Source organism: Dicentrarchus labrax, unplaced genomic scaffold, assembly GCF_905237075.1.
Source record: "Dicentrarchus labrax unplaced genomic scaffold, dlabrax2021, whole genome shotgun sequence".
Taxonomy (NCBI): domain Eukaryota; kingdom Metazoa; phylum Chordata; class Actinopteri; family Moronidae; genus Dicentrarchus; species Dicentrarchus labrax.
Genome location: NW_026136703.1, coordinates 10,574,340 through 10,646,428, shown reverse-complemented (window position 1 = coordinate 10,646,428; position 72,089 = coordinate 10,574,340). Strand labels below are relative to the sequence as shown.

Here is a 72,089-nt window from a genome sequence, read left to right as displayed (position 1 = left end):
CCATTTTGCTCCATCCTCTGTTTGTTTTCCCCACCATTGTAATTACCCCTCCCCCCTGAAAAAGCCCAAACTACCCAGCGGTAAAAGAAACCCAACAAACCCCAGGACCCTGACTCAGACCCATAAAAACACGACACAAGAGAATAGAGGGAAGGGGGGTTGAGGATTGTAGCTTATAGGGGCAAACATGGCATGACAGCAGGAGGGGAAAGCTTTGGGCATTCAGTGCATGTATGTGTGTATATGTGTGTGTGCGTGTGTGCAAGGGAACAGTGCCTTTACCCCCTTCCTCTGGCTCTGACCCTGGCCCCCTGCCAGCAACAGTCACAGTCTAATTACTGAAATCTGTGTGCCAGCTAAAGGCATTGTAGGAGTCAGCATTGTCTGGGGGCCCATGAGAGCAGTCACTATTCATCCCTGGGTGCCCTCTATTTACTGAGGTGGAACGGCCTTTACAAGAAATCTGTTTTGGAGGGAGCAATGTGTTTGAATGAGTCGTCTGAGACCGGCCCGCTAAATGATACAGTGTGACAGTGTGTCACTGTATTGAATTAGGCAACCAGCCTAAACGAGACCGACTGTGGCTCCACATTGTCATAGTCGGCCACAGCTAGATACTTATCAAATTAGTTGCTAAAAGTAAGATATTTTGCATTGATACTGTTCTATTGAGTCATTGCTTGTTTTTTTCGCCGGACCAGTTCCTTGTAGACCTCTGAATTTCCATTGCGCCCTCTTTGCATTTCAATACAAAGTCTTTGATACTTTATATAAATATTCACCATAATTGCATTCATTTTTCGCCTTTTACCAGTAAGAGATGCCATGATGTAATTTTTCCCTGCGTGAAATCCCTCCGCTGGTATCCAGATTAGAGCGCTGCTCCCATGTTAGAGCCCAGCAGGGAGGGACTGGCTAAAGCTTAGAATCCCCAGCCCCATCTTTATCACGCTCATGACTGGATTTATTAAACCTAATGCGGTTAATCTGCTTGATTTTCAGTGTAAACCCATTAGGGGACATGCTGGAGGTAAGATAACGACGAGGGGAGATGATAGAGAACTCTCTCTGTTTTCAAGTACGAGCCAACTTCTGTGCGTTTATCAGACAGGCTGTGATCTTGTCAAATGCAGACAACTGTCATAGGTCAGGGTGTGCCAAAACAATGGTGTTAGGCCTCTTGTTATCGCTGAAGCTGGAGTTATTTACATCAGTGTTATCTCCTTTGAGCCAGCTCACGCTTGCTCGATGTTTTCCTGAGGAAACAGTGAAAACAGTATCATGAGGCATTTTCATCTGCAAAACAACCTGGGTTTATATAAACATTTTCCAGCGAGATAGGAGGGGAGTCGTGGTTTGCAGACATCTCTACACTGCAATTGTGACAAGCTGGCAGCTCCATGCATGTCAAACCCAAATGATCAGCCATGTTATAATGCTCAATAAGATGTAATAACATAGTATGCTGGTGGCTTTCGGAGTGGTCAGACTGCCGTTGAGGGCCCCTGCATGCTCTTGCCCGTTGTGGTGAATTTCAGCGGCTGCACTCCGTCTGCTGCGACCACAAGGCTCACCGCCGTCTCTCTCCGGCGTCACAGCCGTTCCGTAGGCAGGGCCCATCCTCACCACACCTCACCACACCACAACACAGCACACAGTCACATGAAACCCTCACACCCCTCACAAGTCTGCAGAGCTGCTTGTTCTGGTGTGCGTGCCACAAAAAAACACCATGGTGACACTTTCACATGCTTGTCGTAAGAAGTTTCACATCAACTTCTGTGGATGATACTGCACTTGTTAAAAAGTTTTAGTTCATGTGTGGTGTCTGGTTCAGGGAGTGGATTATTTAGATTAAATTAAATAACTGTTTTTTTTAACAAGAAGGTCACTGCTAGAAAGCACAGTCATCTATAATCAGAATAGACATAAACGTCACAGGTTCAACTCAAACACATCGCATATAGTTAGCAAACAGCGGTTCACAGCTCTACATGGAGCACAAAGTGAAATACCAAGGAATTAAGGTCAACCCCTGAGGCCATAATAGCATTTGTAGGTGAACTATTGTACAACAAACAGCATTAGAATACAAGTGGTGAGCTATTTTTATCACCACTGCTGGAGTTTTAATCAGTTTAACTATTGGGCTGGACTTGTCAAAGACAAATGTTGCACACGACTGCACATTATGCCTTTACTTTGTTTTTCAGCCCACCCTCATCTCTGTCTGCATTTGAAATTCATTCATCTGTCTTGGAAGAGAATTATTTATGAGAAAATCTGTTCACTGGAATGGCTTGTCTTGTTTTTGCTTTGCTGGCTCCCCTGATGCAGTTCTGCTGGGACTGCCTGTCAGAATCACTGGTTTTTAATTGTGCCAAAACACCAGATACAAAAAGTTAGCTGCTTTTGAAAACAGGAATATAATTACAGCTACATTACAGATATTATAATAATCCCTGCACAAAATATCCACTGTCCCATTTCCCCAAAGTTATTAGTGAGATTCTGTGTGTCTGTTGTTTTGTTTGTCTTAAACATGGTTTTCATGTCCTCCCATGGTAGGGTGGAGGTGACCACAGGTTAATGATGAGCAGCCAGAAACGAGACGACTGGAGTGTGTTTCCTTCTCTGAGCTTCAGTCCCAGGTGGTTCTCTCTTTGAGAAGTGCAGGTTCAAGAGTTTACTCACAGTCCTCTGGGCAACCGCATTAGCCAATCGGCATGCAGGGATACGGAGAGTTGACTGGAGGTGGCCGCTGCTGGGACGGCAGTGTGTGAAGAGATGAGGGGAACTAGTTGGTCAACGTCTGGACTGTCCTCTCTGAGGGACAATTAAGGAGAAAGAGAGAAAGAAATATAGATTGAGATGGTAATATAATAGCAACATTAAAGAAAGTCTATGTTATGCTTATGCCTCGTCTGACTAACAGGAAGTCGGCTGTTGGTATAGGCTACTGTTAGCTTTCAGTTGGTATTCTCCTCTCCTTTCGTTACCTGTGTTACTGTTTTGTGAAGGCACTGTCACTATGTGAAACCACAACCTCCGAGGTGGCAACCTACACGCTGAAACAAGTTGCCCTTACTCTAACCTGGTTGCTAATGGTACAAATGCAGCCGAGCTAGCAACTGTTAGCTTTTCTATTGCTGGGATATAGCCATTTTAATGCCGAGGCTTGCCTCCTGACATGCAAATGTTCCACCAAAACAAGTTCCTCTGACACTATGTTGCAAAGGCACCATCGCTGCATCCTGGGCTTAACATCGCTGAACTCCATTGTGATTGGTTTAAAGAAATACAGACAAGACAGAGCATTTTTCCTCTGTACCAGAATGATAATAGGTTCAGCCAGACCTTTCTCCAGCGCTGGCACGGCCCTAAAACGAGGTGTGGAGATAGGTCTGGTTATGCCAGACTAGCTCACAGCTATTGGCTATTGGGATGAATAATGTGCAGCTATATTTAATCACTGTAAGGGCTCTCCCAGGGACTCAAACCATTTGGTAACCATAAAGTCTAAAGAATAATGCTCTTAAAGTTTTGTAGTGATCGCAAAGATTGGGGTTGGACTGGGAGGAGAGGAGAGGAGCCAATCTACGACTTTGTTTATTGCCATCCAAACTTGGCTCCACCAGCCAGCCCTGTAGCTCATGCAATTGTTTGAGATGAGCTGGCAGCCTGCCCAAAACTGGAGTAAATCAGCACTGTCAGTCAGCAACAACAGCCAGCAAGAGAGGGAGGGGGAGGAGGGCAAGGAGCGCATGTATGTAAGGATGGAGGTGGGGGCGGGGGGAGGGGAGGGGTTGAGAAGTTTAGTGTGTTTGTGTATGTGATAGACATACAGATAGTCAAGGAGTGTGGAAAAACAGGGCCAATAAGGGAGAAAAAAAAGAAGTGAAGGAGAACCAGGGAAGTGGGGGATGGGAAACCAGAGAAAAAAGTCAGAGAGAGAAAGAAAAGGAGAAAGAGAGGGAGGGAGCGCCCTGGTGCTCTGTTGTGAAACATGAGCTCGGAAAAACTGCCCTGAGTTTAACACTCTACCCAATGTTTTTGCAGTTGTTACTGTTTGGAGGAGGTCCATTGCGTGAGCCGACACATGCACTGAAACCTTCGCACAAACACACACACACACACACACACACACACACACACACACACACACACACACACACACACACAGTTGTCCCAGAGCCCCACCCCTGGTGTGCTGGTTGTTTTTCTTCCTCGGCCTCATCCCTCTCCCTACACTACTGTTATCAAGGTGAGGTGTGCTAACAAGACAGGCTGCCTGCCTGACATCTCTGGCGCCCTGCCAACCTGCTAGGTAAAAAAAAAAAAACGCACCCACTGAACTGGCCCGGTTCTGTAGCTCGGAGGCTTTATCCAGCCCTTTATGCGTGCTGCCTGCTTGCAAAGACAGTGCGTCTGGAAACTGGGCATCGGGCGAGCTCTTCTCTCATTACTGAACACCACAGGCAGTACCAGTGCAGAGGGCTCCTCGTGTGTCCTCAGGAAACCACAGTGACTGCTTATTTTTATCTAGCTACAGGAACCTTTTTCCTGCCAATTAGTTCCCAACAATGACCCCACTTGTTTATGTACTGTCTATTGAGTGACACCCCCCATCATAATTAGGCTGGGCTTGTGTCTTTCTCAGCTACATGCCAAGTGCATGGATTTTCACACGTGGGGAGAGACAGCTGCCTGCTGCGTGCAGGCTTACAGGGTGTATCTTTTAATTGGGTCCAAATGGTAGTGGACAAACTATGAAGATTTTGAAAAAGTGATAAAGTTGGAAAATGTAGAGGGGAGAACAATAGCCAGCAGGAGACAGAGAGGACAAGTTCAGCAGGTTCATGTGCTGTGCTTGGAGGATTTAAATCCCTCCCCTTGACCACAGGATACTGCTAGTGTTTGTGAGTCAGAGATTTCAGTTCTGTGCACGCATGTGTGTGTGTGTGTGTGTGTGTGTGTGTGTGTGTGTGTGTGTGTGTGTGCTGTGTGTGTGTGTGTGTGTGTGTGTGTGTGTGTGTGCGCGTGTGACACAGCTGTGAGGCCGCAAGTGACTGCTGCTCAACAAAGCACTGCGCTCTGCTGGGTTGCTCTTGGTAAACAAAGGGAACTCACAGTGCTGTGTAGTGATTGCCCAACCTCTCCTTCAACAGAGAAAGTAAAGAAAAGAGCCGGTCGAGCACAGCAGATTAAAGGAGAAGTTAGAAACGGAGCGTAAGCAGGGAGTTTTAAAAGTGAGAGAGTGACCCAGTTGCAATAGCAAAAAAGAGTACTTTTTATTTAATTATCAGCTACCAAGTAACAGATCAATTTCTGCACGCTCTCCTCTCAGCTGTGATAGGGTGGCCGAGCAGAGCAGAGCAGACTGGAGGAGGGGGGTTAGGGATCAGGTCTTTGCCAGGGGAGGTCAGCTGTGTTCAGTCACAGCAGAGAGAAGGCAGGTGGGGGTTGGTTGCTGAGTTGCTGCGCCCACGGCATGCCCAGCTGAACCCCGATCAGCCCTTCTCCCCCTGCACAGCGACATGCAACACTGTTGGCTTAGCTGCTTATTCCCATGACAACTGCCTGCCTGAGCACCAGATGTGTGCAAAGAGGGGAGTAAGAAGAATGGAAAGTTCAAACATTTCTATGGCTGAGGCTGTGACGTTCCTCAGCCTTGACTGAGACAAGTAGGAGATAAGTTTGGTGTCAGATGTTTTCTCCTCATGTATTTGCAGATTTATAACATTTCCCAAATGCACAGTTAAGTCAGTGAGGCCATCAGAAATGCATTTTTTCATTTGACATGAAGCGTTTATGTAGACAATGGTATCTGCAAAGTAACTTTCAACAAAGAAAAAAAAAACCTATAGCCTAAAACTATTTCCATTTAATTGAAAGTAAAGTTTTACTACTTGCAGTGTTTTGGTGCTGTCAGCATTGAAAGAGAAGGGTTAGGTAGTGTGTTTGGGTTGAGGACTGTTAGAAGTATGGGTGACGGGAGTGGCTGTGGTGATGGTGGCTCAGACATGTCAGATATTATCTTCATAGCTTAACTATGTGATAGACATCAGACACAGCTCAAACACGTGAAAAGAACGAAAACAAAAAGAAAGGAAACAAAACCCCCATCAAACCCAACAAGACTGAAGTATCAGCCATGCTCATGCTCTGTGAGGCTGTACTTGGAGACAGCTAAATGCTAATCAGTCAGTGTGCTAACATGAAATGTGACAATGCTAACATACTGATAATTAGCAGGGTTAATGTTTACTATGTTCTTCTATCTTAATTCAAGATCTTAGCATGCTAACATTTGGTAATTAGCACAGAACAAATAGCATACAGCTGAGATTGATGGGTATGTTATTACCTTTGCAATATTATGGTTGTTATGGTCGTAAGTATTAAAACTTGACCTTGTGAAGCCATTAGATCAGAGGATCACGAAAGTTATTACAATTCATCCTGAGAGGGGCATGTATGTCTCTACTTAATTTCAATGCAATCCATCCAGTAGCTGTGGAGTTTTCACTATAAACCAAAAATGGAGGAAAGGTCAGTAGGATTTATCACTGAATGTACAAAATGTAATGGCAATCCATGAATTCTGTCAAACCTCTTGTCTCTCTTATTTTGGACAGGAACCCCTGATATGTACATCACTTCCAGTTGGAGCTGCACCTTTAGATGTGATAAACAAGCTTGCTCACTGATCTAATGGAAGCTAAACCCAATTCATTTAGCACTACTTTAGCAAATTAAAAGAGTCATAAACTCATTAATGTAATTTCAGACTCATTAAAATTAACTCCACATTAAATTATAGCTCAATGAAAAGGGCGAGCTCACAGGTGATCATTTAGTAATTGCTTGTGTGTGCTGGAGTGAGGATCCACTTGAAGAGGTCTCAAGGCTTGGGGGGAGAATCTGCGGCTGGTGGTGCGGAGCAGGTGCTGAGGTGCCTGTCAACGCTAACTTGCTGTTATTCTCTCTCACGCAGCTACTTTATTCACTTAGTGACATGACGCACCACTTTAGCACTTTAGTAGGAGGGACAAATTGAAGCTGTGGTTGAATTCGTTGCACTCTGTGACTTTAGCTCAAGCAGAAACTCCTCTTCAGTCTGCCACAGAGCCTGGCAAGTAGGAGTTAACAGCGTAGGCTGCAGTGTTTTGATTGGCTTTGCAGACATAAACAAGAGCCGTACTTGTTGCGTGACCCTTGGGCCTGACCCCAGAGATAGACGCTTCTCTAATGGGTGTCTCTTTCAGCTGGCGGCCAGGCCAGGGGAACAGAGGAGCCATTGTTTGGGCCAGGGAAAGCCAATGCTCTCCCCATTAAAGTGCTGAGCCTAGAGGAGAGGCTTGTAGGAGCCATGAAGCCGAGGTAAACGGCAAAGGAGGCAGGGGACATCCTTGGCACGCTACTGCCATAAGGTTAAAATTTAGGATAATATCTTAAAAAAGCAAGCAACCCCCTCTGCAGAGATAACACTAGGTCCTCAAGTCACATGATCTTAATATGTTATGACAGTGGTATAACTAGCACTGTTAATTAGCTCCTATTAAGGCTTGAAATTCCAACACTTAAAACACCTAAGAAAGGATAAGGAGGGGGGCACTGAACAGTTGTGCAAGCTAAACCAACCGTGACTCGGGTTGAAGCTGTTGTTCTGTTTCAACCACATCCTCTGGCACACATCATTGTATGCATGCGTTTGTGACGGAGGGGCCACAGACAAGGGACTTTTTCTTTTGCTTGAAGTGGCCAAACAGGTGAGTCAGGTGTTGTGGAGCAAATGAAACCGTACCTGGCATGCACAACAATGGAAGTGCCACGCGTCAGCCCTGAGGGATGTGACTGTAAGTTGTCTGGTCTGTTGAATGACAACAAGGGCGTGATTGTGAGGATGGATAGGAAAGTCCTAAACATTTGTATTGGATAGATATTAAAAAAAACATCTTCCATAGAAATGAATACACTGTCTTAAACACTGAGTAGACTGCACTTTTGCACTTAACACAGACCAGCAACACACACTAAACTTTTATGTTTATATGTGTCATGAGTGATCAATCACTCCCGTGTCTCGAGGGCATCCATGCTGCAGTGTAACTAATCTGCAGGCTCAGCAGCATTGGCCTTAAGCTTTTAGAAAGTAACAGTAATGCAGTGTGAGGTAACTCTTCTTTACTTATCCAGTTGTCTTGCACCACTTGCTTGTATGCGTATGTGTAGAGTGCAGACAACAGTTATTAGAGAGGGTTGGAAGCCCCGTTGCGCCCAATAAATTAATGACCTAACAGCGGGAGGGATGTGATGGTCACAGTCTCTGCCAAACGCCTGGCCGGCTTTGAATGCCTGGCTAGCCTCAGACACTTGGCTAATCCATCAGTGGCTTACTTTCACAATAGAACTCCTTAAAATAAAAGCTCAGGCTCAAATGAGTGTTAACAGAGCAAAGGAGGGAAACTCATTCTTCTTTTGTAGCTTTTTTTTGGTCAGTTCCAGGTGTGAAACATTGGACTCGTTATAAACCTATAACTAGAATTTTATCTCTGTAAGTTTAATTCCTAACCTATTGTTCCATAGCCATCACTGCAGTGGTATTTCACTCACATGTTTTCTCCGGTTTTTCTCACACATTGCCAACTGAGATGCTGTAATGTAATATTGTCATCCAAACATAAACTTGACTCAGCTTGACACCTTCAATAAAATTTTATTGAAAAAAAGTACCAATAAACAACAAGAAATCCAGAAAAAAGATTTGTAGAGCAAAGCTCCATATGTACAGCATATTGCACTACATAACAAATTGTCTTTACTTCCATATTATATCAACAACCAAAAAATATATATAAACACAAAAATGAGTGCACAGTAGAGTCTCGAAAACACACAGTCAATGTTTACAAAAATGCTACATTTTCGCTGGGTCTCATTTCTTGGTATAACAGAGAGTGTGTGATAATCAAGACTTCGTTGAAACTGAGCAGTTAAAGGCATATTCCAGGGTTTTACAAATACATGTACATTTTATCTGTTCTGTAAAGAAGGGCAAATATTTCATTGCTATCAGCTCATTAGCCAAATTAACCACAACAATGAATTATTTTGGTTTGCTTGGTTTTGTTTATACACCACGATGAGATGTGCAAGGAATGTTGCAAGTTCATTTTTATATAAAAAAACATGCCCTTGATCTCATGGACTTCAAAAGGATCCTACTCGCATTAAAAATTATTTTACAAGCATGAACTGTCCTTATAAAAACAGAACCCTTCTCTTAAGAAAATACATTTTAAAAAGTTAAGAAAGACCATGAAGAAGAAATGTTATCGTTAAAAAAAAAAATCAAAATCAAAACCTTCCTTGTAAAACTTCAAATTTATATAAAGTGGACTACAAAATTCAAGACACTGACGGTTTCCATAAAATACATGTCCCACTCTCGGGATTCTCCACACTCACATATAATGTGATGAGTGCAGCTTGGGAACCTCATTCTAACAAAAATTATACAGGGCACCACGGTGGCTTGTTTCCCTTTCCAATAAATCAAACAGGCCATTGATCCAAGCCTACTTGGTCGATGCACAGATATATACGTCTGACACATGGCAAGATTAGCCCAAGAGAACAATCCAGAGTATATACTATACATTAACACACAACAGATAAGGGACCCATGGGATCTACAGAAACAAAGTACTTTCCAGTGCATATTGATTACAACACAATGATCAAGATTAAAGAATTGAATGCATAAACTAACGCCCTGTGACTCGAGAAGAGTATTTTCTGTGTGTTTTGAAGCATTTCTAATACCATATGTATCGTTAGAAATGGGTGGGATGGGTGATGACTCATTAATTATAAAGCAAAGGTCATATCCTGTTGAAAGGTTAAACTGCATCGAAGCTGCTGCTTTTCTAAACCACATATTGTAAATCTACCCATTATGACTGGTGAGAGATAATGAAAAAGGTCTGAATTGGTTGGGCCCATCCCTGGAAAATCACAAGCTTTTAAGTGAAATACTCTACCCAGAATATATTTTTTGAGTATCAAACACATGTAGGCTTCAAAGGTGAGGTTTGTAGTTTTTCTTTTTCATGAAGAGCTGCAGCTGTGGTCATTGTGAATTTTCTGTCAGTTATAATGTTGTCTAATAGTAACATTTTGGATATATGGATGAATACACTACTTCCTCTGCACAATATTGTCCCCATCAAATCTGTGAAGTTCTGACAGATGACCCTGTGGAACCAACACTGAAGTCCAACTTAGCATGTATGCATGTATGCAAACTGACCATAGCTGTTGTTCTTCATAAAGGGTCTAATTTCTTACAGCCTGCAGGAGACAGACAAAAAGTAGAATCTGGGTTGAGAATCACATGAAACAAACCAACCTGCTCTGCACAGAGTCAAACAACTGAAGTCCAAGACTAAAACAAAAACAGGAAAATAAGAAGTAATTGCACACACAAGTGTATACAGTAGAAATGGGCAAATGTACAAAAATAAATAAGACGGTAAAAAATAAATTACAAAGAAAAATGAACCGATGAACAATACCCATGTAATAAAGGAGCAGCACAAAGAGGACGCCAAGAGCCAATGGTGAGACGGGGCGCTACAGGGACTGGCTCAGCGTTCAGGATCCGCAGGAAACTATAACCACAACAACACTCAGTGCACCTCACACGCCTACTACTACATGCTCAGTAGCCCCCGTCACCACCACAGTCAGCAAGTCAGCCTCAGTCTCCTCAGTCAAACTGTACCTTTATGTGTGTGCTAAGAAATTGGCCAAGATGATTTTTTTTTAAAACTGAAATGAAAATAAGAGACTTGACAAATACCTCGGGAGGTTTCATCATAAATAAATGGGTGAAAACACTGCTTTTCTTCTAACCATGTAACAGATTCTCAAGGTTACCAGTAGCCCACACAGTCCGTCCCTGAGACATCTTTAAGAAAATGAGAGGAAACCCTAATTATGCAGTGATAAACTTGACACATTGTAAGGAGCAAGTAATTACAGACCCCTGATATGTACTGCTCCTTGGGTCCAAAAGTTGGCCTGGGTTCAGCGATGGAAAACATAACAAACAGCATCGTCAACAGTGTCTTTAAACATATTCATATTTCAACAATAATTACAGTCATTTTCACTTTTGTCTTTTTGTAATTTGTCTGCTGAGTCAGTGGTGCTTATATGTACTACTAATGTCCCCAATCTGGATCTGAGCACCAGAGACAACACAAGATCAGAATATAAAATTATGTAAAACCCCATAAAAGAAGCCTGAGAAGATCTGTTTCACAGATTGATTATGCAGTATCGTTTGGTGTTCAAAACACATGGACTGTGAAAAACAAACCAGGACAGAAACCTTTCAATGGAGGCACGTGGCTCTAACTGTCTACTGTAGCCTGAAACACTGGTACGAGAAATTTCCAGAACCCAAATCCAATCCAGATTCCAGGCTGCGTTCAGTCGGGTCTCAACATTGATTATTTGTCTTGGACATAAGAGTGAATACATCCGAAATGTTGTGGCAAGAAAACAAGTTAGAACTGAAAACCTTCATACAAGCCAGAGGTTAGCTTGGTAACTCTCTGAGCTCTTGAAGGGTGTACGTCTAGTGCAAAAACAGTGGATCCACAGTTCCACTTCAAGGGCATGGAGGTCTGAAAACAATCACATGAAACGAACACATCTAAAACACAGGGAGAACTTAAACTGAAGAAAGAGTATCTGGTGTTCTCACTAAAATTTAAATTTGAATCATTACGGTAGACTTGGCCAAATAGTTTTCCTAAGTGTTTATGTGCTTTACTCTAATGTTAAAATTTAGTGCACAGGTACTAGACCTCCAAAATGCATACAAAACTCACCATAACAGAACTTAAATCTACACATCTTTTCATGCATCTTTTCACAGGTTTGCTAGCAGTCACCAGGCTTGTTAACCAGTCACCGATGTTCAGTACTGCTAACTCCACCCCATTACTTTACAAACTAAATCAAAATGTTCTAATTGTTTGACATGTAGCACATGACTGGAGAAAGGCTTGCCTTAAAACACGGGTGCATGAAAAGATATTCAGATTACAAGTCAAGGTGTGCAGACTTGATCAAATGATACTGAGGGATCATGTTCAAACTTAATACCATACCGAAGAAAATGGAGAAGTGAGAAAACAAATAAACGCAAAATTAAGAAAAATAAGAAAGATAAATGTTCCATTGAGGTGAGGTGCAAATTGCTTTGTTCTGAGAAGTTGCCTCTTTGGAAATTAGTAAATCAACTTGTCTGGTCACCTGGGAAACTTCAGAAAAGAAAACCTAAAATCATATTTCCTCTCATTTCCTAACCATCTCATCTTGCCTGTCAAAATTGCTCAATACTCATTCTGGCAGAATACATTGAATAAGGCATTCCCAGGATCTGTGGAGGTCATTAAAGATGGATACATGTTGAAGTGCAAAAAATGTAACAAGAACAATGTACTGTACAAAACTACTACACCACACGTATACCAAAATATGAACATTGTCCTGTGGATGAATCTCGGAGAATCATGGCATCTTCTTGGAAAGAAAAAAACACAAGACCTTGTATAAAAGTTGGTTGTCTCCGTCCCGCGGTGACTTTTTGTCTCCTTTCTTTTTCCGCCCCAAAAACAGACCCGTGTTAGATTTGACAGTGCCATTAGCAGTCCAGTTCCTCAGATAGATGAAGAAAAGGGGTATAAAGGGAGGACCCCCTCACCTCCGTCCCGCTCCACCTCTTCCAGCAATGAACCCCCTGTCAAACAGAAGGCTGAGCAGAGCTGCGCCCAGGCGCCACCACAGCGGCCCCTGGTTCCTTTGGTTTCGATGATACTGAAACAACAAATAAAGACGATACAAACGCAGGTTAGTGCACTCTTCTGAAACTAGTGAAACAGTCACTAGTGAAGTTTGTGTTGGCTGTGATGTGGGCTGGTTGACAGTGAGCGCAGTGAAAAGGGTCAACTGAGAAGAGGGTACGACAAAACCAGACACCGGAACAATCCTGATATTTTCACAACAGTCTGCTTCTGTCCCCAGCAATACTTATTAAAGAGAGGCCTCCCTTTGTGTGCGGGATCCCTGCACAATCCGGGTTTCCCAACAGACACTCTACAAGCTACAAACACATTCATCATACAACCACATTTTTTCTAATCTTTCTGGCAGAGACCAGCAGCAAGTGGCTCAGGAGGAGACTCTCTCAGGTTTGTGAGCCAATTGGATTGTGTGCGATTAGGGGGATAATGCTATCTCTGCCATTGAGAAGCTGAGATAAGATAATTGCACCAAATGGGATTAGGGAGCTCTTGATGAGAGGCAGGGAGCCTCTGGAAAACACGTATCTGCACACAAGAGAGGTACAGTAGTCCAACAGCTCATCTGCAGACGAAAGGCAGACTCCGCCACGCCTGATAATGCCGTGGCTATTTTCAGGCCGTAAGGGTTGTAAACTGAGAGAGACTTTTTCATGACAATGCACTGTGTACTACATTCTGTTACTGTTTACAAAAACCAAAATATCTAAAGGCCGAGATTAGATATGCCATATTTACATGACTGTTAAGGTGGTGTCCAAACATTGACCTAGCTACCAGCCACAGAAGTGCCATTGTGATAAGCCTCTGGGTTTCTATACTCTTATCAATTTGTGGTGAACATTGCAGGGTGTTGCATAAGCTTTGCCAGGTTCAAACTAGCATGTGTGTAACTTACTACTCGCTTTTTGTTCAAAAGAAAAATCAAGAAGTAAAAAAAAAACTAATCAAAGACTGCTGGGAATCTTTATAAAACCAGTTCTGTTTTCTATAAGAATCTTAACTGGGGTTATTCTGATAAGAACATAATAAAAGCATAATGTTTGCTTCATATAAACATAGGCAATATTTATATGCAGCACAGGAGCTGGCAGCCAAGGTGGCTTGACTTGATAAACACTGGCATGTCTTAAGTCTTTTAAATCTAAATTATATGAGAGACTACAGTCGCTTACAACTAGAGTTTTAATGTTAGATAGTAAAAGCTGCGAGAGTGATTTGAGTGAACTGAGGGATTTATTACGCAACAAAGCTTGTGTATTAACTTCAAGCTACATGAGAAGCAATTAATCTTTATAAACAGAAACAGAATGTCCCTTTGACAGTGACCTTTTGCCCTCCACTCTACCAAGCTCGGAGACAAACAGGGAGAAAGAGAGAATGAGAAAAAGAGGTGTGCACAGGCGTGTCGCAACTTAGTCATGAGTCACGCCACCAACTGTCAAAATGAGGCACGGGCTCTAAATTTAGCCAGCGATAGAGCAGCAGAGTCTAGCCAGATGCTCAGTGTCGTCACTCTGACACCAGCCTGATGTGCTTTATCAGTGTCCCATGCGGGCTGTCTGTCCAGCCAGCTGCTCAGAAGCGCTTGCCTTATCTCTTAAGCAAACAGGCCGGCCTCAATAGCAAGGACCACTGGATTAGTTACATCAGGGAGGAGACAAGGAGCCAAGGAAAAATACAAACAAAGAGCAGTGGTTTTAGATAATAGACAGCAGCACAAACGGACATCACCATGAACAACAATCATCACAGAACAATAAAAGTAAAAGTAAATATCCAAAACCACCTTTGTGTGTTTTTATTTCAACTCCACCCCCCATCCCCACAAGTGCTGAAAGGAGAGAGTGCCACAAACACTGGGTGTGTGCAGACCCACACACCCACACACACACACACACACACACACACACACGTAGGCGATATTCAACCCTGCTTTCAACACCTCCTATCGAAAGCACCAGGAGTCGTCTCTCTTAAAAAAACATGGGGATGAAACCTAACTCTGCTCCTTGCCCTGTGCAGGCCGGAGCAGTCTTCCTGCCATTGTGGCTGTCATTATTGCCGTGTCTCAAATGGCGGGCCGGCTAATGTCAGCCATCCTCTGGGGACCTCGGCGTCCCCTCCAGCCCTCTCTGACTGAGGAGCAATTTATCTGTCAGCATCCACCAGCACTCCTCTGCTACCTAATCCCTCTTTTTGCCGGGGGCGGCGGGCTCCCATGGAGAACACTCACAGCCACATTACTCCCAAATCCATCAAGGAGGTGACAGTCAAAGGCACTTGGATGGCTCAGGGACAAGTGTCTGCACTGAATGACTACAATCACCTACTGACAGGAGCGGAGAGGAATGAAAACTGACTAGCAGTACCACTATTATGGAGTGAGAGTTTTCGCACTGACTGTCAGAACATGTGATAGTGAGAGGTGAGAGACAGCCAAAAGCAGAAAAACAAGTATGGGTGTATTCATGCATGAGCCTGTACACACGCATACACAATACAATTAATTACACAACCAGAGCTAGAAATAGCAATTACAGAGACTTTAGTGGCATCGAGCATCCAAAGCCACACATCAGTGTTTGGGCAAAAAAAAAAATATCCCTCAAGCCACACACACTCAAACACAATAACAGAAACTTGAATGACAAGTGTCAACAGCAGCAGCCATACTGCTCTCTTTTGCAAGTTAATATTAGATGCAAGCAAAAGCGTTCTTCTCTATATTGTTTGCTCACTATCATTCACAGTCAAGTGTGTCTGTGTCACTTGTAGCTTCAGGATATGACTTCACAGGGACGTTCTCACTCTGACTGTCCTCTCTGTTGTTTACTCAACCAGCAAAAGAGGAGCACAAGCCACTTCCTCGTCCCCTGACCCAGGCCTGCCTTCGTGTGCGTCAGTAGATCCCACACATCACAGCAACCCTCCTGCCTTACTGTCTGACTGTCTGGTTGTCTGCCTCGCATTTACCAGTGTCACAATACATGAGTCATGCTGAGCCGCAGGGGTATAAATAACTTGATAAGCGCATGAGAAAATCAGAAACTGTCTCGCACTTCACACAGAATGAATAAAAAAAAAAAAATTATATCATTTCCTCCCATTTCCCAAAAGGGAGGTTTTAAGACAACTGAAGATGGTTGTTACTTGATCATTTGAGACTCATTTCCAAACCTCCTTCACTTGCTTATACCATCATTATGGATCCCACCCCCCTCTCTCTATGGCTGCGTAGACCTCTTATTTTGGTGTCTCCTGTGGCCGAGGGAAGGGGCTGACTGGAGCCTCCCTGGAAGCACAGCTGTCCCCCTCGGGGCTCATGTGCTGAGCTTCGCGTTACAACATGTTTACCTACTCCCGCCACTTCTGCTTTTTCCTGGACCTATCAGTATGTGTGTGTTTAAATGTGCCTTTGCTAGTTTGCTAGACTGTTAGCCACTTGTAACAAGAGACTTACTCTCAGCAGAAAATCTCTTGGGGGTTTATGTATATTTTTGATGTTGCAGCCAATGAAATAACGCGGTTGTACAACACAAGCAACAGTATGCAGCGCAGGGGATCAGTGGACAGTGTCACCCTGACCACAGTGTGTTGTTTGAGGCCAGGCATCCTACATGCCACTTGCCTCCACAGAACACTGAGGAAACATGAGAAAAGAGAGAGAGAGAGAGAGAGAGAGAGAGAGAGAGAGAGAGAGAGAGAGAAAATAAACAGGAAGAGGAGGTAGGGGGAGGGCCTGGGGTTGGCGAGGTTGGGGGAAGGGCAGTCCTGGTTCAGCAATGTCTTTGGCTTGGGGGTAGAAGGGGCGGGGGGGGTGGTGGTGAAATGCTGGGCTCCGTAAGTTCTGCATGTGCACAGGCTCTCCAAAACAAATATGGAGCAAACACAATAAAAGAGAGCAAACCTTTCTCACCACCATAAATCAACATGGGAGCTAAATATGAATAAAGACTGTGTAGATGAATGGTGTTGTTAATGTGTGGAGTGCACTTTTTTCTGCCTTGACTTTAACTCACGCATAAATTAAGACACACACAAACACAACAACGTCTACTTTGATGGCAGTAGAGGTATGCTTAATCTGCAGCATACTGCAAAGGCCAGTGGATATGGACATAAAAAGTAGGGCTACTAAAAATTAAAGGTTTGTGCGTTGTCCATGTACAACCCATATGAGATTCTGACATAATGAGCCACAATGAGATGATAGGACAAAAGTTAACAGTAAGTTTTAATTGATAATTGAGACCCACACTAAACAATTCCCATTGACATTAGCATACAGCTTCAAATAATCCCAGGGGGCACCAACCCTCTCACCTCTCAAGAAATAATAAGGTTTGAAAGGTTTCACTACTTTTTCATTATAGAACCAAGATGTTTTTATGGTGTTTTTATCATATGAGTTATGAATAAAATATTAAAGTAACTGATTTGTATAATAGGGCATCCTCCTGGCTTTACTGAATTTACATTTGCCAGCTCAGCTTGAGTGTCCCATCTATTCTAAAGGCTATCTGGCTAGTTACATGAAAGAGTTCTGTTTGTCCAGGGGCTGTCAAAGGTATCAATCTACATAGTTATACAATGTATAACACTTCTACATCAGTACTGCCGGCACACAACACTTCATGAAGGGCACTGAGTGGAGATTCGATTACTGCTCGGGGTATTATTGGCCAGTTGCACTTGTTTACAGCCATCAAACTAGAGGCCAAAGTGTCTGAGTTTGTACAGTCAGCAGGATGCATATTTCCTCCTCACCAGTTGTAGGTGTTCCCGGTGAAACTGGTCTCCTATCAGCTGGAGTTTCTGGCCAATGCAGGCCTCCACACTGCGGGCCACAGGTTGCTGCCGGGGAAGCTGCTCCATCCCGTTGTGCTCCCCTTCGCTTTCTTGTCGCCTCGCTTCCTGATCCCCAACAAGCTCAAAGTGTGCCGGGAAGTGTAATCGAAAACCTGCGTTGCCTGTTGAGTGTCAAGGCCGAGACTTATTATTTTGTCAACACCACAAAAATGTAAGTACAGCAGTGACACCTGACAGGGTGTTTTTTTAACTGTCTATGCTGATAATGCAAGTAGAAAGAGCAGCCAAGCACTGCTGAACGTGTCTTTGACCAATCGGAACGCTTGGCTTTAACCACAACTTTCACAGTTGTTGTGTTTCTATTCAATCGAACACTGTGAGTCATTAGAGAGTGTCAAGTCACTCACCCACAACAAACCCACATAACAGATTAGAGGTCAGTCGGTTGTCATGGAGATACTTTGGAATGATTACTTGTATAAGGCGCCAATGTAACTTTGCTGTCACTGATGATAATCAGTTCTCTTTACAGTTACTGCTTACGCAGGTAAGCACTTCTGTCACGTCGTTTCAGTTACAATGCCAGTCTGGCGCCTTTTGAATAGCAAAGCAGCTGGGTACACTCCATACAGACCATAAAAGCCACTGTGATGGTGACTATCAGGCGCCAGGGATGAGATCAGTGCAGCAACATTGTTACCCATTTCTCACAGTAAGTCTCACATTATAGTTTCGTGCTGGAGTTTTATAACACTGGTTATCACACACAAGGCAATGTTTCCTTTTTCTCTTTTGAAATCGGTATGTCATCAGCCTCACCGTAGAAGAGTGGTCTGGGCTCCTCTGCGACTCCACACGGCAGCATGCCGTTGTACGGTGCCAGGGCAGGGCCAGGTGTCTGCGTGCCCCGGTCTTCACACTTTATCTCCCGGAATGCGGTGCGCCAGCAGTGGGGGTCTGGCTCAAACACATCGTCCTCCTCATCGTCCATACGGGGGCACTATAAGATGAGCCGCCTTAAAAGTAACAGGACAGAGAAATAAAGGTCACTGCTGCAGCTGATTATAGGACATTTGTCTTCCAGTGAGTGTATGAATCAAAGGCATCCCAAGTTTTTACTTCACTAATGAAGGTGACCTTGGACAGGTCTGCATTAGGCCTGATGAGATGATCTCAGACACTTTCATTATATGTTCATTCCTCCAAAGCATTCATTATAGTTATAGACAACCTGTCTGGTTCATAAAGAGTGCCCTCAAATCAATAAAACCACAGTGGACAACTTGGGAAGAGAAAATGAGCAACCGGTCTGCCTTCATTTGTGGCAAAGAGCTCAGTGCTTATTTAGACAAATGGCTCTGTTCATCTCAGTGATCAAACCACACAATTCACTGTGGTCAGGAGACTCGGCTGAGCCACGGTTACATAAATGGGAGTTTGGCTTGGTTAAATGAGAGGTAGAATCTCTGTTGTCTGTGCTAAGCAGCTCTGTGGAAAGGAGCCAGACTTCATAAATAACTGTTCCATGATTACTAATTTATAAGGTAATATACTTTTACAGCAAACAATTGCAGGTATTAGTGCACATCTAAAAAGTTGACATTTACACAGTATGTAAACTTGATGACAGGAACAATAAAAAAAAAAGCATGATCATAAATCAATATACACTGTGGCAAGAATCTTAAGGAACACTTGGGAATATCTCCAGTGTCAATGATGCACTCCTCTCAGCCTCGAATCATACAGTGTGTCAAAGAGTTATCAAAATATGGGTGAAATTCAAGTTGCCTCACCAGCTCACCCCCAAGTCACCATCGAGTTGTAATACAGGGTTAGACTACTACCACACTTCCAAATTAGGGTCCACAGCAAAAGGGTAATGACAGTCTTTGAGGAAAATCCTAAACCGCTCTCTCTACCCTGGTCTGTCAGCGTGCCAGCTCCCTGAGAAGGAGTTTTCATTTCTTCACCCAACATAAGCAGATTGGCCTGCCTCTGGCATGCCCAGACCTCACAATATATCGTGTGCCTTCACAATAAACCCCGTGTGTAAAACCACTTAATGCTTTGTTTTGACAAACAAAGAGTAAGAACATGGAAGGGCTCAGAAAAAAAAAAAAAAAAAAAAAAAACATAGGCTAAACTTCCAGATACCAAGGGTTGCTTTCTGTACTGCTCTACTGGCCTGGTAGTGAGCTGAGTGTTTGTGTCAGACAGTGGCTCCCCCTGCTGCAAATAAAATAACCCCAACAGGGAGGGGGGATGTTGAGGGTGAGGATGAGGGTGAGGAAGTTCTCTCTTACTGACACAGTTTCAATCCAATGGCATCAAGAGCCTCACATCGCACCATTTCCATTATGCATATCAAGACTAAAATGACACATGGAGGTCGATTTTATCCAAAAATCGAGTTAATAATCCGCAGCCTAATAATGTCTGTTGTCCTAAGAAATAATTATATCACAGAGGATTATACAGTGATAAAAAATAAAGTTTAAAAAAAAAACACATTTAGAAGAGCCTACAACACACACGTCTAATATGTGTAATTACACGTTTACATGCGCAAACTCATTGTAATCTGTGGAGACACCGGCTGTCACTACATTTCAGTACAGACAGGCACACTCGCCGCAAAAAATAACAGCCATGAAGTCCATTCACCGACTGAGGACTACAAACCGGGAAAGCCGGTATAATTCAAACCTCTGCTGTATGAATGACCGGGCTGAGTTACACTAAATACTGCTTTTATTCGGACTGCTTTGACGCTTCAGTGCGGTGATAAACACGACACATGTCGAAACAAATATGTTGCAGCTGTTTCAACGACAACCGCGGCACGTTGTTTGTTGCTCCCTTTCTAAGGACACCGATGTCACTTATAAACCAGCTGGGGTAAAGTATTCAACGACATTTAAATGTGTTATTAGGGAACTTACCACGCAGGTGGGCTTCGTTGTAATGGCTGTCTTATACTCAGAAAAAAAAAAAAAACAGGGACGACTTCAATATCCTGGCAAATCAGGCGAGTTTAGTCCGTATCGCCTCCACGACTACTTCCATTCTGCGAGGAAAACTGCAAGAAGCCGATTTAATTTCGCTACGTCAGCTCCATACAGACTCCGCCCGCCCGGGCGTGGCGCTGAAAGTTAGTAAATAAACCTTCCTTAAAGGCGCGGGTGAGTCTGCCGAACAACTGTGTGCTTGTCGGCCATTAGCGGCGTCTGTCCCTTTAAGGCTGATTTATATTCGCGCGATGTAACCAATCGCCGACTTTGTTTTTATCCCGCCTTCTCCATCGCGTATTCAGACACGTGGACGGGAAATTCCCCGTAGCACGAGACCGCTTTCGCGCTACCGCTGTGCTCATCTGGTCAGAAACCTGTGAACTGCTGTCACCAGGAAGCTTTAGGCTACAAACACACATGACATTAAAGAGAAACTACTGGAACACCTAAAGGCTACAATGAGCTGAACGTTAAATACCCTCCATATATAAATAATACTAACTCATGAAAACTTCTATGGCTGGCTACATCCTATAATGTTTTTGCATATATACATCATTTGACTGTTTCACATTTCATTTTATAATTCACACCTAAATGCCAGATTTTAATTGAACAGTATGTTCTGGTTAATTACAAGTCAACTGCTCACTGAGCAAGGGTTCTGACTTTTTCTACATTATTATAAGTGGAAATGACCTAGATCCTGCTGGAAGTGGCCTTGATCTTGATCAGTCTAATTTGGCAGCTGTGGGAGGAAACACATGTATAAGTTGTTTGTGTTACAAAAAATAAGAGAGGTTTTTGACATAAATTAACTGCCACACCACCAACTGTGCCTTTAAACAGTCATCATGGGAGACTTTATGTCAAAAAGAAGTAAAAAAAATTCATGCCACCCCACTTAAATCTTTTTCTGTTATTAACAATATTGGGGAAGCAGCTAATAAAAAAGAAACCAAGCTGAATTTTATTAATTTGTTAAAGGAAATGATTCAGCTTAACTCTTATTTTTTCATTATAAACTATTTTAATTCAACTTAGTTTTACTTTATGGCAGTACTGAATGTTGTAAACACGGGCTACAGACAGTACAAACATCACAAGCACACAATGTTGTTTACTACAGGTGCATAAAAAGATCAAGATCTAGACAGTTTTGAGTGATTCCCAATATAACCACAAACATTTTTCAGTTCAGATATACAACCATTCCTTTTATTTCTAGGTCATTTACAGTCAGCTCATAGCTTGACGGTTAACAATGTCCACTGTGAGTTAATTCTAGTAGTCCTCTTGTTATGTTGTTATGGAGGACAGGGCAGTGCTGGTGATCTGCCCCCTCCCCCCTCAGGGCTATCACCGATCAATAAACCCCCGGACAGCTGGAGCTGAGACCGACCCTCTGCATTCTCTCACAGAGCATCACCCTGCCCCCAACTGCTTCTTTCTCTCTCCCTGTCCTTCAGCTGTGATCGTGTCCCACCACTGAGCTGTGTGAGAAGTCACGGGTCCCTGCCTCCTCTGTCCTGCCAGAATTGGATAGACCTCTAGGTTTGGACTTTGGCGCACCTGCGGCCTCTCCGAAAGAGATGGAGATGGACTGTGGAAGAGGGGATTGGTTTCCTCGTTCACTGTGATATTGGAAATTTGATCACTTCTTGCATGAGTGACCTCTGTAAACAACAAAAGGCGCAAAGATGTGGGAGCATTAGTTGCAGCTTCCTTTTGTGCTCCAGCCAAACAAAGGAACCCCCCCCCCCCCCACTTAAGAGACCATCAGGAAAACACCTGTAATTACTAAAGAGAAAGAGTCCTTTTAAGGACTGGTTGTTGTCATAGAAACTGTATGCAAGTTAAAGCATCCTGTTGAGTCACATAACCTTTTATGGTAATTAATTACTAAGTGTTTGACTGGTTTATTATTCGAAAAGTCCTGAAATGAAATATTAATGAAAAATATAGTATTGATAACACTTCATATATCTTAAGAAAACAAACCAAAGTTATTCATTAACATGCATTAGCCCGTGATGTATTAGCATTAGAGAGTAGCTGCAGAAATCATTGGGGCCATAAATTAGCTCTCAGTGGGACACATAGGCAGGCCTCTGTAACATAAATAATGAATATGGATGAATTTACAGCAGGTCTTACCACTAGCCACGAACATAAATTATAAATTTCACACATTGTTGATTTAACTAATTGAGCCATGTCTATAAGAACGTGGAATATGGCTTTGTGTTGATGAAAGACGTGTCTCAAAGTCTGTGAAGTGCACACACACAAATTCCAATTGTGCGTCTTATCCAGCCAAACTCTCACTGAAAATGAGAATACATTCACAGAATACGGTGCCTATCAAATATCTGTTAATGTATCTCTTTCTCTCTTAAGTGCACAAACAGTATTATCATTGACTTGTTGCTGCATTGTAGGAAGTGTTGACAAACAAGTTCCCATAGACGCCTGAGAACCCTGAGAGAGAGATGGCAGGCATCAGTTTGTGTTACATCAGAAAGCTGTTTCTGAAGAGCGATGCATGCACACCCACACACACTTGCAGAAGACACATGCATGCACATACCCGTGCACGCACAAACACACATGGCTGCACAATCACATGCCCTACTTCCTCTGTAACCTCAAAAGCTCATTCTCCCTCTTGATATCTAATTCTCTGTGTACATGTGCACACGCATCAATCACAAACACACCACACACACACACACACACACACACACACACACACAACACACGCACAGCCTGTCTCCCACCAAAACATTCACAGCATGTGAATCCTGCCTGGAAACTAGAAAGGAGGGATTTCATTTGCTCCAACTGGACATGTTCCATGGCAACCGCATCCTGACAGCGAGCCAGTTAGATGAGACATGTGTGGCACACTGACCCAATGGCAGAGATCATACTGGAGCAGTGACCTGATAACAAAAGGGGGGCTTGCTTTCCTGCCCTCTCTGGCACTCCTCATGTCAACTTCAGCTAAAGGAAGCCCTAAAGACACTGTGTAATCTTGTATTCCTGTCCTTCATGTAATTCAGCTTGTATTTTGGGGATTTTCCCTTGAAATTTTAACTGGATGTGATCAGGATCAGGCTCAAAGAATCTGACAGCATCTGAATCCGTAAGGTTAGCTATGTACATACATACGCATCCATGCAGGCATCTGTGTAAACCTCCTGTGGAAATAGCCTTAGGTTTGTTATCATCATCAATGTCTGTTGTTTTTTTCAAGTGACCTGGAGATATTTATGCAGTATATTACTTGCCTTACCACCCAGATGAGTTGCTTTACATGAATATTAAAATGTGCAATATCCATCTGCCAGTTGCTTTACTAGAACTGTTTTTATCTGCTATAGTAGGTAACACAACAGTCAGAAAACAAATGGTGAAAGTGTTCATTTTTCTGTCTGTCTACAGCCCCAAATAGGTCTTCTCGAGTGAAGACTGATTGAATAATGTAGCAGGTGTGGAGAGGTGGAGTGGGGTAATTTTGTGCTCGAACCCAGCCTCTTTTAGAAATTGCGAAGGTAAGGCTGGTTATAAAGCAATGACACCCGATCTGACCGCCGTAACTGAGAGCACAGACACAAACGGCCACCTTTGTAAGGGCTGTCTGGTAATCATACATCCCCGTCTGGCTGCAGACTAGTGGCCAAACCTCACACTCTTAGTGTGGCTGAGTTACAAAGCTCTTTGTTATTCTGGAGGATCAGCCCGAGTATAACAAAACTCATTCTCAAGAGAAATACAGAAGTAGCCAACTGTGTTTGGTGTGAATACTTCCAAATGCTGTGTGTTTTTGGATCACTCAGTCAATGAGGTCATCATGTCAGAGTTACTGTAAGGAACATCCCACTTCTTTGTGTCTTTGTGTTTACAGTATGATGACTGAAGACACCATTTTTCTTTTTGTCAACTAATCCCATGACAAGACCAAAACCCACAATGAATTATCTGTGTAACCATAGCTTGATATAGTTTATTCGTCTGTGCCATAGACTTCCATTGTTGTCCAACACCTTTTTTTTAAAATAATAGGTAAATTCTGTTAACACTGTTAACACTGGGGGACATGTTTCTTCACTATCATAAATGTGGGTACTGTAGTTTCAGTCAATTTTAAGAAATGCCCAGCTGAAAATACTCCCCAACAAATATGCTATTTTTTCCTAGCTGTTTTAACCTTTTTTGAAAATGAAACTTTAAATTTGTGACCTGTTGGACTTGACAGATAAGATAGGGAAGCTGTAAAGTATTGAGAGGCAGAGTAACACATTGTTGGTTCTTGTTTGATTGACTGTTTAACCTTTGAAATCATGTCCGCTGACCCTTGTGATGACTGTATGACTCTAACCACCGAACCACAGTCAGTGCACTGTCTGCATCATGAACTGTTTATTTCATTCCCCCATTAATGGCAGCACATGGAGGTTCTCTTCTGTGGGAAAAGAGGAAGACTGAGGGCCTGTCCTCACAAATACGTTTTTCTCGAATCCGGATAAATGCTTTATCGTATCGGCCTCGTGTCCGGACGGATACAGCGTTTTTTTGGGGTGTGAAAACGATTTGGAAACGGGTCCCAGAGTGGGAAAATCCGAAAACGCCGGATCGCCCGGAGTTGTCTGGACGGCGAAAACGGATTAGCCCCGCCTCTCTAGCCTTTAACCTCAGCCGCTGCCGCTAGATGTGTCATAACAACAACAACAACTGCGGACTACTACTACTTGTTTGTAAACAGCACATGCTCCATGGTTTCTCTTCCAGTTTTAGTGTATTGGTGTGGCGGCGTCACAGCGCCACATACAGGCCTGGCATATGTACTACAGAGTTTTGGGTCGTTTCAGTGAATCCGTGTGGACGCAGATATTTCTGGAAACGACGGCGTGTTTACGGAGATTTTTTTCGAAACGACATCGTATTGGGTGAGGCCGCGTATTCGTGAAGACAGGCCCTGAGACTCGAAACTATTGTGGCATGTGTAACTGCTCTGTAGACGCTGACCCTTTGCTGAACCAACTACCATTTGATCTTCACTGCAGGCAATATAGCATATCCCTGCATGATACACTGTAGTTCATATTAGAGCTGAGATGCACTGAAGTCCAGCAATTCACAGACTGCAGGTGATGCTTTCATGTCAAGCGAGAAGAATCAATTGAAAGGCAGAAGCCTGTCTTCGAGTTTTTCCAATATTTTGCCCGTCGGCTACTCGTAGGCAGGAGTCTTCTGGAAAACTCTGGGCTTCACTTAATTAGACTGACTGGTGTGTCAAGCTGTTCTGCCCCTTCTTTGGAGAATATGAGGGTGCATGTGTGGCTGTGGCAACAGCAGCAACAGCCGTGCACAAACATACACACAATGGATAAGATTGGATAACTGTGTGGGAGAGCTGACCAGTTATCCAGCCCTCACAAAGGCACGCTGTTTAATCTGCTCCACACATTAAAGCCACGGCACCTCAAAGCAGGCATGTCCTAACAGCTGTGGACATGACTCCGTCTCTCTCTCTGAAGTGATGCAGCACAGCGGTGTCCATAGCCATGCAGCAGAGAGGCAGAAGATGAAGACTTGGAGGCTGCTCACCATGAATGAGTCAATCTCACACTGGGGTTATGACAATCCAAAGAGCCCTCAAAACCCAACACAGCCCTTCAAGTGTGCACAAAGGGCTTTTCTCCACCATTAAAGGCGTCATACTGGCCCTTCAACGCTTTGAAATGCTGATATTGTTTTCTACAAGATTTTCGTCATGCTTTCAACATGAAATCCCCAGAGGTAATAATAAAAAGAGATCAAATAAATGTAACAAATGGCTTAATATTTAATCAGTGTTGATCATTAAACAATTTAAATATATCTGATTACAGCAGAGAACCACAGCAGATATATCAGGATTTATTTATTTGCAACTTAATTAACTGCGGATGGCTCGAAGGCGGCCTGCTGCTGTGTTGAGGTCCAGCTTAGAGCCCTGCAAGCAGCGTGTGGAAAAGCACCATTAATGGCATCTATCATCAGCTACTAATTATGCTGCCTGTGGGCCCGACTGGATCCGGTTTCAGCTTTTGGGCTCCAGCCACCAAACACTTAGCATTCATATTTAATCACACCTCATTATCCACCAACAATGTAGGAAGGAGACAGAGACCTTACCTGATATGCCAGACAGAGACGGTCAACATACAGACAGCAAAGAAAATCTCACACACACAAACCGTCACCTGCAACACAAACAGCAGCAACACATAAGGTCTCTGCTCTTGAAGTGACTCAACCTCTTTGATGAGAGGTAGCACCCCCAATTCTTTGCTTTCTCAGCAACTTGGTCCTTTCATGTGAGATCCTTTTCTGTTCTGTGTTTTCTGGTTCAAAGAGCAGCAAAAGCAAACGGAGGCTAATCCTTTATCCTCACAACAACTGCTGGCTTGTTGCCGGGTTATCAGCTTAGAGTCATCATGATGTCATTCTCTTCAGGTGTAAGTAGTCTGATGTTGGACATCAAATATGACTTTGGTCTGCTCAGGCCACCTGCCCTTGTTATTGTCATGCAGGTGAAACCGAATACACTGAGTCATGCTCTTCACTTATCGTGCAGTGGACACAGTTTCACGATAAGCAATCAGTGTCAAGTGTTTCTTTTGATTTGGCTGCATGTGTGTTTGTGTGTTTGTATTTGCACAAGTAAAAGGTTGTCAGTGCGAGTTAGCAGCCAACTGGAGAGCTACTGTATCTGATGTGCTTCAGCAAGTCCTTTCAAGAGCCGGTCTGTGCAATTTGTACTTAACACTGGTGTGGATAATTATCTGGCACTTGTTCGTCCAGTTCTAGGACTCTAGCCAGCTGAAACTGGAGATGCTCCTGAAAGATGCAGGAGCTATTAAACAAAAAACACTGCAATATCCTATTTCTTCAAGCTGTGAATCAACACATAAATCCAGTCCCACTTGACTGGTTTCTCCCTTATAAATCTGAGAAAGAAAATTAAGCTAGTGCACACAAATGATTAAAAACCTACACAGACAGTGGCTATAATAGACTCAGAATTGAAACCACAGAGTGTATATACAATATATAACTATTAAATAACATATATAACTAAATAACAGCATAATTCATGGATTCCATAATTAGTACGTGAGATTTCTTTAGTCAATATTTTGGTAACAAATGTCATGTTTTTTCTATAATGTGTCTTTTGTCCACAGTTACATTTCTACGGAGTCACATCAAGTTTTCTGTCTTTGTGACATTGTAAGACACCATGAGAGCAAAGAAAACATGGACACTTGTTTTTGCAATCTTTAGGCTTCAGTATACTTGGTTCAGAGCCTAGACGTGGTTGTAGAAGTGTAAACAAAACATTTAAGAGTCATTTGACCCCATGTGGGGACAAGTAATCAGTATGTGACCTCAGACACTGCCGTCTCTCATTTCTCATCACAGACAGGAGGCCAAGAGAGAAAGTCATGAACAGGTATGCACACATACCCCTCAAACTCCCCAAAGCATGCTCAAAGAAACATATGTACCATATGTATGCATAGATCCACAACACACACAAGTACAGTACTATGAAAAAAATACATTTGGTGTATATAGAGATAGAATACTCTTGCACCTGATCCAAGCTTTGTTTCCATTTATTTCTACCATTTTATAATAATATTTTCAAAAATCAAACTGAACCTTGTAACGGAATATGCTGAAGGTGTCACAAGCTATAATCCTTAATTATTAATTCAAGAAAAGCAGCCTGATAGAAAATCAATCATTCAATCCTGATCTGATACAGTCTGCTGAAATATTAGCTGTGGGGAAACATCATGTATCAGCTTGTGAATGCTCCTTAATGTATATGCCATAAAAAATTTACACTCTGGTCTGAGAGTGGGTCAACTATGTGCATATGTGTGTGTGCGTGTGTGTGTACCTGTGTGTGTTTGAGCAGGGTGGGGTCACCACGTCCACTGTCTGGTCTCGGTCTGGAGGGTGGACAGCCTTGTCATCGGGGTAGCCAGTAGACAGGAGGGGGTCACGTGGGTGCAGTGACCTCCAGGCAGCGTTACGTGAACCCCCTGATGGACTGTGATGAAGTCAGATTGCCTAATCCGCGGAAAACAAAAGTGTCTGTCAGTCAGGCTGGACAAGTCATCAACAACAGCAGCACCGGCAGCCTGGGAGATTTTTCACCAGGCCGGGCCCTCAGTGCACATGCAGTGGCCCACTTATGGGATATTGATGATGGAAAGACGCCTGGCTTTTACACTAGTACTGCTAATGGTCTCTAAGTGTTCACCAGTGAAAATGTATTTTCTGTTCGGTTAAATAGGATATGCTCATTATGACAGTGCTCTGTGTTTTATTGTAAGTGCTTTTGAAGGTTGGTCTCCGAGTGTCGAATAACAATCAATGCCCGGCCTGTAAAGCAGCAACTGCGTATGGGACTTCACTGTATGAAATGCAGGCTATTTAGATGGGAGAGTGTCTGATGGAATAAACAAATGAGTTCTGTGTTTGCCAATATGGACGGATTATATAAATCTCCTGAAATTATAATCCATCTCACGTGCAGCGGGATGGCGCTTATCATTCTCACAACACTCTTGAGCACTTTTCCCAATGCTCACGTGTGACTAATAGGCTTTATTTTCTGGTTATTGTTTGGGTAGGTTGTTGTGGTATGATAAAAAGCCAATCCCAGTACATCCCAATCAAATATAATTTTTACATTGTTTTCAGTTAACAGGAGAAATACCATGTTTGTCTAAAGCACCACAGCCTACTGTAATTTACAGTGTTTACATAGTGTCTGCAGCTGTTTGTTACTCAGCTGACGATAAGCATCTCCAGTGAACCATAATGAGCTTTATGAATGAGATCATCATCCTCTGTAATGTTCAGCCAGAACATGAGACCTAACAGGTTCTTTTTGTGGAACCCCCCTTTGGCAATTTGCCCTCCTACCGAACACATTCCCCTCCTTCCACTTGAGATGATGTCATTTCGACAGCTTTGTTATTCTTTGTGAATATTTAACCCAGATAAGCGGAGATCAGACAGGACGAGCCGAATAAGAAGTAGAGGGATGTGACAGTGAGAGTGAGCTGGACCGGTGCTTGACCACATTCCAGGAGTATGAGGTGACCGGGTGTTGACTGCCCCACGAGGAATCCCTTTGATAGTGCTCCTATCTGCCCGGCGATCAATACGTAGCACAGTGCTGATAAAAGAACACAGCCCACATCAAAGCCTGCCACGATGAGGGGGATAAGTAATAAGATGTCAATTATTAATGGAGGGGAAGGGTCCCCTTTCAAGTGGGAGGGAATTTAGATAATGAAAATCAAACAAAATCCATCTTTCACAAATAACATCCTTAAGGTATTCAAATCCTTTTCAAACTGTGTACTTTTTCAAAGCCACTTCTTGTGTAAAACAAAAGCTTTTGTTGTACATAGCCTACTCGATGCGGCTTGAACACGAAATCCAGATTGTTTGGTGAAGATACATTCTTGCATCAACAAGAGACCTTCCTGTAACCTTCAGACATCGTTCCACAGCTGCCGTAAGATTGAACCCGCAACCTTCACCTCCACATAACCCCGGCATCTGTCCCTCCAAACTATGGATGCACAGATCCATATTTACATGCACCTGAACTCTCCACACCTCTCTGTGGCTCTCGATCAATATTTACACCCCTAGAGTGGCTTTGTTCTTTCATGTTTTGATTCAGGTGGCCAACAAAGTTTTTTTGGTTCAGTTTCAGCTGACTTTTGAAATTCATGTCTTTTGATGCAGCTTGTCAGAAGCTATGATTTATTGATCGGAATTCTGTTATAATTGAGGAAAGAGAGATACTGGCACTGCACTTAGGACCTTTCCACCGTTATTAGACAATGTAAAGCCTCATGTTATATCCCTCAATGTAGCTGGAATGTTAAATATTCATGGAAAAGACTCAACATATGGATTAACATGCATATTTTATGTTGGCAGTCCCATATGGAGAAGAGATGTACTGTAGCGCCAACAGGCTTTGTAATGAAAACATCTTCCTTCTCTGTCTTTCTGCCCTTTTCACTTTGCCCATAGGCAACTACTTGCACTCTCCTCCCTGCTGTAGTAAAAAAAAAGCAAGCATAATCACTAATGAACCTCTGTGAGTGTTTCTGGGTTGTTCTTCCCCGTGAAGTTCACATGAAAGCAGTTTTATTGATTTCTCAGACCAGACAAATGTGCTGTGAAGTTTTCTCTCTACTCCCACCTCAGTTCTCGTACCCCCTACCTCTGTTGGCGCGGTATGTGTGAGCTCGATGGAGGGTCATGTTTGTTTACTTCCATCCAACTGGAAATTAATCTCTAAATACACCACTGTGCTGTTTGCCTCATTACTTCGCTGAAGGTTGCTCACTCAACTCTGTGACCTTTTCCTTTGAATATTAAGATGAAAATTGAATTTCCTGGAGAGATTAACTATACAGCATACATAATGCAGGGATCCTGTAAATATAGAATACATTAATTTAAAGCTAACAATCATTGACAAGTGCCAGAGCATATAAGTAACAACAAGCAAATCCCAGAGGCCTAGGCCTGTGACTATACATGTATCCATTAATCATCAGTACAATATATTTAAGTTTATATTAGTTTGTAAAAGCAATCATAAATGTTTACAGTTGTGAAGCAGCTGCGATCAGGGGGCCAATAACTCAGTGGGGGTGCAGGGGTTTCTTCCTCCCAGCCCCCTCCATGGTTGCCTTTTGACAGGCTAATGTGCTGACTCTGGGATTTTCCAGCTCTCAGCAGGGAGCTCCTGGCCACCTGCAGCTGAGGACAGCCCAGGAATGATCACATCTCCTTCAACAAAGGGGCCTCCTTAAGGTCAAGCTGGGATGCCTATTTATGTCCCCCACATCAGGGCAGCAACCAGGGCAAGGCTCTTTACAGTGATCCCAATTGGGGAGTTCAAGGATTCCTCTCCATCATCACCTCTATCAAATTCAAATAACGGAAACACCAGGACATTTTGAAAAGATTTACCTTGTGCAGCAGCCACACAACCTAGAAGAAAAGTAGTGTCTGCCATGCTGACACCATGCGTTTGAAATGAATTTGGAGAAAAAATTACTATAATTATTTAAAGATTTAAAATGAAAGCTTTAGGCAAGTAATATTATAAATTTTTTAATGAATTTTAGCATTAGTAGTGGACGATGGCATTAACAATTTGGCAAGTGTACGTAGACAAGTGCTTCAGATTTAGACAAACACTTTCTAAAATTAGACACTCCATTGATGTTATTACACACAAAACACGCATAGACATGAAATTATTGGGAGAGATTTTATATTGATGGGACTGCCAAATAATCAGTTGCCCTAAACAGGGTTTGGTGCCCCGCTTAAAGGCACCCTGGCCGTACCAAGTAGGTGAACCTCCCACCCAAGTCCCAAGTCTCACCCCAAACTGTAGGTCCCATACCAGGAATTGAACCTGGACTGGGTGAAAACCAAGAATCCTAATCTCTAGACCATATGGGAAATATGGAGACTTCATGCATGTGCACAGATGGACTGTCGCAATTGTGGGACAGTTCGTCATTAGTCCTTATTGTTATCATATTCATTGTCCTGTGAAAATGTGTAATTTCCCTCTCTTTGCTTACATTTAAAGCTTCATAATTATGGTATAGAGGCTCAGCCTCAGCAGTGTTTGTTTCTACCCACTCACCTGACCCAGGTTCACTCAGCTACTTTTTCACCTCGGCCATTATTGTTGCTTTTCTATGAGTTATAATAGTTATAGATGCCTCTTTCATTTCAAAGTGCAAGTTCAAAATCGTAAGTGCACTTTATGAAGCTGCAGTGAGTCAGTCTTACTGCTATTAACATAACAGTCTGGAAGTACTCAAAATATACGCTTTGTCAGGAAGCATTGCACAACAAATAATTTCAGTAAAGTTGGCTTGAAATATCCTTTCTGCATATGAAACTCTACCCATGTGTATTGAAATCATCAATTGAATGTAGATGTGTAGGCATTTTCCACAATGAGATCATCCCTTTCTTTATTTGGCCTCTGACTTAAGGACGTATTTCATAGTTTCAAGGTATATAGTCAAGGGTGCTTGAACAGCTTAATAACTACTGTGAAATGTTTGACGATAGAACAGGTGTGAACAGTGTTCACCTTGTGTTTTCTGTTGATGTCTCTCACATAAACCTCAAAACAAGTAGACATTTTTACAAGGTACAAAACTTTCAAATATCTAAATAAGCTGTCTTTCTCACCTCCCTCTCAGCAGACCTCCCCAGTGACCCTTCCATGTCGCCTTCCTTTTATTCCCCACTTTTTCACACTCCACTGAGACTCATCTCCTAGTTCACACCTCTATTGTGATATGGGTCCAAGGTTTGTAATCTTGGTCCTTCTGGCTCCCTCCCAGGCCCTTCACACCTCAGCGTGGCCTCCACACCCCACACCTGAAAGGAGATTAGCTGACCATCACCTCCACTCCTCCCTCCATTTTAGTCCTTACTTCTTCTCACTCCTCACCTTGCTCCAGTGTCACCACATCGCCCCTCTGCTCCGCCTTTACCCCCCTCTGAGGTCCATTATGAGATTACTGTACTGGGGGTCACTGACTGGCAAGAAGAGTTGGGTCATGGGAAGGAGAGAGGCACCCCCCGCCTGGGTGCAGACGCTGATGTCATGGCGAGATACCTCAGGGATGAACTGCTGACTGGTGATGTCATTGCATGCTTCAAAATGTGGTGGGTGGCTGATGAAAGAGATGGCGGCATGAATGTGAAAAAATTAGGCAGATGATGGCAAGGTCAGTGTGGATAAATAGCACCAGCCAGACTGTGTGTTTCTTTGCAGTAATGGAATCACAGACAATTAACATTGTCCTTTGACCAGCAAATCGTGTTTATCTTTTTTCTGCCTTTTCGTATTGTCATAACTGACACTGCAGCCAATAGCAGTAAAGATACATCATAAAAGTCCATCCACTGGTCAAGGTGACTCTGAGTGTTACTCTATGATGGTCCATTTCTGTCAACCACAAAGACATTCCAGTTGAGATGGTTGTCAGTGTTTGCCTGTGCTTGTTTTTGTTTGTTTGTGACGTTGGGTGGTGGAGGTCTGGGGAGGCACAGCACTGGCCGGTATAAGGTGCCACCTGTGACCTTGTAAAAGAGAAGTGATGAAAAATTAATGTGAGAAATTCGACCGCTTGTTTTTTTTTCTTTTGCTTTTCAGAATATCCACAGTTCATAAATTATGTTTACTCCATATTTTGTCTTCACTCTGTAAGAAAACAACTGCATGGAGACCCTCAGCGGGTGCTGTGGTTATAGTTAGGTAACCCAAGAGTGAGAAAAGCTGCATTAAACTGATTTATATCTGAAATATTTTAGCTGCCGATCGGGTTTTACACTGAGGCTGTAAAGTAATCAGTGAGCTCAACCCTCCACCACATCAGTCATGGTTGTGCAGGGTGACAGACACAGTCTATGAGGTGAACAAAGAGTCACTGTAGTGTACATTTAAAGATACCACAAGAAGGATTATCTCTGATGTATGGTTGCTGTACACGCCTGTGAGCGTGTGTTTGTGTTACTTACCAAAGGAGAAAGAGCACTGTTGACCCCTCTGTCCCCTTCATGCCTTCGGCTGACTGAGCAGATCAGAAATAGCTGTGTAATGTGAGGGGCAGCTGTGATTGTGTGTGTGTGTGTGTGTGTGTGTGTGTATATGCAAGCTCAAACATGCAAAGACAGCATTAACAGGTGCCTTGAATACACACACACACACACACACACACACACACACACACACACACACACACACAGCCTCTGATATGCCACATTCCAACACAAGGCCGAGCCCACTCCTACTCTTCCTCTGAAACTCATAAGACTCCTAAACACTTTGATTGCAAGATCCGTTTACACTAACAGGCCAATAGTGGGAGGTAACCCTCTGTCAGATAGTTATGGATTGTGCTGTATAGAGGATGAGGTCACCAAGCAAATGCATAGCTGTACTGCCTCACTGTCACTTTTCTAATTGGAATGACAGGCTGCGTCATTTCGCTCCCAAGTTAAGATCTTAATCTCCTCAACAGGATTGATGCAGACAATGTTTCATACCCAGTGGACATAAATATTGGCACACGTATCCAGATGTATAGGGGATGATGTGTAACATGAGGCTGTCTCTCGGTCATAGATGGCAGGTAATCTGTTGACCTTGGCTCTGACGGGTTCATGAGCAGGGTGCAGGGATACAGCTGCATGTGAGGGTTGGGTGCACAGGGGTGTGGATTTGGTGCACTGTGTTGTACCACAGAGCTTCAGCATCACCCCCAGCTGTCTGCCTGGTAAGCTAGCCCCCCAACCAGCATGATGAAATCACAGGCAGCTGTTGTGTGGTATAGCCAGACAGGCAACCAAATTCACCAGGGAAGCGCCAAAATGGATGCCGACCACATAGCTCCACCACAGTCCTCTGCTTGCGCGTGGTGGGAAAACAGAGCTACGGCATGAGGGTGAAGGCGTCCATTAAGGGCCATCAAATATTCATCTGCCATACGGCACCAAGCCCTGGGCTCTATCCCCACAGCATCGTGCAACAAACCACCAAGAAATTTGCTCCTGAAAACAACAACAACAACACAGTGAAGACCCTGCAGCGCAGGGCTAAGAAACTGCTTTAATTATCTTTGACCTCACACACTGACTTATTTATTGATGAGTACCGGCAGAACTAAGAGCAATTTACAAATCACTTAATACACCGATTACAAGCATCACTAACTTAATGGCTGTTCAGTTTGCACAATGCTTTCATGTGACAAACTAAACAAATGACGGTTTAATGGAGGGAGAAGTTTGCTTTCTCACCTGCCCACATTAGGCGGCGTTAACAACAGACTAATGGCCATAGTCATTAATGAGGATAACAATGACATCACCAGACTGACCACATGGTTCAATACGTCGAGTTAACTCCAAACTGTCAATAAAAACTCCATCAATGAATCCAACCAGGCCTATCCAGACTGCGATCAGGTCTTAAATGTGTTTAGTGCTGCTGGTGGGGCAGTAATTGCCTTAGCAGGCTAGCAGGCTGGCTGTAATGACATTATCAACCTGTTAACAACCACGGAGAAGCTCGAGTTGTTCCTCTAAAGGCTCTGTCATCCGTCAGTTTATAGTCAGTTGCAGTGCTGTTTATCTACAGTGCTATTTGTTCAGGTCTCTCATGATTTTAGGGTTGCATTTGTCATCATCACTCATCAATCAGAGGCTCTGATGTTTTCAGACAGAGATGTTCAATATCCAATATTTGTTTAAACAAAAAAGGCTTGTAAATTGTAAAGCTGTGTTAAATGATGTCAAGAGACATACAGGGAGTATTAAAATTCATTCATGTTCACCAGGGGGCAGCATCAACACATTTTTCAGACAGATTCATATTCAGTCCACCTCATTCATCCCAACCCCAAATTCTCTGAGATTATAACCCACTAATTTAGGAACACAGGCAAACCACTGTTGCTGTACACAGTTATCTATGGCATCTGTTTCATCATATTTACACATAAATGCAGACCGTTTTGGTTACCACCATACTGTCCTATTCAGTTTCTTGGCAGGCTCTGACATGCATTTGTTTATGTATTTGAATCACACAAGCCTTACACGAACGAACATGTCCTTTAACTGTAAATGAGGAAAGAGAGGATTTGCATTGCATGTCAGGTGACTCCTGATCAGTAAGCAACATGTACCCTATGAAATAGAAAAGAAGAAATGACATTACTGGTTGCATTACCGGAGCAGTTCTAGGTGTCTTTATAAACACTTACATGTAAATCAGCAGGTAGCCCTTATAGCTACTAAGGCTGAGTCCTTAACACAGTAGCCCGCATTCGATTCCAAACTGTGGCCCTTTGATCATCATCTTTGGAAATTCGAGGACATTGATTAGACTTTAAAATTAAGTTTTGTAGGTTTGACCAATGCTTCTCTGCTCTACAAGATATAGTGTGTTAATTAGTGAGCTTTAAAGGATGCTGGTAAGCAAATTTTACCAGTTAACCAGTTGCTAGCTGTATTTATCTTACAGATATGAGAGCTGTATCGTTCCTCTCATCTAACTCTGAGCAGAAAAGTATAATTTCAAACAGACACCTTTTTCCCCACTCTATCATAAACTATGTCTAGTTTTAGCTCCTCCGGTGAGCCTGAAAAGGAATAAACATGTATACAAAGAAGACCACAGCCTCAGATGAGACTGTGCTTTGGGCTTAATGCTATTGCTAATGGTATGCTCACAATGACAAAATACTAACATGCTGGTGGTTTAGTTTAGCATGCATGCTAAGATATGAACACAGACATTCCAAGGACAGCTGATGCTGATGGGAATATCCTGAGCGGGACTTAAATGTGTATAGCAAATTTTATGGCAATCCATTCAATAGTTGTCGAGACATTTCACTCAAAACCACAAATGTGAACCTCATGATGGCGAGAGTGGGCCTACTGGAGAGAAAAGTCATAGCACACATACCCAAAGCATTAAAGCAATGTAGAGTTGGAATAATTCACAATAAACCATATACTGTATTTACTGCCTCCTGTCAATAGAGACATGCATTTGAGGAAAAAAAGCCTGAATACAGTAAAAGAACTACAAATAACTCCGTTCTTAACATTTTTGTCTGTGTTGTTCATCCTCAGTGTTAAGAACAAATGTGCATTCTAAGAAATATCCAGGCAATTTGGTATAACAATAACAACATCTGTATTCAGTTCCAGTACACTCCAGTCCATAACAAAATGGCAGCCTGCCAACTGTTTACTGTGAAAGCACATATGACGTGCTGTAAGATTTGCAAGGTAAATCAGACAGGAAAATGAATGTCAGTAACATGTAATGACTGTAAGGTGAATGCAAGTCACTGTGGAGAGTGACAACGCAGGTATCATCATTCAGGTAATGGAAGGCACTTAAAATAGATATATTTTTAGATTATGGTCATACAACTTAATCCCATAATCTACTATGTTGTTCTTACTCTGAAGGATGATGTTACCACTGGGTGGAAAGAGTCGCTGGGTGTTTGCAGTGGACATAGTGATCCTGTTTTGTGGAATATTCCTCACGAACAGCATATGTGAGAGCTCAGGTTAGTAAATTAACAAAAACTAATCTGAAACAGTATTTCTCAACACAATTCAGCATCTCTTTTTCAGATTATATTTCTCATTTTGTATATTTTTTTACAGGCACAAATGAGATCTGCCAACCAAAAAACTTTCTGTTTATCAGTAACAAACAGCCAGACACTGCATTTCGATTCCCATCAAGTAAGCTTGAGAACACTGTAGAAGCATAATTGCATGCAGCTGAAAACTGAAAAGAAAAAATTCAGAGTAAACAGTGGTTTCACATCATATTTCAGAGGTGGTCTATCACGAGGACAGTGGAAGTAAACTTTGTTTCAATATCTCGGGAAACAATACAGGTAAAATTAATTGATTAATAGTCTGATTTGAGCCCATACAATTGAATTTGTTCTCTTGGTCATTTGTGTATTGTGGGTTGTATTTTTAGACTGTTGTAACAAAGATGAATTTGACTGCAACTTTGAAAAAAGAAGTTGTCAACAATCAAACTACAGCAGCCTAATTTTGGATAAAGAGATTCTATCCAAGCAGGATATTGTCCTGGTAAAAACACCAGATGATAGCTTCACCTGTATGCCATCAGCGTTCTACAGCAAAAAAACAGGTATTGGCCGACCCTTTGCAATGTGAACTACTACAAAATAAGTAATGTCTCTACTTAACTTTTACACCGACTTAACTTTTAATTCGAGCAAGATATACTCATGCAAATTAAAATGGCTATACACACATGCAGTGGCTTGATTACATTTTTGCACACAAGAGCAGAGACAGATTGCCCCCTATTGGGCAAAAAGTTTTTTACTGCAACAAAACAATGATGCTCCAAAAGTCCCACACACAGTGAACATTTCTTCTACTAACCAGTCATCTTGTATATCTTCTATTCTGTTGCAGGTTTCCTTTTAAATATTCACAAGTGCTTTAACAGGGGTAAAAATCTACAACATCTCAATACAACAATACTTTATACATCCACACACATTTAACAGCAGTGGTAGCACTTTGCATGTCTAATAATGTAATGTTTTAATATGTTAAAGGTAAAAAGAATATTAGATTGAGCCAAAACAGCTTTTGTGGGAGTTATGATGGAGAATATGATGAAAACACCTGCAACGGTATTATCATTAATTTCATTAGATCATTTAAAATTTATCTCAGTAATAATTTTGTCTAAATACAAAATGGTATGGGATGAAAATTACATGTTTGTGTGTTTGTGTGTGTTTTGATATGCAGGTTTAGCAGAAACACAGTACATTCTAACTTTCAGTGGGGATATAAATATAAATTGTGTAACATGTAAGCCACCACAAAACATGTCCACGCCTATTCCCACACCAGAGAGCCACAGCACAGAAAACCCATTGTAAGTATATATCTATAGCTATAAACATAACAGTGCCATGCACTCTAATGGAGTCAGCATATTGGAGCAACATTTTGGAATGGCATTGTTAGGAGTTGTGAAGATGACCGTAGTTTGCTGTATTTGTGTTTCCATTACAGAAATATCACAAGAAACATTTCCATCATTCTTCCCCCACCAAAGAGCAACAGCTTAGAAAACGCAGCGTAAATATCTAATGATAGCTATAAACATAACAGTGCCATGCACTCTATTGGAGTCAGCATATTGGAGCAACATTTTGGAATGGCATTGTTAGGAGTTGTGAAGATGACCGTAGTTTGCTGTATTTGTGTTTCCATTACAGATATATCATGGGAAATATCTCCTCCCTGCTGAAATTGATGGGAAATGCCCTTACAGCAGAGATTACAATGGGCGATATTAAGGGAGTGATCTCTAAACTTTCTCGCGAAGATCCAACCAACATCAACGTTGGCATTACAAGTGATGAAGTCTATGTATGCAGTTTGCCATGATGCAAGAGTAAAACACAACATTAAGTAAGGTTAAATAACCCAATAGTTTTCTGAAAATCTTTATTAATCTAAAAGTCTATTATTTTTTGTAGATTCTTCCGAATAAGTCTCATTGGGGGACTAGCTTCTCTCGATTGGTGCAAATCCCTAAAGAGGCCAGCGAAATGGCACTAAAAAGAAATGGTTCATTTGCTGGAGTAATGCGTTTTCCAAAAGTGCCTCAGGTAAAAGTGAAGTTGATCTAATGAAGCATGCTGTTTTGACAACTTTAATATAAATATAATGACATCCTGTGCAACTGTTAACAGCTCTCCACTCTCAACAGGATGACTCCGACTACTCTTTTTTCAACAATGAGGTACTGGCAATAGAAATGGGAACAAAAATATCCAATCTCTCACAGACCATAAACATTCAGTACAAAAATGTGGACAAGGTAAAAGAGATGACAGTCAATGATATATTAGAAGGTTAATAATAATTGCTTATGGAAAGAATGATGATACTGATTTTTCTTTCTTATTCTAATACAGAATGGGAACATTGCGTCATGTAGGTCATGGGATGGCAACGGTACTGTAAAAAAATATTCTTTAAAGCTGCCTTGGACAAATTAAAATCCATTGTCTGACAGCAGACTCTTTCACACCTTGCTTAGCCATTAATGAAAAAAAGACTTTCTTTAAGTAAAGTAGTGTCTTCTGTCTTTGCAGCAAATGAACAGACCTGGCTCACAGATGGCTGTGAAACAAATGAGACTGATGACAGCATCACATGCCACTGTTCTCATCTAACATTTTTTGCAATACTGCTGGTAAGATGATTTCATTACAAGTAATTCGAGTTTTTTTGTTTCACACATAACCTAACACGTCTTTCTCTCCACCAGTCACCTGCACCTCAGAACATAAGCTCTTCAGATTTTACAGCTCTTACCTACATCACATCAATCGGCTGTGGCCTGTCAATGTTTTTCTTGGCAGTAACTCTCTTCATGTATTGTGTTATCAGGTAAGGAAATCGCTGGGCAGTTTTTAATTCTAACTCATTATATCAAAGGCTTTTTGCTGACATTAAGCCAACTCACTCCACAGAAAACAGAAAGCAAGCCAAGCAACTAAGATCCTGATGAACCTCTTTGTTGCCATGTTCACACTGAACTTGTCCTTCCTGATAAATGAGAGCATTGCCAAACTGGGGAACTTTACTGGATGTGTGGTGATGGCGGCAGTTATGCACTACGCTATGTTGGCCACTTTTACCTGGTTTTTCATGGAGGCTCTACACTTGTACTTTAATCTATGGAAGATCCCTTCTGAAATCAAACATTACATGATGAAGATTTGCATCTCAGGATGGGGTAAGAGAACTGAACCTGATATAGTTGATCAAAACAATCACATGTGCTTAAATTCATACTACAGATAGAACAAATATGTCTATACTCAACTGTCTTTCTCTTTAGTCACACCGGCTATTGTGGTGATCGCCCTTCTTGCCTTGGGAAAATATGATTACATTGTCATTAATGCCGATGATGAGAATTCAGCAAAAATGTAGGTGACTCCTACTGACCTGCAAGTCTGATAACAACATTTCTTATTCACAAGAAGAGATTCATGTTATTTTAATCATGATTTTCAGGTGCTGGATCTCTGATGCTGATGTCCACCGGGGGGTTAACGTCGGTTATTATGCTGTAGTGTTCATCTTCACCTTTATCGTATTCATCGTATCTGTACAGCAGATTGTTAACTTGAAGAAAACAGCAGAGAAAGCCAACATTACCAGCTCCATCAAGACGAACTCTTTCTCCATCATAGGCCTGTTGCTCCTGCTCGGCATCACCTGGGCCTTTGCTTTCTTCAGCTATGGACCTCTGCTCATACCCTCCTACTACATCTTCACCATCCTCAACTCCTTTCAAGGTAGACTCCAAACTGACACAATTTGAACTACACTCAAACAGTCTAATTTACTTTTCATCCAGCACCAAAGTCTAAGCATGATACCATCTTTGTAACCAAACTACCCTGTTCTTACAGGTTTCTTCCTGTTCATCTACTACTACAATTCAAGCAAGATTGTTGGAGAGAACAGAACAGTGAGCAGTAGCAGCACACCTAAAACAAACACAACTGTGACATCTCCGTATCCATGAAGTGTTTGTAGTGTGCTTGCTTTTCAAATGGAGACAGAAAGTGATCTATTTTTGACACAAGAGGGCAGCATTTAATTTCATGTCAAGTAGTAGTAGTTAAGTAGATTTCTCATTTTCCCTGCCTCTCCAGCCCTCCCGTTATGAAATGCCTTGTGTTCCTGACTGAATGACTACCCTAACCTGAAATGGCTAATCTGGATTACCTTCATTGAGAATATTACTCAAATGAGTTGAGCACTGGCAGGGGAGATGGAGTAATCTGGCAGATGTAATTTGTGTCAGTGGCTCTGTGTTTCAACAGAAGCCCCATCTGAGTCACTGTGAAACTTTGCAGAGAAGGTTATGATTCATTCAGAATATATCATAGAGCTCATAATTCAAATCTTTAGTCATACACTGGAATGCAGACTGCAAATGTTTATGAAGGAAAATATGAGCGTTTTATGACTGATGTGGTTGTCAAATGGACTGAAGATGGTTAAGTGCAGGAAAAACAAGGTGAAGGGAAGACTTGTTCCTCACATACTTTGCAGTGTTGGGGGCTGAGCTAGCCAGCTAGCTCTTTGCGTGCCTGCAGATAATTACTTTGTGCCTACAGAGAGCAGTATCCACTGTGCGGGGAGTCTTAACTGGCAAACAAGAAATGAGCTCATGGCTACCTTTAGTGATAAGCGGCCTGAGGGCATGCCATTATGATACTTAAATATGACTGTATTTAACAAGCATTTATACCATTTAATATAAGTCTAAGTCTTTAAGTCTATCTTGGTAAGCAGCATTATGTTATCGATAAGGAGTCATTGGGAATTGTGTATTGTGTGTTGTTATCCATTAATTTGTATATTTTTTCTCTATACCTGATTCAATTAAGATCTAATGTATTCAATATTCTTTTTAGATTTAGAGTTGATAACAGATTAAATCTTAAAGCATTAACCATGTTATAAAATCTTTGGATCTATAGATATCTGCCTTCTTTGCTAGTTTAATTTTTTCTTCATTTTGTTTTATTTTACTAGCCTAACAGGGAAGACAGTCTCCTCTTTTATTTACTTATTTGTGATCACAGGGGCTTGTTAAGATCGATTCTGATGAAATGTGGTAAGGTATGTTCCTTGATTCAGCATCTCAAGACAAGACACGACATTCAGATACATGTGTAGTTGCTTTTGTGAATGAAACTGCAGTAATAAAGTGTAATAAAGTTTATGGTATCTTAAGTGGACACCAGAGTAGTCTTTCCTTATGCAGCATTCTGGACGTGTAGCGTTGGGGAGTGACATTCAGAGAGGACAGCCTGTTTATTTATCTATGACTGATTAATCTTTTAAATGACCGCAGCGTGCCAGCCAAAACCTAGGGTAATTACTGCCATACACATCTGATTTGTGTAGCCCCCCAAAAATAGGCCTTTCATACAGAGCACAGCGGGCTTCTGTGATGTACCTGTGTGTGTCCAATCGTTAGAGCTCTCTAGGTAAACTGCATCTAAGCCCTCATCTAAAAACTGACACTGCTGCGATTTCAAATCCCAGCCATGTGGAAATTAATGATGAAACACATTGCATAAAAAATATGTAAATTCCATTAACTAGAGATTTCACAGCCCATCATGTCAACATCAACAACCCTGCTTTTTATTAATTAATTTACATAATCAAGAGTTAGTAAACGGCTCCCACAAAGAGATCTTGATTTGTGCTGTAGGGTTTAACTGCTTTTCTTAAAAAAAAAAGAAAAAAAAAAAGAGATGCATCTAGACCTTGTGATACCGGCTCCTGGGAACATTTTAATAAGTGTGTCACACAAAATTATTTCGAAATGAGAAGGGGGAGGAATGTTCCATTTTCACGGTATCCCATAAAACTCTCTGTTAACAAAGTGAAGATGTGGCCACCAGAGTACAATTTTACAATTTTTAAAATTTAATTTTTCTTTTATTTTGGATGTGTTTATTTTAATGGAGGGAAACTGAGAAAACAGTTTTAATTGCTTTCAGTCTTAAACCATAGTGGCTTGGAGAAAACATTGGCATGCATCTTCAGGTTTTGAAGGACAAATGATATAAAACACCAAATGTCCATATAATTCTGAAATAAAGGTGAAGGAAATCATGGGCAGGTGAAGGAAATCATGGGTAGATTTCCTTGGAAAGATGCATACTCAGATACAAGTTATTTTCAGCCTAAGCAAGGGAATTATTCTTGGAAAAGTACATGAACCTCGTCTCATTTTGATGGGAGATCATTAGTCTTTAGCAGAACAGGAATAATAAAAATTAGACTGTTCCTAATCACAGCCAAAGTGTGGATAGCTTTGGTTTGATGATTGGCATATTTCAGGTGCAGGAAAAGAGACGTCGGCTTTGCATGTGTTTTATTAAATGGAGTCTGGACTGAATCCTGCCCTGTAAAAGCCAAATTGCCGATCTCAAATGACCTATAAAGCCTGAAGTCTTGTTCCTGGAACCTTGCGTGTCTGGGGGAAATATGATTAGTCAAATATAGCTACCCCTGCACCTAGATGTATCTTTTATTTAACTTAATGTACAGCTATAGAACTGCCTTTTATCGGCCTGGAGTAACCATGAAGATTAAATGTGACCCTTCTTGAATTTTCAAGGTATGCAAATGCTAACTGGACTTTATATGCACCCCTGTTTTGCTGTTTCCTTTTGGTTAACTTCCTAGCACCCCCCATCTCCCTACTCCTTTTTCATAAATCCCCAAAATGATTTATTTCCTCCTAACTTTGCTCATGAAATTGATGTGGACCCGGGGCCTTTGTAGCGTCTGGTTTCCCTGCTGGCTGCAGTAAAATCAGGCTGAGGTCCAGGCACGGGGCAATGCTTGCGTGACTGAGAGCCCCCGCCTTCTTGAATGTCACAATGTGGCCCCCAGACTCTAAGCATGCAGGCTGATAGATTTGAGGGCCCATAGTTAAGTGTGTAGATTTATGATGGGCGGTTTCAGCATGTCAGAGAAACTGTGTTACTTTTGCAGGAAGCACAAAATGAGGCCTCTTTCTAGAGGAAAACAGGGAGAGAAGAGGAAAAAAAAAATCCAAGGTGCTTTCAGGTTACTGGCCTTGACATGGGAAACTCTCAACAACACACCGCTTTGTTATTCAGGAGGGGAGGCCAGATGGCTGTAGACGCATACGCAGCACCTGACTGAGATGAACTGTCTTTCCTGAGTCCTGGAAGTCAGCTCTAGCTCCGTCTTTGCTGTTCATCAACATCTTTCGTCAGGTATGGAGACGATGCTGTGAGAATGGAGGGGTCACGAAAGGGGAGAAGAGGAAGGGAGGGGGAGGTGACTGAGGGCGCGACCTGTTCAAAACCTGACCTCTGGATTTCAAGCCTCTCCTCCCTACAGTGGCCTGTCTCCCCTTCTCACGTCATGTGCAACAGCAGGAAGGATCATTCCCCTTCATGTCACGTAATGGGGTTCTCTTTGCATTCCCCCCCCCCACCACCCTGTAACCTTAGCGGCTCCTCATCACTCACTCACCGCTGAGCAAAGCACAGGGCCTGATAAAAAATTTGGAAACCTAAAGACCTCTCACACTTTCAGATCTGTTCGTCAAATGTCACCAGGTCTATCACAGTAGCGCTATCGTGTAGCTGACAAGTATGGGGCTGAACATTTTGCATGCAACGGCGCTAAGCATTTTTGTTCAACCATCAGAAAGGACAAATAATAATAGAAACAAGATGAGAATTTATTATGTTTGTTACTATACACTGTTTAAATAAAAGCACTAGCAAAGTAACCTTCGGTGGCTTTGCTAGGCAGCGAGAAAAGTTGTATTTCACCGCAGAACTTTAAGAGAAGGCTGAATGAATAAAAACAGCTGTCAACATCTAATATTGATAGCACATGTAAATAATCTCTAAAAATGTCCACAGTAATTTATACATAAGACTCCGGTATACATGTAATTATATCATCCTTCGTTCTTAGAAGACACTGCTGCCAGCGTTTCACTCTTAAGTATTTTCTCATTCAAGCAGGATTTAAACAGCCCTCATAACTACCAGTTTGGTCCCACACTTCAGAGACATGAAAGCGTATGGTTAAAAAGCTAAAGCCGTCTGGATTCACTCATACTGTGCCTAGTTTGCTTGCTATTGACTTGGCTGTCGTTTGGCCTTTAAAATTCACACTTGGTGAGGTTGTGGTATTTGCTTCACACAAATGGTGCAGGCTTCCCCACAATGCTGAAGGGTTTACTAAAGGGACTGATTCGCCCACTGGTTTACTGCTGCAGAATTACAAAATCTTCACAGGTAGAAAATGATCACTTTGCTTAACAGCTAAGTGAACTCAGTCAACAGTGAACTCAGTAACACATTTAGTAACTAAATGAGCTAAAAGGAAGTGAATGTTGGACTCATATTCACCATGTGGCCAGAAATATGACTCCACAATAATGCTACTGTTGCGCCATGTCTGCTATGTTTAAATAAGCAACAGTTTTCTGAAAAGTTCACCGTATGACTTTATATGGTGAAAATAGACCAAGGTAAAATATGTCAATTTTACAGCTGCCCCCAAGTGGCCAAAGAAATCAATTACAAGTAAGTTATAACGTTTTTTTTTTCTTTTTTTGTCGAATCCCAAAGGAAAAGAGTTTTGTGTCTCAACAGTTCACATTTATACGTTCAAGTGTGCGTGTCTATGGCATATGTGCATCCTGAGCACATAGGGATCTGATTTCAGTTAAGCTACACTGTTGCCCAAGCGTGATAAACTCTGTCTGTTTCCTCTGTCTCACTCCGTAGGGAGCCCTTAATCACCCTATAGTGCTTCCCTCTACACATCAGAATGTGAGAATATATTCCTCTGTGTAAATAAACGAACTAAGATCACATGAAGAAAGAAATACGGAAAGCATCCACTCTTGTGCCAATCCTAATCAAATCTTGTTTGTATCTGTGTGTTAGCATTTGGGTTAGTGGCAGTTGTGAAGGACCACCATAAAAGTTTGTTTCCTGGAGCAGCAGAGGAAGGTTGTTTTTTCGTCTTCTCCATGGATCATTTTAATGTCTCTTGTTTGTCATTTATGGCAGTCTCAGAACATAAGGATGTGGCTCTTCTAAGTGATTCGTGTATTGTCCCAATATGTGGTCCAACCCTTTTATAAAATGGTATTGGACAAACCGCACAATTCAAGCTTGATGAGTGTTCATTTGGAAAAAATAAATCTTCTTCTGCTGCTTTCAATGTGTCCAATAAATACATGCAATGAAAGATGGGTTTTACCCCTGTGTTGCAGCAGTCGGTCAGTAATAATATGTTTAAAAATCATCATGTGAAAATTTCACAACCCTGTGCCGGGAATATAAGTCAAGAGACCAAAGAGTATTTGATTCTGTGGGCTTCTTCCTGCTCTACAGCTCCTTGTTAGAGACTAGTGTCTGTGTTTACAGCCAAAGCATGACTTCCAGCTTCCAAAGCCAGACAGCTCCAAGTGATTCCATGCCAGCAGAGGTATTGACTGAAGCGGCGGCAGAGGTTAATCTGGAACATACTTGTGACTATGTCGGGCTGTGTTATCCTGTTGTACCGACATCCTGCTTGATTTATGGGCCTCGTCTTGCTGCTGTTCACAATGTCTCTTCTCTGACTTAAAGGATTAGTGGGAAGTGATGTCAGCTGAAGTTCCCTGCTTCTCTGTCTCATAATTTTCATAAAGGTCTTGGTGTCAAGGTGTCCATATGTAGCACCGGGTGGAATTAGATGCAATAACTGATGCAAACAATTTCCCACACCTCCGCCTCACGAATAGGACTATCTCCTTTTTCCAATCTTGTCACGTTGTTGTGTTGAGCTAATGATAGTCCACTGAACACGGTGGAGAGTAAAATCAACCAGTGAAATTCAGTCTGCATCCAGAGAATTAGGACCACATGTTCTAACATGCTGTTTTCTCCTCCTGTCAGTGTCTTTATTTATTTAGTCATTGCAAAATTTTAAATAGCCTATGGCCTATGCAAGATGACTGCCCTGGTGCCTACTTGAGATTTTCACTTCCTCAAGATGTTAAATTTACAACAAGGACGACAAGGTAAGTCAGTCAGAGATAAGACCACAGATATATTAGCAACAATTTACATTTCAGGTCAACGCTCAGTGCAGGAGGAGTGTGCCCCGTATAAATAAACTTTATTTATTTAGCACTTTATATGTACTGTCACAAGGCCGAAAGTAAGTGGACGTGGACTTTGGAGCGGTGGGTGGGTGTGTAGCACATTTGAATTTCACACAGGAGCCTGAAGTGTGCGTCCCATCACAGACCTGCAATTAATGTTTGTTTGTTTATTATGTAACCATGTCGTTGCCCCAATCTTTGGATAGGGTTTTAGTTGCCTAATCCTGACCATATTTTATTTGCAATATTCAATATTTATTGTACAATAAAGAAGTTCTTTTCTGGTGGCATGTTTGATTAAAACACAGATAGTCAGTGAATTTAGGTAGACTGTGGCTGAATCAGAGCACTTGGACATATCCTGGTGGTGGTGGACCAAATATGTCAAGTCCTGTCCCATATATGGCTGCCTGATTTGGATAGGTTTTTGTGGTGGGCACTTGGGATGAATCAGCTCCAGTTGGCAGCACTAGGTTAGCTTTGGAACAGTATCAGTCCCGATTCTGGTGCATTATTCATCCCTGATCTGGCATAAGTCTGGAAAAAAGCTGCTGGGTCAAGCCATTTTGGCTACCTGGGAAACGCTAGATCAGCATATTATCCGCATCACTGACACTGTAGACGTAAATCTCCCCCATAGATTTTGTTTGAGTTTTGAGGGGTTTTCTGTAAGATATGTAAAAGGGACTATTTGTTTCTCTGCTTTCTCTCATAGCTTTTGGAGCTTTGCATGATTTCAACAAATGTGTAAATGAGTCAGTGTTTTAAGTCAGGTTAGTTAATAAACAGCTGTCCGCTCTAATACAGAGCAACAATTCTTTAACATGATCATTCATTCATTCGTTTGTTCATTAATTCATTCCTCCATTCGCTATTACACAGTAATGCACAAGAAAAGAGTTTTAAAATAGAAGTTTGGACTAAAGTTTTGGATGAGGCCACTGTTCAGATAAATGAGTTAAGTCGTTTATAATTTAAATTCAATGTCAGAACTCAATATGACCCATTTTTGTAACTTATTTTACAATGTTATTATTAACTTCAAAGTTGCGTTTCACATTTAGTTGTACTCCCCCCTTGTATCGTCACAGTGTGCTGTGGGACTGCACACAATCTATACAGGTTCAGCAGCAAACCTTGCCTTAAACCCAGCTTTGCAGATTTGTGTCGGTCCCATCCCGTCGCTTCTATCTATGTTCATATACCCACTCTGAATACAATAGAGAAAATTTGGCAGAAGAGAGAATGTGCAGAGACATGAACGTTAGCGTGAGCATTTGGATTACATCAGTGGGAACGAGTGAAATCTCCACACACTGCCACGATCGTGCAGCTCCCTTTTCTCTGGCAGCCGGAACGGTAAACTTTTGGTGACCTGCCTGTGCATGACATCCCTCAAAAGCAGTTACAGTGGGGCATATTTCCTTTTGACCAGGCAGGGATGTCACACACTCAAATAGACCAGCCACACATTATCACGCACATGCAAAGCACAGAGCTCTTTCAGCTGCTCATCCTACCACCCCCACTCACTCTTGTCTCCACCTCCACACACACACACCAACACCTCTGCCATTGCCCCACTCAAAGATGACCCCTCCCTGAGCGTGGTCAAAATGTGCCTTTCACACGGGCGGCTGGCCAAAGCAAATAAACCAGCCACATGCCAGCTAACGAGGGCATGAACAGGGTCAGGGGGGGGCTCGCTGGGAGGTACCAGGAGTGACAGAGGGAGGGGCATGGTCACGCAAAGAAAACAAGCCCAGCAAGAGCGAGCCAGCCTTCTCACGCAGGGGCCCAGACATGTGTCTTGTCATGCAACAGCCACCCCATCAACCCAAATTAGGGCTGACGGAGGTAATAAAGCGAGGGAGCAAAAAGAGGAGAAAGAGAGGAGCAATACCCTCCTTCTCTTTAGAGAGTGTAAAAGTGAGAGGGAGGATATATTGTTCACCTTTTATAAGAGCCTTACAAAACAACTCCAGTGACCTCAGTGTACCTCAGAGTGGCAGACTGTCTGTATGGTAAAGCCTCAGCAGTCAGATCTGTCTTACTCACACACACCCTGTCCTCAGTTCACCTTCAAAGAAAAACACAGGAATCTGTCTCATAATTCTTCTCAAAAGCACTATGGAAAACTATGGAAAACTATGGAAAAGCCCATTTACTTAGCCATATGGAGGTAATCCTTCACTCTGAATTCTACTGCCAGCTGTACTGCCTTTATATCCATTGACTTAAGCTAGACTTATGGTAGTAAGGATCACCTTGTCTCCATGCTGTATATGACACTATTTCTGCACAGTCGTCGTGTTTACGTTCTGTCTTTCCCAGTGGCGATTGTGATGAGCTGAAGGTGTGCAGTGGACATGTCTTTGCTACATGTGTGTCATAAAACAAGGACAAAAGTCATAGTTCTTCCGGTCCCCACATCGTATCTCAATAACCGTTGCAGTCATGGCGCATGGTAAAATATTTGATGAGGCGCACATCAGCTACAGTGTATCTATTGTGGCTGCGTGCAGAGGCTACATAGGCTACGCCACAAACCTTTAATGCAACTATTGATCCACCTTTAAGGACATATGGAATGCTTGGACACTCAGACTCTTTTTCCATCCACGGTAGCTGGAAAAAATGTTAATCGATCAATGTATTTTCTACACCCACGTAGAATTGGAGCAAGGACAGGTCCAGGAAACATTGTGGACAGGTTGCTAATATAAGACTTATACAAGAAAAGACAAACACAATCACTCACTCCCACCGGTGAGAGTGTGACCAGGTAAAAATGGGAACGTCTACTTACTCAAAAGCTCTAAAGTCTCTTTAGAGTTGGTCAGATAACTTAGTTCACCTCAGTTGCATGTTTTCAGACAATGGTAGGAGACCAAAGAACGCAAATAGACACATTCAAAGACGATATAATTTTGTAAATAACAGATGCAATTCCATTTAAAAGAGATAATGTTAGTGAAAAAGTTATTGTGTCCATCTCCCTTGATTATGGCCGGATAAACCCACTACCCCTTGATGTCTTTAGTTCGGAAATAAATACAAAGATCAGAGACGGAAAAGATCATTCATGAGGCCAGCTTCCCTCCACTGAGAGGCAGCCAGTCTGATGGTCTGAGGAGGAATATGTCAGCTAGCATAGGTGGTCTATGCCAGATGTGGCATACGGTGCCTCTTGGCTTCTGAGTGAGCATATGGAATACATTGTGTATGGGGGACTCCTCCGAGACTGTTCTCTCTTAAGCTATTTGGGTTGTGAGGCAGCCCACGCTTTTCACTACAGAACCTGTGGGATTTAGAAATGTATCACCTTCAGTGGAGGGTGCAACAGGGAAAAGGGGGCAGCAGAGTACATAAGGGAACAGGGTAAGAGGGTCAAACTTTAAGGTTGTTTGTGTCTGGGTCTGCCTCCGTGGGAAGCCTATGGATGGTAGGACTCGTGTCTCAAGTTACACCATTCATAAAGTTATCAGTAGGCCATACTTAACAAAATATATGGTTTGTATGCTACTTAGAATTAAAAGAGTTTTATTACATGAGCATAACATGACCTCTTTGTTTGACCAACTCTGTATTTTTAAGAAAATATGGGCTTTGGTCTTCACATCTGCCTCAATTACAGCTCCTGCCTAAGGTTCCGACAATAATGTCAATGAATTACCAAAGCATATCGAATGGGGAGGAAAAGGCATATCATCCCATATGAAATACAGGGCCAACATCCGCCTTCATTGCACTTGCCTGTGAAATTGTTCCCAAACAATGACAGAACACCACTCGCTCCATCTATGCCTACAGGGCTTGTTTAAAACACCATAAAAAAAACTCCACTGTTCCTTGTCGATTGACCTTTTTCGGGGGCTGTTCTGCAAATTAAAAGGAATCATACAAATTCTTCAGAGAATTCTTCACACGCTCTTGTGATAATTTACTACCACCACCTCTTTTCACTCTGTCCATTCCACTCAAGAAAGAGGTCAAACTAGTTTAAGAGAGTATATCCATATGGATGCCATAGATGAAAAAATGAGAAAGGTGTAAAACACACACAATGCAATTTTATATCACACTAAATGTCGACAATAGATCATCTTTTTTTCACGTCAGTTCAGACATTCTCTCCTCAAACAATAGGACTGCTAATGGCTATTAGTCTGCTAACAGCTATGTGTTTACATTCCCCCATAAATGACTGTACCACTGAAAAGAACAGGCCTTATATAGACAAAATCCACCAAGTGTAGCATTTGAACTCGTCCCATACCTAAACAGAGGAGATGGCCGAGATACAATCATTGTAAAAAAAAATGTTCTCAAGCATGAAATTCCTGAGACTCTTGGGCTGACTATACATTAAAGGGAAGGTACAATTATATAATAGGTACAATAATGCTGGCAGACCTTGTTACACAAACACCATGTGTCTATGTGTTTGTGGATGACTGCTTGAAAGCATCCTTATGTCTGCTTGCATTGCATAAATACATATGCATGAGTGTGCATGCCTGTACAGCTTGTTCAGCCAAACAGCTGAACAGGTCAGTGGTTCCAGGTTATTTCCACATGGGCTACAGGGTGCACTGCAGTCCGACAGAGAGGATGAGATGGACTTCAGTGCAGCTGGGACTTGCGAACATGCCAGAGTGAAATAAAGCCCGGAGAAATGGGTGGTAATTTGTACAAAATTATGCTAGTAAATAGAGTATTGAATAGGTATTGTCAGATGTCAGTTCACATTTCTCTTCAAGAGCCAGACTTAAAGATCCCCTCCAGACATGTATTAAGAAATATATACAAAGAGTCAGCTTGGAATGTGTGTTATGATATGTTTTGCACAAAATAGTAAAATGTCCACTTAATTTCTACTTAAAATTGCTTCTACTCCTTCTACCTGATTAAGACTTTCAGAATCTATGAATTTGCAAATTTTATTAATTTCTAGTTAATAGAAAGAAGTTTTCCTGCTGGACACAATATGTCTCCTACTTCACTGTAAAGTCCATTCTCAGTGTCTGTGCACTGGTGGCTTCAAGTTTCTACATCACTCTTGTATAAGTTGCAAACTGGACCAGGACTGACCTCCAAACTATTTGTGATGTCACAAATCATGCTTGTTGGCCCCGCTTTCAGCAGATGAATGTGAAAACATCCTTGTAGTGTCAAATTCTGCACATACATCATTCTGCACAGTGAAGCTCAAACATCCAACTGTAGGAACAAGAAAAAAAAACATATTTTTGAGTGAAGGGGGCCTTAAAAAGTAAAGTTTACTACTTCGCTTTTCTAATTTATACAAGAGAGTAGCATAGTTGTATTGCTCAAGCAAAACAAAACTACTAACATGCAACAACACCACAAAAACAAGGCCGAAAATTAGAACTATCTGGTATTAATTTGTCACTTGTACTTTGGAGGATGTTGTTTTATATTACGTTCTCTGCCTTTCTGCAGTACAAAAACGCTGCTGATGTAGAGAACTTCTGACCGTGAATAGTGAGGCGGTCCTGCATAGTCATCTGTTACCTAAAGCCCAATATGACAACTCTCACTTCGGAAGAGCACCAAAGGGTAAAAGGCTGCTGGAGTTGTGTCATCTCCAAGGATCACACTATTTTACGTCAGCTTGCTCTGAGAGCTGCAATCACTCTTTCTGTATTTATGGACAGAAGTATAAACAGCTTGTTCAAGAGATCTCTGCTCCTCGTGCAGTACTGAATATCTGTGGTTCATATGAGAGATTCAGTCCCCTCAACAGCTGAACTCTGATAACTGGGTTGACAGGCATTGAACATTTTATGTAAAGAAAGAAACGTTTCCGTCTGAATCTATACCAGTCACAAATGAGGGAGCGTAGATAAATAGAAGCAGGTGAGCTACGCAAAAATTTCAAGCTTTGAGACAGCTAAAATGTCAGCCAAGCAAAAGGAGCTGTTAGGAAGATGGCCTAACTGCACATTCTGTGTATTTCTCAAACTACTGTCACAACGCAAAACTGGAAAGCAGTTGGCAGTAGTCATGATTTAAAGTAATTATAAGTAAGTTAATTCTCTGGTCTTGGTGACGATTTCTCTCTCCAGTAATTGCTTCACAATTTACAACCCCAGATACGAAGGGCTGTGGTGTGCTAATGGGGTGTGTGGTACATAAAGCACACAAGCCTTATATAAGGCTTCACACTTATTACACGCTGTCCTCTCTGCTTGTTCCTAGTTCATAATACAGATTTTAAGTGTTTGCCAAGTATATATTTCTGTTTCTTACCACAAAAGTTTACTTTTATGTGTGATATATTTATCCGTTGCCATCTGCCAGTTTGTTTTTTGATGAATTACTTCTCAAAGAAATATTTCAGCTCTAATATTGCAACTATAATATGCACCAGTGAGACTACAGGGGGGATCCTCAGGGTCCAGCACAGTGGATGCCCTCTGAGGTCTCTGTCCCACTGCTGTGGTGAAACCATGGGCTTATCTGCAGAATTGGAGCATTGAAGGGGGGTATACCCGACCGCTTGCTGACCCCGCTTCATTTTCAGGATACTAAAATGCACCAAGCTGCTCAAGCGGAACATATGGAGGTGCAAAAGAGAGGAAATCACGGAACATTATCCGCCCAATTACACAATGAGAAGAGCAACCCGCTGCTAGTATCCATACTGCACGTAATGTTCAGTGTGCCTGTGGCTGAGCCACTGACCCCCTCAGCCAGATCACACCAGCTCAGCTTCCCCACCTGCAGGGATCCCAGCCTGGGACAATCTGTCTCAAAGAGACACAGAGACAAAACAGCTCTTAAATATGTGAGTCGGTTAAAAGTATGGAGAAGAAAGAAGACCTACTTCATGTCCTATCACAGCAAACTTAGCAGATGCTTTACAGAAGATTTCGGGAGTATCAAGAGACAAAATGCTTTCATTGTTAACCATTTCCAAGTATAATGGACAAAGAAAAGGCCTATTCTAGGCCTTCGTGTATTGTAATGCAAGAGTAAACACATCAACATTTGCGTGACAATCTCTCATCTTTCTAAACTGTCATGAGAATACCGAGTTATGCTCATTCTCACTCAACAAGGCTCAGGAGTGCAATGATTTGACAAATTATGACACAAACTCCAAATAACCTGAACAGGGTATGTTCAGAAAGACTTGCATGCATGCGTGCAGAAACTTCTGCCGTACTTTCTGTGTACTTCTCGACAGATCCGATACTGCAGAGTCTCAGAACAATCAGCACTTTAGCTTGCCAAAAAACAAGTCCAGTCTCAAGGTCTTTCAACCGCATCTCAGTTTGCTCAGTTGTAATGGACATAAGTAATTCCTTCTTGAGGTCTAAGGTCAAGAATAAACTTTAATGTTTAAATCAGTCCTTCATTAAGAAACCACAACATTATTCTAATATATAATATTTTATTCTAAAATAATAAACATTTATCCTCCTTTCTGAATAAGTTTTTTCTTGCTATTCCTCCAATATTCTATCCAATAGGTAACTTAACATGCCAGTAGGACTGGAGCTGCAGCAGCAACAAGTCATGTTAGTTGGTCCATGCATCCTATAGAGGTGCCAAATATGATGGATTTTGTTGTTAATATAGTGTTTATATTAATGATTAACTGACACACAAAAAACAATCAAGACCTTATAGTCCATGCGAAGGGACAGTGCAGGATCTACAATAGAAAACATGGAGTAAAAATATAATTTGGATATCATACTGCACAGTTAACAACACTGGATAAGGAATAATGGCAGTTAGAAAGACGTGAAAAACAGTGTTCAGTACAGGTAGCCATGTGTCTGGAAATTCACTATACTTTGTCCCACAAAGACTGTAAAAGATCTGAAAACAATAAACCTAGTAGCGTCCAAATATGTAATTTTGGAAAAATGGAACCTGGAAAATCTTGATCACACACAGTAATGTACGTTGAGTAAGTCTCAACCTTTCTGATGCCATCCTTCTACTTTTAACACTCCGTCTGTGTCATCCAAACCTTGTGGTAACTGTACTGTAATTTTAAAACTTTTGTAGAAGTATGCTTCAATCCTTTACAGTGTTGTTTTTTTCCTGTCTCCTTTAACATTATCTTCTGTATTTGTATGTTCCTGTTTTTGTTTCAGTCGGTCTACAAATGATCTTTTGGACCAAATCTTTTGGACCAAATCTGGTACACTGACAGCATTTAATAAGAAGCTGTCAATTCAACGTATAAAATGAAATTCTAGAGGAGTCTCCTCAAAATCACTGGAATAGCTTCAGAAAACACAACTGAGTGGTGTCTCTCTAGTTTCCAGCTGTGTAAAAAATGTGTCCATGTGCAAGTGATTTATGTTTCAAGGTGGATTTTTGCTTTAATTTTCTTTTCAATTACCCAGAAAACAATATCTTTATATAGTCATCCAGTTGTTGCAAAGCCAGTAAGACATATATCATATACAGTATAACTGACCGTTAATTATTCACTGTGGACACCCAATGATAGCATTATTTAATTGAAGCAGGTGACATAATGCTGTTGTCAAGCTTCTATGAAAGATTAATGGCAGAAATGTGAGCTTATGAAATGCCCTGTCTCATACTAAGACTCAGGGTATTATCTATATTAATGTGATGAATAGAATCAGAGGGTAAAGTTTATGTCAAACTCTTAATGGTATGCAGTCCACCCTATCTATCTTTCTCCATTATAAAGATTATACGACATAACAGTAGCATATTAAAGGTTGTATTTCATGGTTGATAGATAACAGATGTAATAATTTTAACTATAAAAAAAGGAGCTCCTTGGTATATTCTTATTATCAATTCTAACAGCAAATTGGCCAATCACAGAAAGGTTGAAATCCTAAATTTGAATTATACACTAATTAAAACATCTGATGTAAAAGCATAATTAATCAGATCTATGCATTCTTCACCTTTGAAACACTGTAATAATTTCAAGGTGCCAAGCTTTATAATTTTCAATAATAAAGTTCAACCCAGTCCAACCAAACAAAATGTTCTTCCAAAACCAGAATTTATAATAGAAATAGAAATTTGTATTAAAATCAACATAAAAATTCAGATTGTCATGATACATAGCCCACATCATTCTGTAAAGTTACATGGATGACTGAGCTGAAAAATTAAGAGTGAAAGTTCAAAGAAAGAAATGTGAGTGGCATGTCAGAAGACAATTTCAGAATAAAATCCACAATTAGCTTTAGTAACCCCCCCCCCCCCCTGCTCTTTTAAGTCATTATGTAGGCTATTTTCTACGGTGGCCGTGTCATTTAAAGCACTGGACAAATACCGGTTGTGTAGTTCTTTCGCAGGACAGGAGGAGGGAAATGTCCTACCGACTTCTTAGCCTGTCTTAAGATGAGCTCACAGAGTCGGGGTCATCTGGAAGCCATTTCTGCTTGTGCTTTCTCCCTCGTCTCATTTTAATCTCTCAGCGCAGCCACACACCTCCTTCCCCCCCCGCTCCCTGGGGTAGCCAGAGTACAGTGACCGAGCTCCGCGCACGCCAGGCGGGCATGGCACGCAAGCTCATCCCCGCTCCGCTCCCCTAGCACGCAAAAACCCAACGGGATTAGAGACAAATATCCATATACTGTACATAATACATGGCTCCTGTCCTGGGTGCCACATTAAGTGAAGATCTATCACGCAGCCTGCACACAGTGAGGAGGGAAGACTGTCCGGTCCAGGAGGAGTGTGGGAAAAGAGAAAAATAGTCTATTACCCTTATAAATTACTATAGGCTATTAATAATAGAGGAATTTAGGGTTTGTCTGCAGTTCAGTGCATCAGTGTGAGTGGCCTTACTGAACTTTCTTATGATCTATACTGCATTTTCATTTTATTGCAAACTTCGTTTCAGTAGTGGAATGTAACAAAGTACTTGGCGTATTTAAGTACAATTTCTAGGTATTTGTACTTTACTTGAGTATTTCCATTTTATGCAATTTTATACTTCTACTGAGACAGATTTAGTTAGACATTTTCAGTTTACATTGTGTCATACTCTTCCTGTCCAGTGACAATCAACAATCTCTGATGAAAGATTAAGTGTTCCTTTATGGGGTTGAGAAAATTCTCCTTCTTAAGTTAAATCACCTATTTTAAAAGCCCCTCTTGGATTTGCTGCAAATGCAATCAGTCACAAAGCTGAAAACATGCAGGGATGTTTTTCTGAGCTCATGAAAAGTAGATTTTTTTTTAAAAATACATGACTCTCACAGGACAGTGACGCTACAAACGCGAAGATTTTATTGAATATGATGAATTGCTGTAGAACACAAAAGTATATGAGGTAGATAAGTAACAGAAATATTAATGCAGCAGTAATATTAATAAAAAAAACATCAATATTAAACAATAGTAAAATTATTTTATATAGAATGAGTATGTTGAGTCCAAGAATAAGTCTTACATTCAAACCTGTAAGTAAAAGTGACTTTTTGCTAATTATGCTTATGAATTTACTTAAGGTTTTGAATGAAGGCCTGTTACTTATAGTAAAGTATTTAATTTTACAGTGTGGTATTGCTACTTTTACTTAAGTAAGCTCAATATTCCTATTGTTTTGTTTTTATATTTATGCAGAAACTAAAATTTGAAGTTGATCTGGGTTAGTGCATGCAAGGATAACTTTTATTTTTTTAAGGTCTTAAAAGAAATGACTGTGTGCCACTTTGAAAGAACGTTTCATGCTGGAACTTTGGATTATGTTTTTTACATTAATGTTTCCCTTTTGATGAGTTCATCAATATTACGCAGTATTAAAAGTGTGAAAAATGTGCAGCGTGGGTGGTCACTGGATTGAATCAAACCTCTAACCACGAACACGTTGCTGCTATATTCAACTACAGGACCACATGAAAGTGTAGTGTGTGGAGAAAATATTGTGCTAAGGTTAAAAATCATAGTTTTAGGAAGGGTCTAAAGCCCTGTTTTCATGGTTTAACCAAGGACCTTAAATCATTCCAGGAAAGCATTCTCCAAAAGTAGCGCTCTGCTCTTTTATGTGGGCTGTTTGATATTGCCTACAGCAACACATCTCTGGGCACAGCAGGTCTAACACAACGGAGCTATCAAAGATAACCAGATTCCTTGGAATGATATTTTCTTTCTTTGACTCCAAATCTAAATGAACACAGGACATTGGACCTGCTGTGTTACTGTAACTTACCCCATCTTCCATCAGGTCTTCTGTGCTTCACTATGGACTCTTTTCATTGTGTAACAGCCTTTTAGACAAGTGAAACTGTGGAGGACAAATCCACAAACAAGAAATTGAATTCTCAATAATTCAATCTAGTGTTGTGTGCCTGGGGTTCATTGTGCTGTATGTGGTGAAATGTATGTAACACGATACATGCAGAATGCTCATAGTCTATACATGCTTTGTCGTTTTTTACTTAGCCTTCTTTTCTTACAATATCAAATATGATTTTGGACCACAATTCATACCAAGCATGGATTTAGACATTTTCCAAAAGTATGTTTGAAACTGTAGCACAGTGTTTTCCCTTTTAACTCTTCCAGTGCTGGATAAGATCATCAGTGTTCTACTTTTGTATTATAGTCAATCATTTTATATATTCTAAAGCAGTGTTTTGAACAAAAAATAAATCAATGGTAAACCTGCATTAATTGATGTTTTTGACCATATTATCATGTTGCTATGGAGAATGTGTTAAACAGTTTCCTAGTTTCAGATCCAGAAGACAAAGAACAACATTAGCTTTCATTTGTTTACATTCACCAGTGTGGCCACCTCTCCTTTTGATTTCCACCAACTCCTGTGAGAAATATCTGAGTCTTTGTCTGCTGTTTAGTGCTGGCCAGGTAGCATGCGGTGGGTTTATCTGAGAGCCGGCTGCAGCTGCTGCTAGAAACGATGCAGACACAAGTGAACTGCAACAATAAATCTGAGGGCAGGAAAACCAAAACAATGAGGTGAAAGATGCTGAAACACTCTGTAGAACTTAGGCGAACTGGGATTGTCCTCCTTTTCAGTTTCTGAAGATGACCTCTAAGATTTGGCCTTGACCCAATAGTCTAGAGTTGAAATGTATCTTTTTGGTGTGTATATATGTGAAAATACTGCTTACTTATACCACTTTAACCACCGGCCCATTTGGTATCTCTGGGTTGTATCTCCACATTGATGTGACTTGTGCTATTGCTTGTTTTTTCTCAGGCTTTTTACACACAAACAACAATCAGGTCTGACAGTGACACTTTTTCCAAGTATCTCTCTTTCCTCATATTGTGGTCTGGCGAGCAAAACACTCTCATTTCAAACATCACCATCTCTAACTAGCAATGTCCGGTGGTCACCTCCTGGCCGCCCGAGATGGCGTGGACCCAGAGGATGTTTTTGTTGGTCTGTTTACTGGTTTGTCGGGTTGTTTTTGGCTGCTGCTTTTTCAGTCTTGGCTCACCTTTGTTCTCTCAGGGGAAAAAAAAACAACTGAAATCTTCACTCAAATTCCTGCGTTCCCTCTGCTCTTCCCTTTCCCAAGTCCCACCAGTTCCCCAACTGCCTGTTGGACCCCTGGCTTTCCTCTCCCTGCTGCCCCCCCTCCTTCCCTCACACCCCCAAACCCCTACCCCCCCTTCCCTCTTCCTTCCTCCCTGTTGGTGCTGTGCGTGACAGTAGCTCACTGAGAAGTGGAAATGAGACTAGTAAACAATGATTAGCTCCAGAGCCGGGGCAGCCTGGTCTACCATTGGTCCTGTCTCCACACAACGAGCGCCCACCCGCCAGCACATGACATGCAGTGGCATATAGACACCCCCCCTTCCCCCCCTTCCCCCCCCAGCCCCAAATCCCCTCTGACTACTCCCCCCTCAGCCAGAGTCAACGCAGGGTCAGGGCCAACCTTTCACAGCCAGGTTACAAGGGGTAATCACAGGCAAACACAGCAGCCACACGCAAAACGCACACACGACACCCCCTCTCCAACCCGGGCCTCCACCCTCTCCCACACACATACACACAAACTGCACCCCGCCACCCAACCACCCCCTTCCTCAGCCACAAACCTGGCTCTGATTAGCGTGATGGGGATGCAAGTGGCCACATGTGTATGTGGAGCAGACTCAGGCGAGGAGGAGGAGGAGGGGGAGGTGGTAGTGGTGGTGGAGGTGGAAGTTGAGGGGAGGGGGGATTCCCCCTATAGGAACAGAGGAGAGAAGAAACAGTCATCCCCAGTGCAGGCAGTGTATTCGAAGACATTGCTATGTCTTTGGTTAACCGAGGAATCATTCTGGAGGCTTTGGTGCTCAGCCACACCACATTTCTCAAGACAAACAGCTCTCAGGCACTGCTCTGAACCAGCAAAACTCTCGACATCTGTAAAAGGCTGCTTAAGGACCATTATTATGCAAGAATGACACATAACACATAATGTAGTTACACTTAAGTTACTTTTATTGTTGCCTTTCTGATCGTTTTCACAATATAAGCATGCTGTGCCTACAAGACCTGTTATTTATCAGTTTATTAAATCAAAAGTTTTTATATATGACAGTTTGTGGGTGTATGGTTAAAAAGTGTAACTTTCAGTTACTTAATCTAAGGGTATAAAACATTTTCTGCCACAGAAGCAAGGTGAAATATACAGGCAGTGCATGGTTAATGTTCTATTTGATTAATGAGATATACGTGCTGCATGACTTTAACTTGTATATATAATACCTTATCCTGCCTCCTTTTTTTAATGGGGCTCTTAATGGACTCGTACCTCAGTGTCATGTAAAATGATGTGCATATATATAATAACTGCTGTAAAACTCATTTTTAAAAAGTCAATTAGATATCATTTTCAACATTCTGCCGTCGTGCTCCTCCACTCCTCACCACTCCTCCTCCTCCTCCTCCTCTGCTGCTGATAATGACGGACTGTGCTTGTGGGGCAGTGCAGTTTCTGTCTCCGACTTGATGCCTTACTTCGGAAATGTTTTAGCTCCTTCAATTAGGGTCATTACCTCCCTGCAAAAATAAACTTCTGTTGGTGGGAAAACAAGAAACAAATTTCGTCTTCCGCACAGAGAAGCGAAGAGAATTTTGCCTTGGGAAATTACATCACCTTGAACTGAAGGTTTAAAAGAATGAACAGAACAACTTATTATTTATAATGATGGTCTATCTATCTATCTATCTATCTATCTATCTATCTATCTATCTATCTATCTATCTATCTATCTATCTATCTATCTATCTGACAGAACATTTGAGAACAAGACTATCTGCCTTATGTCTAACATGATTGCGTAAACCATAAAAACACAGAGCATGTGATTTATTACTTAAGGCCAGTTTCTTCCTGAACTGCCCCCATATTTGTGGGGGACTGTAATTTGAAAGAAGAACCGCTGTTAAGGGGGGCCACCTGAAGTTTGTTGTGGTATGATGTAACCTAGTGTGTCATGCAAAACTGCAGTTTATGTGTTCACCACCAGTGTTCAAGTATCAATATTTCATAGCTTGTCCACACTGAGTTTATTGTGCTAGTTTGTTCTGTGAGATTTTCTGCCACTGTCAGACGCTCAGATAAAAAATAAGTCTGAAAGAAAGAAAGAAAGAAAGAAAGAAAGAAAGAAAGAAATCAAGAAAGAAAAGATTCAAGAGAGAAAGCTCAAATATATGATTTTAACACACACATATATATATATATATATATATATATATATATATATATATATATATATATATATATTTATATCAGAATCATTTAGCTCATCTTGATATTTACAAATGTGATATTTTACAATCTGCTATTAAAGCCTATCTGATGTGTGATTTGTCTGTCTTTAAAACAGTTTAGTATCTTCCGTGTTAATTCTACGACTTTGAAATGAATGACAGATTTTTTTATGATGTTATAGCTGTTTAAATCAAATAAAACGTTTAAGTGCTGTATAAAATGCGGTCGGCTCGGACTTTTTTGAGCCGGGTGCGCAACTTTCACTGACACTTTTATTTTTTCTAACAAACAAACAAAATGAACCTTTGCTACAATCAAACTGCAGGACTTTTGGAGTTAGAATTAGAGGGAATGACAACACAGGCGTTTGAAATCACTGAATGAATCGTTATAGACCAAACATATATTGAAGCATGTCATTAAACACACGCTGCTGCACACTGATCTGCTCCAACTCCAACTTTCCAAGCAGAGGATGCATTTAACTGGTACCCTACTGAAGCATGCAGAAACAACTTTTAAGCATATTAAAATACACTCTAATCAGCTGAATAAATAAATAATGTCACGTTCACGCTTAAATAGATTTTTGCACAAATGTACTTAAAGCATAAAGTCAGTCTAGAGTTGGACAAACCGTATGCAAACACTTTTTTGTTTTCTAGTCAAAGTGCGCCCGTCGGGTCTTCTGCAGCCAGAGAATAAATCATGTTAGAAAGATACACTTTGAAATGTGCAAAACTCTGCCAGTCCTTCAATTAGTAAAGCAAATTGGCTCGACACGTTTCCCTACTGAATCGGTCACCAGTTGCTCTGCAGTGGGCGCTTCGATCACGCTGCACGCTCCCGGTGTCGCCGACGCTCACAGGCGCGCGCCTCCGACAGCGACAGACAACAGGGAGATAATATAGTGGGGTCTGCAGGGCTACCACAATGGGAGGAGTATGAAAGTTACCCCGAGCCCTGCCCACCAACTGCAAAACATATAAGACGCTGGAGTGAAGCAAAAAGCAGGCACATAAGCCTTAAATCTGGATGAAAAGACTGACTAAAGACCAAAAACTTCACCATAACGCACTGCTTCTGTCAGTCATTTTAGGTTTTTATCATTATGACTTCACAGGCATTTAATTGACATATCTTAAATGTTTTTTATCATGTGATATGGATATACAAGAACCTTGTTGATTTTTTCCCCTTCCAAAAATACAACAACTAAACAGACTTTGTTAAAAAGATTTTTTTTTTTTTTTTTTTAAAGGAACAAGTGTATAGAAAATTTGTCACAATGGCACTGGACACTGAGTTTGGTGTGAAGGGCAGCAGCATCATCAGGGAATGGAGTGGACAGGTCCAGCCCGCTCTGGTTGCCTCCTTCGTTTTCCTCTTCTGTCTGGAAGCCTGTCTGTGGGTCAGGAACCTCCGGCTCAAGAAAAGACTGCCGGGACCTTTCGCCTGGCCTGTGGTGGGCAATGCCATGCAGCTGGGCCAAATGCCTCACATCACCTTTGCCAAGCTAGCCAAAAAGTACGGCAACGTGTACCAGATACGACTAGGCTGCAGTGATATTGTGGTTCTGAATGGAGACAGGGCTATACGTCAGGCTCTCATACAGCACAGCACAGAGTTTGCAGGCAGACCCAATTTTGTCTCTTTCCAGATGATCTCTGGAGGCAGAAGTATGACATTTACTAATTACGGCAAACAGTGGAAAGCGCACAGGAAAATAGCCCAGTCCAGCCTCAGAGCCTTTTCCTCTGCGAACAGTCAGACCAAACGAGCCTTTGAGCAACATATTACAGCTGAGGCCATGGAACTGGTGCAGGCATTTTTGCGCAACAGCACTGATGGGCGGTACTTTGACCCTGCTCATGAATTTACAGTAGCTGCTTCTAATATCGTGTGTGCTCTCTGCTTTGGGAGGCGATACGGACATGAGGACCTGGAGTTCAGGACCCTGTTAAAAAAGGTGAACAAGTTTGGAGAGACAGTAGGGGCAGGTAGCTTGGTAGATGTCATGCCTTGGCTTCAGTCCTTCCCTAACCCAGTCCGCAGTGTCTATGAAAACTTCAAAAATCTCAACGAGGAGTTTTTTGCCTTTGTGAAAGATAAAGTGGTGCAGCACAGAGAGTCGTTCAACCCTGATGTGACCCGGGACATGAGCGACGCCATCATCAATGTGATCGAACACGGGAAGGACAGCGGACTGACCAAAGAGTTTGTCGAAGCAACAGTCACAGATCTGATTGGAGCAGGTCAGGACACTGTGTCAACTGTCATGCAGTGGATCATCTTGCTTCTGGTCAAACACCCAGACATGCAAGCCAAACTTCACGAGCTCATAGACAAAGTAGTAGGCCAAGACAGACTGCCATCAGTTGAGGACAGAAGCAGCCTGGCATACCTGGATGCCTTCATCTATGAGACCATGCGCTTCACCAGCTTCGTCCCCGTCACCATCCCACACTCCACAACCTCAGACGTTACTATTGAAGGTCTCCACATTCCCAAAGACACAGTGGTCTTCATCAATCAGTGGTCTGTCAACCATGACCCTCTGAAGTGGAAGGATCCACATATCTTTGACCCCTCACGCTTCCTTGATGAAAACGGGGCCCTCGATAAGGACATAACCAACGGCGTGATGATTTTCTCACTGGGTAAAAGACGCTGCATCGGTGACCAGATTGCCAAGGTGGAGGTGTTTTTATTCACAGCCACCTTGCTGCACCAGTGTAGCTTTGAGTGCGACCCCTCTGAGTCCCTCACTCTTGATTGCTCCTATGGGCTCTCACTGAAACCCCTCCGATTCTGTGTCAATGCCAAGCTCAGGGGAAAGCTGCTTGGCTTAGTTTCCCCAGCATGAACAGCATGTCCCAGTACTGTGGCCCAAGGCCAGCAAACACTTCCCCACCAATGACATTTAACAGTAAGTATCAACATACAATACCTGCACTAAATCCTACTGTTGCCAGATTTTCATATTTAATAATCATATTTAATGGATATCTTAACATGGACTGTATTTGAAGTATTGTTGGTGCAGGGCTGATTTAAAAGATATAATGATAACTACAGGTAGAATTCAAGGTTGTGGACTGTTGGGATCAGGGCAAAAGTATTAAATTTCTGCTTCTCAAAATATTCTATACTTGATCAGATTTTGTACATAATTCTGAGTTGTGTTTCACATCCACTATTGAGCATGTACATGTATGATGTGTGTACGGGATTTAGCTACTTACTTTTAATGTCAATTTAAACTAATATAACTGTGTATGAAATTCTTGTGAATGTTATAAAGCCACTTGATGACTCATTGTTCTCAATTGTAATATGTAAGAATATATTTAACCTTTGCCACGTAAAGCAGTTATAAAATATTTTTTTATAATTTCATATTTCAGGTATGACAATAAATGTAATGAAATGTTATGTATTTCACTATCTACTGTACTCAAAGCATATGAACACATTAAACAAATAATGCTGATCAAAGTGTAAAAAGAAAAAGCTGGCATGTTCGTGAAGGAGGAATTCTTTCATCAAGGGACATCCATCACAGTCTTAAGGATGAAGAAGAGACATTGTCATGAACCATGAAGACGTCACAAACTTTATGCACCCAGGGTTTCAGTTTTACTGTACAAGCACTGCAGCTACCCAATGTCAAACACACAAGTCTCATCACTACAACAAAAACACATGTGCAGCAAATTTCTGTCACTCAAGAGGCATTCTCAAAAACATGTTTGTTTACTAAGTAACTTTGTGAAAGTTGATGGATGTACATGGATGTCACAGCACTCTCTTTAAGCCTCTGAATTCAGGAATTGATGTTACAATACACAAGGGATGTGTTCCTCTGCCTGTGTCAAGGCAACACATTAAAGTCAGACAGCCTTGGAGGTTTAAGCATTCATCATAGCAGATATCTTGTTATGAATGTGTTGATTTTATATGATGGAAAAGTTGAAAAATAAGCTATATCTGAAATTAATAAAGTGAAATGTCAATGGTCCACGTGTCCAGCGTAATTGTCAATTTAGCCTTCAGAATTTTAGAGGAAACTAAAATCTCACAATATTCCTTTAAACCACTAAGCCTGGTGTATATCTCTGTCTAACTACTTTCTCAGTCTCAAAGTTATTTTTAGCTAGTGTATGTGATATTAAGCACCACCATTGTTTAGGTGTCTGTCATTACTCATTGTTACAAAAATAGAAACCTCTGGAATATTTGTTATGTGGCTGAATATCACTTAAACCCAAGCTGATGTTTTTTTAAGTTCTTCCTTTTGTTGCACAAGCACCCACACAAGCAGATTTATAGCTAAACTCCTCTCATCTGAATTCTCTTTAAAACTATTTAGATGTAGCCACAACCCTAACAGCTACATTATCTCAGTGACCTTTGTTTAAAGGGTTATTATTCCAACAATAACGTTGTATATATTTTATTTATAGAACATAATAAATCGTGCTGTTTGTATCTGTTCAGTGTTTGTATCTGAAACCCACAGCTTTCATGGTGATATCCCAGAGCCTTTTTCCCTGTATGGTTATAATTAACAGCTTGGCTGTAAATAACAGAAACCAAGTCATGTTTAAAATGGCCACGGAAAGTCCATAGGAAACAACAAAGTCACCTACCCCGGTGGAAAAAACAATCAGCTCCAGCTTATTGTCCATTACTTTCACTATATGCTTCCACGCAGCCCGACTATCACATGCAACCAAATCATGCTACCATCATTTTTAAAATTTATAAATATATATATTAATATATGATATTTTGTGACAAGAACCGTTCAGGCCACATATGGTATGTCGAGTTGTTTATCTTTTAAAAATGGTCATGAATCTGTTATGTTCTTTGGCTATTAAACTGTAAATCTGTAGTTTTTGGCATCAGGGCCTATTAAGTAGCTGCTCTCCTTTTCCGTCATCCTGCAAGAGACGCTTCTGGCAGGAGGCCTGAGTGGGAATAGGACTAAGGTCTGCAGGCTGTGGTCAAAATGGGAGGGGAGAGATAATAAAAAACCTGAGTCGCTGACCCCTCCCACCATAGAGATACATATAAGCGAAGTGTTAAGGCTTGAACCTGATCGAGCCCTTCTCACTAGCTTCTGTAGACGAGGGGTGAGACAGCATGTGAGTGCTGCTTGAAGTCCTTCTTTTTGGAATGGCTATTTTGTCAGTCTGATTATGATAGAGGATGAGAAGACAAATAATTTAAATGTATTTGATCCTGTGCAAAGAGGGACCACTTGAAACGGTTTCCCGTTTTTTGTGAAAACTGCCTTTTTATTGGACACAGTGGATGATAGACAAACTACAGGATAACACAATGGCTCAAATGGACGGAGAGTTTGGTGTGAAGGGCAGCAGCATCATCAGGGAATGGAGTGGACAGGTCCAGCCCGCTCTGGTTGTCTTCTTCGTTTTCCTCTTCTGTCTGGAAGCCTGTCTGTGGGTCAGGAACCTCCGGCTCAAGAGAAGACTGCCGGGACCTTTCGCCTGGCCTGTGGTGGGCAACGCCATGCAGCTGGGCCAAATGCCTCACATCACCTTTGCCAAGCTAGCCAAAAAGTACGGCAACGTGTACCAGATACGACTAGGCTGCAGTGATATTGTGGTTCTGAATGGAGACAGGGCTATACGTCAGGCTCTCATACAGCACAGCACAGAGTTTGCAGGCAGACCCAACTTTGTCTCTTTCCAGACTGTCTCAGGGGGGAAAAGTCTGACTTTCAGCAGTTACAGCAAACAGTGGAAGATGCACAGGAAAATTGCTCAATCAACGATCAGAGCATTCTCATCTGCCAACAGCCAGACCAAAAAAGCCTTTGAGCAGCAAATTGTGGCTGAAGCCACAGAGCTAGTTGAGATTTTCCTTAAACTCAGTGCTCAGGGCCAGCATTTCAACCCCGCTCATGAGCTGACAGTAGCTGCAGCTAATGTGATTTGTGCCTTATGCTTTGGAAAACGTTATGGACATGATGATGTTGAGTTTAGGGCCTTGTTACAAAAGGTAGATAAGTTTGGACAGACAGTAGGGGCTGGCAGCTTGGTAGATGTGATGCCATGGCTTCAGTCTTTCCCTAATCCAGTCCGAAGGATGTTCAAGAACTTCAAAGTCCTGAACCAAGAGTTCTTTGGGTTTGTCCAGCACAAGGTGGAGGAGCACAGAGAGACATTTGATCAAGAAGTAACAAGGGATATGAGTGATGCCATTATTGGTGTCATTGAGAAGGCTGACAGTGACAATGGACTCACCAAAGGCCACGCAGAGGGGACTGTATCAGATCTGATTGGTGCAGGTCTGGATACCATCTCCACTGCTCTCCACTGGATTCTCCTTCTGCTGGCAAAACACCCTGAAATACAAACCAAACTCCATAAGCTCATTGACAAGGTGGTGGGGCGAAACAGGCTGCCATCTGTCGAGGACAGAAGCAGCCTGGCATACCTGGACGCCTTCATCTACGAGACCATGCGCTTCACAAGCTTTGTCCCCGTCACCATCCCCCACTCGACAACCTCAGACGTCACTATCGAAGGTCTCCACATCCCCAAAGACACGGTGGTCTTCATCAATCAGTGGTCCATCAATCATGACCCCCTGATGTGGAAGGATCCACATATCTTTGACCCCTCACGCTTCCTAGATGAAAACGGCTCCCTAGACAAGGATCTCACCAACAATGTTATGATCTTCTCAGCAGGGAAGAGAAGATGTATTGGGGACCAGATTGCCAAAGTCGAGATATTTTTGTTCTTTGCAATTCTACTCCACCAGTGTAGCTTTGAGATATGTGCCAATGAGGACCGGTCTTTAAACTGCTCCTATGGTTTAACACTGAAGCCTTTAGATTACAAGATCGCTGCCAAACTCAGGGGAGAATTACTTATAAGCCAATAAGAAATGTTTGACAGTGAGTTCTCCAATTAAGGAACACCAATGCAATATAAGGTATGTGTTCTAAAATAAATATATATGTCTTGTATCACAGGGGATTAACATGTAATAAGCTTTAACCCAAATAAATACAAATGATAAGCCTTCTTACGTCTGCTGACATTTAAAATTGTTCCTGTTATTTCATTCACTTACAAAATCTTTTAGTTTATGTATTAAAAGTAGCCACTCTGTAAATGACATTAGAAATCATGAGTAATATTTGAAGTCTGAAACAGAAATTCTACTCCTCATCTTTAAAAAAAAACTGTTTCTAACTGAGAAAACCTAAATATATCTGCACTGCCTCTGCCACATCATGTAAGAAATAAAAAAAACTGTAATGAAAGCTTTGATGTGTTTGCCAAAACCACAATTCATTATAAACCGTAAGTATGTATTGTTATTTATATGGGGGTATTTAGCGGAGTCCCCCTTAATTGCAATATAAACGGGTGGTGATGAATAAACTTCACTTTAAGCATTTTGTTTTTTTCGCTGATGGGGAGAAATTATGAGCCAGCTGTGTGGTCTCAACTGAATCCTCTGAACATTCACTCACTCTGACACTCATTTATCTTTGTGCTTACTGAACTTTCATGTTTGAACTTAATATAAATACAGTGTTCACGTCATCTACATTCATATAATCTTAAATCATATAATACTGTTGTATTCTGATAATAACTCATGTCATGTAACATATGTCTGACAGCCACATATTTATGGTTATGGTTATACTGTCTTCATCCTTTAGTACACATAATACATCACAATGCAACATGGTTTCTTAGGGATACTGCATTGTCTGAATAATAAGCTGTATAGAATCGATAAATTATGTTTTCAGTGTGACACAGTCTGTACTCTCCTGACGAAAGCCTTGGATGTACAATAAACATTTTACATTGATCTCTAACTGAATCTGTGGGTTGAATCAGTCAGAGCAGCCAAACGCGTTGAGAATCAGCGCGTTTGGCCAGAGAGGCCAGAGAGGTCAAAGAGATAATAATAGATCTTGATGTCTGGTCTCAGTGTTGTTGTGAAAGATTAATATGGGTTACAGGCCCTGTATGCACTTGTTCCCCCACAAACTTCCCTCATCAATATTTAACATGGAACGCGCTGTACTTTTGACTGCTGTGTCATTTGTTCCTGTACGAATGAAACGAACGAAAGTTTCAGCCAAGTCAGTGTCATCTCCCATCAATCGTACTTCTTCTGGGTCCTCTTTGACCTCTTCTTGTTCAGGACCTCTTCCTCCTCGGGTGACAGCTTGGCTCCCTTCTTGCGTCCCAGAGGAGTGGCGTAGTGAGCCTCATATCACTGCCTGTAGGGAAGGCTGTCGACGATGACGATGCAGTTCTTCACCAGGGTCTTGGTTCTGAAAAACACATCTCCCAAACACTAATACAGAGGGGGGTGCCAATAAGAAAAACATTTTAGTCAATTGTATACTTTATGCATATATAAAACAGCCCAAAAGAGGATAAATTATCCAATATTTAACAAAAAGCAAATATTGGAGAGTTCTCTTAAAAAAAAAAATATTAGGCTATACGAACCCCATAATCAATATTAACAAACTAATAATATCACAAATATATCACCAGTATAATAGGATTTGCAGTCACAATCATATGAGCTTTATTTATTCCGATAAAGGCAATCAACAACCTTCCAAACATTCTTCCTCCTCGACTGACTTTCCTTATTTTGGGAAAACCAAAACCAACCAATGCTCAACATTTATCCTTGCTGTAAGTATGGTACATAAATATTAGTTTAAGTGTGGGTTGGCAGCTTATCATTTTTATCGTCCCTCTTACTTTTACCTCCCCTTCCTTGCCACATGGGAGTGTTTCCTCAATGAGCGGTCCTGTGCTCCACAGTCTACCTGCGTAGTTGCACTGTGGCTAAACTCTGAGGGAGGCTTGTTTTCACTGAGTTTAATACTGAGCAGGCTGAAGACATTCTGAACTGCAACACACTTTCTCTCTCCCTCTTTTCTTTCTTTGCTCTGACACTGCAAGGACCCTCAGGGGAGGAATGGGCCGCCTAACCTCCCCCGTTTCCATCACTGCTTCCCAAAACATCCATGAAATGTGTCCAGCTGAAAGACTCCCTTTCACCCTGAGTCACCCGCTCCACATACCCCACAGCACCTCGACTTGCCGAGTTTCACTCCTTAAAGGAAAACAGAAAAGTGTACAGGCTGACAGTTCTTGAGTTCTGAGGTTATTCACATTCT

The 72,089-nt window shown here is 41.7% G+C and overlaps 4 protein-coding genes across 7 annotated transcripts in view; 3 read left to right on the top strand and 1 right to left on the bottom strand.

The window, feature by feature from the left end:
* The window catches only part of LOC127355566 (bcl-2-modifying factor), a 24,110-nt gene extending 3,315 nt beyond the window's left edge, over positions 1 to 20,795 (bottom strand). The window contains exons 1-4 of one of the 4 annotated variants that reach the window (XR_007881785.1): positions 20,639 to 20,795; positions 18,513 to 18,709; positions 17,652 to 17,854; positions 2,695 to 2,826 (exon numbers count right to left, since the gene is read on the bottom strand). Coding sequence is in view for 3 of the 4 variants with exons in the window: in XM_051386602.1 (XP_051242562.1) it covers positions 12,781 to 12,897; positions 17,652 to 17,854; positions 18,513 to 18,684 (492 nt within the window). In the remaining variant the exon portion in view is untranslated. Of the gene's footprint in view, positions 1 to 2,355; positions 2,827 to 8,703; positions 12,898 to 17,651; positions 17,855 to 18,512; positions 18,710 to 19,489; positions 19,651 to 20,638 lie in introns of those variants that run through there. The other 3 variants (XM_051386625.1, XM_051386602.1, XM_051386612.1) reach the window with 3 other exon arrangements.
* A 16,880-nt stretch (positions 20,796 to 37,675) lies between these two features.
* LOC127355478 (adhesion G-protein coupled receptor G5) lies at positions 37,676 to 43,219 on the top strand. Its single transcript, XM_051386415.1, has 19 exons — positions 37,676 to 37,754; positions 37,844 to 37,947; positions 38,048 to 38,128; positions 38,224 to 38,286; positions 38,376 to 38,552; positions 38,846 to 38,881; positions 38,992 to 39,069; positions 39,191 to 39,320; positions 39,461 to 39,526; positions 39,667 to 39,820; positions 39,931 to 40,062; positions 40,164 to 40,274; positions 40,372 to 40,411; positions 40,552 to 40,652; positions 40,728 to 40,849; positions 40,933 to 41,198; positions 41,304 to 41,394; positions 41,483 to 41,766; positions 41,884 to 43,219. The coding sequence occupies exons 2-19, from the start codon at positions 37,845 to 37,847 to the stop codon at positions 41,997 to 41,999; spliced, it is 2,151 nt and encodes a 716-aa protein (XP_051242375.1). The 5' UTR covers positions 37,676 to 37,754; position 37,844; the 3' UTR covers positions 42,000 to 43,219.
* Positions 43,220 to 63,885: 20,666 nt separating this feature from the next.
* LOC127355498 (cytochrome P450 1B1-like) lies at positions 63,886 to 66,899 on the top strand. Its single transcript, XM_051386449.1, has one exon. The coding sequence runs from the start codon at positions 64,167 to 64,169 to the stop codon at positions 65,742 to 65,744; it is 1,578 nt and encodes a 525-aa protein (XP_051242409.1). The 5' UTR covers positions 63,886 to 64,166; the 3' UTR covers positions 65,745 to 66,899.
* Positions 66,900 to 67,977: 1,078 nt separating this feature from the next.
* On the top strand, positions 67,978 to 70,757 carry LOC127355494 (cytochrome P450 1B1-like). Its single transcript, XM_051386440.1, has one exon. It carries the CDS (start codon positions 68,201 to 68,203, stop codon positions 69,800 to 69,802), a length of 1,602 nt encoding a protein of 533 aa, XP_051242400.1. The 5' UTR covers positions 67,978 to 68,200; the 3' UTR covers positions 69,803 to 70,757.
* Positions 70,758 to 72,089: the final 1,332 nt, after the last annotated feature.

What these genes read in the sequence shown, in the direction of transcription:
- LOC127355478 (XM_051386415.1), top strand. Translation starts at nt 37,845, where the DNA reads ATGATGTTACCACTGGGTGGAAAGAGTCGCTGGGTGTTTGCAGTGGAC. An exon ending in TCACAAGTGCTTTAACAGGG is followed by an intron (nt 38,882 to 38,991) that starts GTAAAAATCTAC and finishes AATATGTTAAAG; the next exon opens with GTAAAAAGAATATTAGATTG. An exon ending in CATTTTTTGCAATACTGCTG is followed by an intron (nt 40,653 to 40,727) that starts GTAAGATGATTT and finishes TCTCTCCACCAG; the next exon opens with TCACCTGCACCTCAGAACAT.
- LOC127355498 (XM_051386449.1), top strand. Translation starts at nt 64,167, where the DNA reads ATGGCACTGGACACTGAGTTTGGTGTGAAGGGCAGCAGCATCATCAGG.
- LOC127355494 (XM_051386440.1), top strand. Translation starts at nt 68,201, where the DNA reads ATGATAGACAAACTACAGGATAACACAATGGCTCAAATGGACGGAGAG.